General features: G+C 42.2%; 1 protein-coding gene across 1 annotated transcript; it reads right to left on the reverse strand.

Annotated features, from left to right (window-relative positions):
* Positions 1-208: 208 nt before the first annotated feature.
* LOC126198894 (cholinesterase 2-like) lies at positions 209-53,383 on the reverse strand. Its single transcript, XM_049935512.1, has 10 exons — positions 53,297-53,383; positions 49,595-49,729; positions 44,593-44,857; positions 37,584-37,769; positions 33,645-33,844; positions 23,496-23,658; positions 21,306-21,475; positions 13,637-13,760; positions 7,463-7,592; positions 209-430 (listed from the first exon to the last, which is right to left on the reverse strand). Exons 1-10 carry the CDS (start codon positions 53,381-53,383, stop codon positions 283-285), a joined length of 1,608 nt encoding a protein of 535 aa, XP_049791469.1. The 3' UTR covers positions 209-282.
* Positions 53,384-72,089: the final 18,706 nt, after the last annotated feature.

The raw sequence follows: 72,089 nt of genomic DNA on the forward strand, positions 1-72,089 counted from the left end.
CGCATCAAGGGGACATATCTCGCGTTAAATGTACGGATGTTATGGTTTTAGAAGAATGAGGAAAGAACGTCAGTTTGATGTTCATTTTCGCTGAAGTACTGGAGTCTGTTGGGTACCAAACGAACATTGGCCAAATAAGCTATAAGGTAAAAATAAACTTATTAACAAACAATTATTTTAATACAAAAACAAGGAAGTAATTTCTACGTGTGACTATATACAATGTTTTAGAACGTTTGCTGTTTCACTGTAGGAGGCCAACAGTTGACTGAATGCAACGTGCTACATGTGCAGTAGATATCTCCAAAACGCCATTCGCTCCTCGAGGAAGTGCTGACGCGACACAAATTCGAGTTTCATGTCCATGTAGCTGTCCGTGTCCGCTGTGAACCTGTCCCATGTCATAGTGCTTCCATCCGGCGTTGGCTCTCTGCGAAAATAAACAAGGAACACAATGAATCCTTCTCGTCGTATGCGTACGTCTACTTCTCAGTTCAGTTTCCAAACAAAGATGAAGTTTTCTCTGTACTTAGTTTTATTCATGGACTTTGGAGTAGAATGCTTTCCAAATGTAGCTCACGGACACAGGCTAAGTGTATGGTATGAGGGAAGCACAGTCCCCAGCACCTTACTACAGGCAATGTGATAGTGATGTTCCGTTTAATTTGTCTCCATTGGTTTGTAAAATGTTATTCTCATAGATTAAAGGTAAAATAATCATTTTGTTAATTTGTATTGACCTGTAATTATTTTGTGTTCTATCAATGAAGGCTACACAACATCGCTACTGTTACGAATACCATACGAAAACTCATTAGTAATTTCGAGTTATTGTATAGTCTTCACGTAGAATCAATTATTGTTAACAATTCTGTTTCACTGCCCCCCCCTCCCCCCGTCTCTCTCAAGATGTAAAAAAAAAAATGCAGTCACACACACACACACACACACACACACACACAACAGACTCATGACACATTTACTTTCCTTTGGTGTTTGTTGTGAAAAAATCAGGTACAATTTGAAAATAATACTAACATTCATAGGTGTAACACCACGAAAAATAACCTCCCCTATTCTCAAGTTAAACCTACTGCTGTACCTTAAGAAAAGAAGAAGACAGCCATAAAAGTACTTGATCGACTCCCTCGTGAATTAAAGGTACTGGCAGATAAGGGTTTCAAAAACAAGTTCAAATCATTTCTACGTGGCAGCTGCATCCAGTCTATACATCACCCTCTAAATCGATATTATGTATGTGTTTGGGTTACATTTGTCAAATTTTTATGTACATATTTTTTGAATAAATCTTGATGTATATTGGCTACCATGTGGACATATTTCCAGAGAGGAAGTGTACCCTTTTGACATGATTCACGACATGGCGAGTTGTCACGAATTAGGTCCACGGAACACGCAAGAGAACTAATCGAAACGAGTCTAATAGCTAACATACATGAAACTGCATAAAATGCTCGCACATATATTCAAATAAATTGCAACAGATCGTCATATGTCACTCCATACGCTGTTTTCAGTATCCTTGTATCTACGAGTTCGAAGAAATTATTTTTAGGAGACTGTCTTAGCATTGACCTTTAATGTGAAGTAGATGTGTATTGAATATGTTTCGGAAAATCAGTTTCTGAAAATTCTGAATACGTAAAATAATAGTGGCTGCATATACACAAAAAAACTGTATTGCCCAAATGACATAGTCGGATGTTAGAATAACTACGTACACGTATACATCACCTGCGAATGTGTAAATGAGCACGGTTGCAAATACACACCTGGAAATGGAAAAAAGAACACATTGACTCCGGTGTGTCAGACCCACCATACTTGCTCCGGACACTGCGAGAGGGCTGTACAAGCAATGATCACACGCACGGCACAGCGGACACACCAGGAACCGCGGTGTTGGCCGTCGAATGGCGCTAGCTGCGCAGCATTTGTGCACCGCCGCCGTCAGTGTCAGCCAGTTTGCCGTGGCATACGGAGCTCCATCGCAGTCTTTAACACTGGTAGCATGCCGCGACAGCGTGGACGTGAACCGTATGTGCAGTTGACAGACTTTGAGCGAGGGCGTATAGTGGGCATGCGGGAGGCCGGGTGGACGTACCGCCGAATTGCTCAACACGTGGGGCGTGAGGTCTCCACAGTACATCGATGTTGTCGCCAGTGGTCGGCGGAAGGTGCACGTGCCCGTCGACCTGGGAGCGGACCGCAGCGACGCACGGATGCACGCCAAGACCGTAGGATCCTACGCAGTGCCGTAGGGGACCGCACCGCCACTTCCCAGCAAATTAGGGACACTGTTGGTCCTGGGGTATCGGCGAGGACCATTCGCAACCGTCTCCATGAAGCTGGGCTACGGTCCCGCACACCGTTAGGCCGTCTTCCGCTCACGCCCCAACATCGTGCAGCCCGCCTCCAGTGGTGTCGCAACAGGCGTGAATGGAGGGACGAATGGAGACGTGTCGTCTTCAGCGATGAGATTCGCTTCTGCCTTGGTGCCAATGATGGTCGTATGCGTGCTTGGCGCCGTGCAGGTGAGCGCCACAATCAGGGCTGCATACGACCGAGGCACACAGGGCCAACACCCGGCATCATGGTGTGGGGAGCGATCTCCTACACTGGCCGTACACCACTGGTGATCGTCGAGGGGACACCCAACGTGCTCTAGAAGGTGTAAGTCAACTACCCTGGCCAGCAAGATCTCCGGATCTGTCCCCCATTGAGCATGTTTGGGACTGGATGAAGCGTCGTCTCACGCGGTCTGCACGTCCAGCACGAACGCTGGTCCAACTGAGGCGCCAGGTGGAAATGGCATGGCAAGCCGTTCCACAGGACGACATCCAGCATCTCTACGATCGTCTCCATGGGAGAATAGCAGCCTGCATTGCTGCGAAAGGTGGATATACACTGTACTAGTGCCGACATTGTGCATGCTCTGTTGCCTGTGTCTATGTGCCTGTGGTTCTGTCAGTGTGATCATGTGATGTATCTGACCCCAGGAATGTGTCAATAAAGTTTCCCCTTCCTGGGACAATGACTTCACGGTGTTCTTATTTCAATTTCCAGGAGTGTACTTGTGACTGTGTGAGGGGTTCATTTGTACGTGCAGCCCGATTGTGTAATATATTTCGTGAAAAATGACCTGAAATTGTTATCTTATGTAGAAGAGATTGTATTTTGACACCACTGAACGAAAGATGTTGCCTGAGTGGCAGAATCTATCGTAACTAGGAGTGCAGTACAAGCTGCCGTGGCACTCTGTTATAGGTAGTATGTAAGACTTAAAGCTAGTGGCTAGCTGTGAGAGTTTAGTTGTTGACCTATGAATGCAGCATAATACTATTTTTATAAAATGAAGTGATAAAAGATATTGTTTGTGCTCACACAAACCCAGTTAATGTTAGGTCGTAGTTATTTCTATAAAAGTGTTAATTTGTAAGGCTATAAGATTGTCAAGAATTGAAAGTGATACTGATCGTTAATAGATATTGACCATTGTCCATAGCAATTAGAGACGAGTAATGAATTGATACTGTAACTCAAAGGGGAACCAACTGGAACAAATTTGAAAGGTAATGAAATTCTGTATATTTAATTTTAAGTGTGCAGCAGCGCAATGAGGATTTTGCTGAATTTTACAGTGCTGACCCTTGAATGTTGAATTTTTATAAAGAACGTCACAACAGATAGAATGTCCATCAAAGTGCTTTAGTGTTACTCGTTTTTAGTGTTGTTACCAGGCCTGGTAGGGTATATAATTGGCGTGAACAGCATCAGATGTTGAGTGATCGCTGTGAAGAAACGGCGTGAACTCGTTTGAGACGGTTATCAGCATCTGGCAGAGTTTGAAGGCGTTCTTATTGTGGGTCTCCAGCTGGTGAGATCGTGCACTCTCCCCACTGTGCGGCAGTCGGATGCGGCAGTGGCCCGATACTGGAGTGCATGGGAACGTGAGGGCAAGAGTACTTGTCGTACTATGGGTCGTCCACGTCTGACTACCACGAGGGAAGATAGCCATATCGAGGACAAAGTCCATCGCAGCATCTGCACATCTGGGCCTGCCATCCGAGAACAAGTCATAGACTCCACGTAACACACCGTGTCATCTTGCGCCTTTTGTGGAAAACTAGCATTAGGTTGACTAGGGGCCTACCGTCTCACCACATACTGCGCTAACACTACAATACAAAAGAGCTGCGTTTTTTACGTGTGCCGTGAAAGTGAAGCACGGGCTGCTGACGAATAGCTTCACATTACGTTCAGCGATGAATCAAGAATAATTGTCGTCGACTATAGACAAGACGCCGACGTGGGGAGATGTCACATTCTTCCATTGTTTTGTAGATACATAGCAGAGTTTCTCATTGCGTCGTGGCCTCAGTAGCTATAGGGGACGTCTTCTGATCACGGCTGATAGTAACTGAGTGGATTCTGTCGGCGCAACGTCACGGATATCCTGCGGCCTCGTATGTTACCTCTCATGTGATAGTATTACTGTGTCACTTTTCAGCAGGACAATGATCTTCTAGACATTGCGTGCGCCTCTATCAACTGTCTGCGTGATGGATTACTCCTGTGAACAGTGAGATCCCCAGATCTCGAACGTCGACTTCATCCCCGTCGTAGTATCCAGGATATCAACGGCCAGCTATAACAGTTGTGGATCAGTGTGAGTTAGTCGAGGATGCAACGGCTTTATGACCTTCCTTCTATCCGTATCAGTGTATGCATCCAGACCACTGAGGTTGCAGATTTGATACTGTTAAGTGAGTTCCCACAGCCAAGGTGTTTGTAAACTTGACTCGAGTATGTAACCACTGAAATTAGATTATACATCATCTCACTCCGTGATGTCTCACTTCGCTTTCTCCGCCCAATCTTGGTGCTTCATTGTTTCACAGGTGTTGTACTAATTGTAACCATTATTTTGAGGAGGCGATGACTCACTTTTTAAAAAAAATTTGAGTAATTATGTCAAAAGTTCATTAATAATATCAGTTTTGGGCAAATAGCTGATAATCCTCAGCCCTCTATACCATTATTAAGCCGTTACACTGGAGAATCTTTCCCCAACTGAGAACGTCTGGAGCAGTATGGGCAGGGTCCTCCAACCATCTCGGGATTTAAAGGATGTAACATCACAATTGGACAGAATTTTGCACGACATCCCTCAGGAGGACATCCAATATCTCTGTCAATCAGTGCCAGGGCCAGACGTGCACCAACACGTTACTGTCTGGCTCACTTGCGGACTCTTTTTCTCTTAAGCAAATCATTGAGTTTTATGAAATTCTGATCATGTGTTGTCTTTTCATGTACATCACACCCACACGTTTTTCATCCCATTCTGCTAACGCCTTCTTGCTGCGTCGTTTTCTCGTCTTAGAGTGTACGTGTAATACTAAAATTTCTGTCTCATCCCAAAATGTAAACATCACCGTCACGTGTCTGTTTCAGAAGTTGGCGACATGAACAGTATGTTACGCTCTCTTCACATGTATTCCTACTGCATTAGAATGTGGGATTATCCTCTTGAGAATGCAGCTCTCATACTGTTCTTCTCTCACTCTAAATGACTTTTACGACTTTAAGCAGTTTGCTACGTCGCATCGTAGGTGCTGTGGCTAATGAAGAACATAGGCTGCAAGTTGGTCTCTTGGGGGCCCAGAGAGCTGCTGCAAGAAATCGTCCACTCTTTCTACGGAGAACAGCTGTATAAACGATGTAAGATGTTGTGGTCTCCTGACCTTCATTGCTTACATATTCCGCCCTCACAATCATATTCTGCACATCAAGACGCTTCATTCGAACCCAACCTCGATAAGATAAAGTGAATGTTGTATGAATTCATGTAAACGATATGCAAATAGCAAGTGCGCACCGGGGTTGAGATACTCGAGGCTGGTGTACACACACACACATTCAACACACGACGGTCACAAGAGGTTTTAGTTTGGGAGAGGCGGACCACACGCCGAGAGGCCGGTCCATTCAGAAGACAACTCAGCCTATCTATGTGGGATGGCGACCGCCCATGGAGCGGACAGTGTTTGCCTGAGTGAAAGGGGAGAATGACCCCGTCCGTGTTCGGCTTAAAAGCAAATTCCACTACATTGTGTGGGAGCGCCCAGCCTACGCATTCTTTACAAACATAGCACGCAGTTTCAGAGGTTTTCACAGGGAGACAGCAAACGCCAAACGCTGATGCTACAGATTTCCAGATTGGTCGCCTTAAACGAAACGTCATTCTCCAATTTTAGAAGAGCAATGCTGATTGGAAGACGATATTCCTGACGCCTTGAGCTGAAGGAGTAATGGAAGAGACTGAAAGATATACCCCTTCACGTCTGGCATGGAGAGGGGCTGTTCCGTTGTCGCTCTTGGAGCGAGAACACGTAATGAGAGTGTGTGCACTCGTACGTGTACTCAAAGAGCGAGGAACAAGTCTCTCCTCAGTACGTCACTGGGAGAGCACCTCTGTTGAGAGCGAATCACAGTGCGGCTCTATATTGAGTCCTTGCGATTAAGCATTGTTCACTGTGTTGTCCGCCACACTTACTGTGTCAGCAGCGAACGGCGCACACAGAAGTCATCACAGCTTGCGGTATTGTGCGCTACAGCTCTTGCGAGCCCCATATTTCCTCCACAATAATACACTTCACTGCATTTCACACATGACAGCGTCGACTGTACCTACCAACATCCTAACACATAATTATTCAAGTTGAGTAGGCGCGGCTCTGAGCCATTCTGCCAAGTCAATAACAATCTTAAACTTTGTATAGAAATTTCGTTAGCGAATCCTATCCTTAAGAGGTAACTTCACATTCCAAAAAGAACCCGGAAATAATTTGTTCAGTTCATAACTAAAAGTGCCATTGTGATTTCTCATAATTTTTGAAAAATAAATAATAATTTTCGTTAGTTTCATGTTTTTCTTACACTAACTACCACTACTCCAGTACCCAAGTATCCCACTAGTTACGTAAGAAATTTTGTAAATTTTTGTGTCATTTCCATACAGTGGACGACTCCAGAAGATATTTATTGCTGAAAGTTTTTCGGCATGTCTCTTTAGAACGTTAGGAGCGTCTGTCTGACTTCTGTAGTAGTGTGGGGGTGGAAATTGCATCTTGCAGGAGCCACAGCGTAAAGGGTACATCTCAGATTAATCCGTTGCGCAGAATGACAGAATAGCACCCACACGCTCACAACGATCCTTTCCAACTGATGATGTGAAACGCTCGAAACGCGTAGTGAAAGAAGTAAAAACTTTCTGAATGGTGCAGAATTATAATTTTTCAAAGCAGAGATGCTTACTTATGAAAAGTCCCTTACGTTACCATGAGACCTGGTTATTTGTTTCCTTTTGTCCTATAGTTTTCGAACTGAGTTATACTATTTTTTCTGCATTTTTCAGTGATGAACCCAAAGTACTCACCCGTATTTGCCAAAGTTTGTCCACAATGTTGTCAACTGTTGGATCACTTTCCCATCATTGGAAGCTGGATCTTTATCCGGTCCAAATATACCAGGAAACAAATACGCTACTTCCATTGCGTGGTTCATACCTGTGAAAATAAAATAGAAGTAGTGCGTGATTCATAAATTCAGGATCTACGGCGTCTAAAATAACCACATCAGATACATTCCTTTTATGGCGTGAAACATACCCAGGAGACTGTAAGTAGGTGCAAGTACTTGCACTAAATACTAACAGCGGACGCAATGTCATTCATCTGTCTCTTTCATACATCTGTATCTTATAAGTTCTTATGTCCACGTTTAGAAGTTGCATGAACCTTACACACTACTTGCCAGTAAAATTCTTGATTACTTTTATGACCTCCCTGACCACACCCGATACATTGTTAGGCACAAATCGTGATGTAACAGGTAAAAACTACACGTGCAAGAATGCTCACCTCCAAAGTGTTTGAAGATTATTATCTTCGTGCTAGATTGTCTAATACATGAGACATCATAAGCTTCTTACCAGCAGGTTCAAATGGTTCAAATGGCTCTGAGCACTATGGCACTTAACTTCTGAGGTCATCAGTCCCCTAGATTTAGAACTACTTAAACCTAACTGACCTAAGGACATCACAGACATCCATGCCCGAGGCAGGATTCGAACCTGCGACCGTAGCAGCAGCCCGGTTCAGGCCACAGCGGCCGGATCTGAATACGTTCAATGTCTTTTTACGTGAGTAATGGTTATAGACTCCAAACGCGGGGACAACACTCTAGAATTAATTTTTATGTGTATCAACAAGGAACTGCTACAAAACTTTAATTTGTTTCAGCCAGTTTTGACTATTTTGTCATCATCTGTTAGTTCTGAAAATTAATTCAAGCGGAACGAAGGTCATCGGTGTATTTAAGAGAATTGTCACCACACACAGCAGTCTGAAGTTACTGACACAACAATTTTTATCATTATGTGAATGTTATCAGCTTTTTAGGTTAAATTGCACTCTTATATACTGCGACTGAGTGGATTCATAGAGGTCCACTTGCTGCGCTTGTTGCCATATGGTAATCGTATTGTGTTCGAAATACTGAAAGTAAAAATCTGACGTGGGTGATCTTATTAAATTTTGTGTCCATCCGACTCCACTAACATTTAATAAGAGTTTATCTACTCTTAAACGGAAAATGAATCAGATTTTAGATCGAGTGTGTCTGTGGGGCACTCAATACTTGCTGACTGCTGTGATACGTATGGGAGTGGTGTGGGCTTCGCAAGTAACCCCTTTACAAAAAAATAAAAAAAAATAAAAAAACTTATTTTCTTATTTATTGGAGACTATTAACGATTGTATCCCTACTGGATAGCAACAATGACGTAGAAATGAACGCACATACCACCACTGTATGGCTGTATGACTTGGGAGGATCACATTTTACGCTTGGACAGCAGCTTCCGCTGCGATCGCGAGCCATGTGTTAAGTGAGGGGAGCCATTGGTTGTTAAGCCGCGGCCCTCATTATGGTCAAATCGGGTGGCTGCGGTTTGTGTCTCTATCGTTTCACTTCATACATTGTTTTCTCGTTAGTGCTGCTGGCCAGCGGAGAAAGAGTAATTAATACTCACCACTAACGCAAAAATTAGTTTTTTTTTTCTTTTTAAGTGATGACCTGGTTGGGTGCTTTGCAGTACACGATTCTGATGTTATTTTGGACTTGGCATCAGATCTGTTTGGACTGTATCCGCTAACTCACGGCAACATTGGCTTTTCGCACACTTTATTGAAGTACAAGATTCGGATTTTGATATTCTCCCACTCTCTTCGGATGTGTGGGATCTGAACACAGTGCGTCGAACTCTACGAGCAGTGTTTCAGTATCTGGAGGGATACAAAAGTTAGCAATAAGTATCTACGCAGTTAGAAAATATGAACAAACATTTTCGAATTATGGCAGCAGCAGATCACACTGCAACAAGAGCAGAAGCGCCAGCGACAATAGCAGTTACTGCATGAGCAAAATGTACAGCACAACGACATCGTTCGTCAGTTTATAAGTCTAAAAGAATATAGAGGAATCGTATTTACGCAGTCTCGTAGTTTACTGTGAAGATAGTAAGGTCGTTGACTCGGTGATGAGGGTGTTTTATTAGTATCTTATTGTAGTTAGTTATATGAAGGGACGAGGAAATAATGGCCTCTCTCTGACACTAGTAGCACGGAATTCGGTGATGTTTGTGATGTGTTGAAGCATCATCATGATCGACAAATTCTCGTTGTGACTGTTGAGTTGCACTACAGTCAATACCCTAATAAGGTCAGTCAGTCGTATACATCATAGATTGTCGAGCTGCAGAAGTTTTGAGTAACGAATGCAAAGAATCATTCACGTTTTCTTTCAATGAAGATGTTGCTCCTGTCTGTGAAGTGATATCATGCTCTCGCCTCTTCGGAAGCAACGTCCACGGCGTAGAGCATAACGCGGAATCATTCGAGGCAGCGTTATTGGCACAGATGCCTTTTGGTGAATAAGTAAACCTCGGCAAAAATACAAACCAGCGTTGGGAGCACCAACCGTGTGTTGAGGCCAAATGCCGTGCTCTGGAGGAAAGTACAGATGGAAGAGATGCAGGACTGCAGATATTTCGAAGACGTTGTTTCCTCCGGAGCAATGTACCTGAGCGTTAACACCGGAATCCCATCTGATGATAGAACAAGGCGTCAGAAACGCATTGTAAATGAAAATCTTTAAATTTTGTGGTTCATCTACATCTACGTGATTACTCTGCTATTCACAATAAAGTGCCTGGCAGAGGGTTCAATGAACCACCTTCAAGCTGTCTCTACCGTTCCACTCTCGAACGGCACGCGGGGAAAACGAGCACTTCAATTTTTCTGTGCTATCCCTGATTTCTCTAATTTTATCGTGATGATCATTTCTCCCTATGTAGGTGGGTGCCAACAGAATGTTCTCGAAATCGGAGGAGAAACCTGGTGATTGAAATTTCATGAGAAGATCTCGTCGCGACGAAAAACGCTTTTGTTTTAATGATTGCTACTCCACTTTACGTATCATGTGTGTGACACTATCTTCCCTATTTCGCGATAATACAAAGTGAGCTGCCCTTCTTTGTACTTTTTCGATGTCATCCGTGAGTCCCACATGGTGCGGATCCCACACTGCACAGCAAATACTCCAGAATAGGGCGGACAAGCGTGGTGTAAGCAGTCTCTTTAGTAGACCTGATGCACGTTCTAAGTGTTCTGCCAATGAATCGCAGTCCTTGGTTTGCTCTACCCACAATATTATCTATGCAATCGTTCCAATTTAGGTTATTTGTAATTGTAATCCCTAAGTATTTAGTAGAATTTACAGCCTTCAGATTTGTGTGACTTATCGCGTAATCGAAATTTAGCTGATTTCTTTTAGCACCCATGTGAATAACTTCGCACTTCTTCTTATTCAGGGTCAATTGCCACTTTTCGCACCATACAGATATTTTATGTAAATCATTTTGCAAGTCGTTTTGATCATTTGATGACTTTACAAGACGATAAATGACAGCATCATCTGCAAACAATCTAAGACGGCTGCTCAGATTGTCTCCTATGTTGTTAATAGAGATCAGGAACAACAGAGGGACTGTAACACTTCCTTGGGGAACGTCATATATTACTTCTGTTTTACTCGACGACTTTCCGTCTATTACTACGAACTGTGACCTTTCTGACAGTAAATCACGTATGCAGTCGCACAACTGAGGCGATAGTCCGTAGGCACGCAGTTTGGTTAGAAGACGATTGATTACGTTAGTTTTTATTTTTGTAGTAAAATATATCCGTCTACCCTGTATCACACAGTCATTTACTATTGTTTATAGTTAGCTTCTTTGCATACGTCAGACTTATAGTAATCTTCTATGTATCTTCTTAACATCTGGTTTACTCATTTTTAGAAGCAAGGGCCGATCTGCGAAAGCATATCGCAGAACTTCTTCCGCATGATCGCTAATAATAACCTTTATTCTCGATAACCGGTTTCGGTAATCAATGATTTTTAATGAGTTTAAAAAAATATTGTAATGGCTTTGTGCGTGTATCTGTGGTATTTGTTAATTTTTACATCCTTTGATAAGCAGTCTATTGTATATCAATTTACACTAACGGTACCAAATATAAATTCTGCGGCTACATAGGTACATTTCGTAATTAACGCTATAAGGATAACTTTTTGGAATCTGCATTAATTATTAATTGGCAATATATTTGTGAACATTTTTAGGTTTATTTTCGTTCACCTTTATTCAACAGATTGTAATATAATCACATAAATTATTTTAAGTGAGACCTAAATGTTACGCTAGCGACACCTGTAAATACCTTCCTCTCCTTATACAGGGTGTTCAAATTCAAATGGTTCAAATGGCTCTGAGCACTATGGGACTTAACTTCTGAGGTCATCAGTCCCCTAGATCTTAGAACCACTTAAACCTAACTAACCTAAGGACATCACACACATCCATGCCGAAGCAGGATTCGAACCTGCGACCGTAGCGGTCGCGCGGTCCCAGACTGTAGCGCCTAGAACCGCTCGGCCACTCCGGCCGGCAACGGTCAACGCAGAGAAAAGCAAAGTTATTGTCTTCACACGTCGGAGACCCATTGGCAATGAACGCCTACGGATATCAGACCAGCCACTCCCGTGGGCAACAACAGTAAAATACCTTGGAGTGCATCTGGACGCCAAACTGCTGTGTAGTAATCACATTATGGAAAAGAAGACGTCTGACCTCAAAATGCTGGGAGCTCTCAGCCCATTTCTGACGAGCTCGAACCCCAGACAACGCACGAAACTCCAGCTGTACCACGTCACAATCGAACCATCTATTTTATATGGATCGACCTCCTGGGATACTACGCGTGCCACTAATTACGAGAAGTTACAGGTTACACAAAGCAGATGCCTACGATGGATCACTGGAGCCCAATGGTGGATCCGGAATCATGATATTCATCGAGCCTTAAGCGAATCTTACCTCTCAGATAAGGTCAAGGAGAAGGCACGAACCTTATTTTGGAAGTTGTACACGATACGCGACAGTACACCACAACTCACCACAGTAGGTACGGTAGAACCCTCACGCAACCAAAAATATACGCGACTGCTACGGTCGCAGGTTCGAATCCTGCCTCGGGCATGGATGTGTGTGATGTCCTTCGGTTAGTTAGGTTTAAGTAGTTCTAAGTTCTAGGGGACTGATGACCACAGATGTTAAGTCCCATAGTGCTCAGAGCCATTTGAACCATTCGAACCAAAAATATAAAGTACCAAAGGTGATAATATTTGAGCCCCCGTAAATGTTATCCCTACGTAATTCTACATAATTTACGGACATAAAGTCCTATAGCACTTCCACACACTGTTTTCAAACACACACCAAAAGCGGCGAGTTAAAGGACCCCTCTGTGTGCCCAAACTAAAGCTGATAGAAGAATAAAAAATAAAGTGAAAATATTTTACCCTTTCCATTCTCTATAGAAGTAAAAATCAACGAAGTTCCTCAGACTTCAGCACCACACACACACACACACACACACACACACACACACACAAAAGTATGTAACCGTGACTTCATCGCCGGCCGAAGTGGCCGTGCGGTTAAAGGCGCTGCAGTCTGGAACCGCAAGACCGCTACGGTCGCAGGTTCGAATCCTGCCTCGGGCATGGATGTTTGTGATGTCCTTAGGTTAGTTACGTTTAACTAGTTCTAAGTTCTAGGGGACTAATGACCTCAGCAGTTGAGTCCCATAGTGCTCAGAGCCATTTTTTTTCGTGACTTCATCTTGTAGTATCGACTAACGTTTCAGCCAGTGTTACAAGTGCCAGTAGCAAACGTCGCAACATGAGAACGTCATATAAATGGCTCTGAGCACTATGGGACTTTACATCTCAGGTCATCAGTTTCCTAGAACTTCGAACTACTTAAAACTAACTAACCTAAGGACATCACACACATCCATGCCCAAGGCAGGATTCGAACCTGCGACCGTAGCGGTCGCGCGTTTCCAGACTGAAGCGCCTAGAACCGCTCGGCCACCAACGGCCGGCAGAACGTCATATAGCTGGAAATACTTTTGTTGCTTACCATATTCTGATGAGCCCCATCCATCATAGTCAAAGTAGTAGAAATAGACGGGCAAGCTGCTTGTGTTCACCGCTGATCTAGCAAACGCATATGCAGGCTGTATAAACAAGATGTCCGAGTATACCTGAAAATTACAGAAGAAACGAGCGCTTATCAAAATACCCGGAAAGTAAAGGAGAAACAGAAACTTACCAAAAGCATTTAACAAATATTAACAATTCAAGAGAGAAGCAATGAAAATGATTGTTGTTCCGCAAGCTGTGGGGTGGATATCGAAGAAACTATGTACAGACGCGTGTGGTTTCTCGCAGAAAATTGGGTGGTATTTACATAAATGTTTCGCATGTAGACTTTAATATGTATGACACGGAAAAAGGTACAGTGAAACAGCAGTACAATGTATCATTATCGCTTATAAATGAAGATGGAAAGGGTTTACTTTAAAAGTTAGGCTCCAAAGCCATGAATTTCAGTCTCAATGAATTCCTACAGATTTCGACTGATTCGGTGTCATCATCCACTTCTTCGTCGACTGCGCTAAAACGTATTTCAAGACCGAAATACCACTTACACGTAACATTGTCGAAAATATTTTCCACAAGTTCTGAATTTTGACAGAGATAGAAACAATATCTCGCTACTCCACATTTCACTCATGTTGCCTGTTGTTAATATATACCAGATTCTTCGTTCTCTCTCTCTCTCGCTCTCTCTCTCTCTCTCTCTCGCTTATATTTTTATTTATTTTTTTCCACCCTCAACATAGCTGTTCAACACAAAGCCATGCCACGATCTTGTATCATAGCTGAGATAAGTAAAGTTCATTTCAAACATCTTTTTCGTGGCCAGCTATCTTATACTGTTGATGCCTTCTAGATGCGGATAATTAGTTCTAGGAAGGCAGTAGGGTTACTTCATTTTTACTGTGTACGACAACATTTGAGATTAGCAAGCCGTTATCTTCCTTTATAATATATATCTTCATTTTACAGTAAATTCCTGCCCTTTAATTCCGCTGTCTTCTACGTTACTCCCGCTTTCAGATATAAAATCTCTCTCTCTCTAGAAGATACAGTGCGACAAAATGCGTACTTAACTACGAAATTCAAAACCACTGGATGCTGTCTATTTCTACACACCGTTATACGAACAGCAGGTTGGCGTTTATTGTTATTTATTGGCTAGGGCTATTTTTCTTCTATCGTTGCCGCACTTATGATTGACTTTTTATTCTTATTTACTTCCATATTACTCTACCTTCCTATCACGAACCGCTCTTGGAGAATTTCCCTGTCCCAATGTTTTCTGAATTTTTCAGATAAGACTCTCACGATCTTTTCAATTTTGGCTTACTGTTCGTCAGTAGTCGGCAACGATCAGAATTCATTTCTGTATCTCTCATTTTGTCTCATCATGATGATATCATGTAATCTCTTTGACGTATTTATCTGTCTCTTAGATTCTCATCTGATTTCTAGAAAGTATAACTTTTTCGAGGCCTGTAATTGTCACCCATTGTGACGCATCAGTTTGAAATTTCGTTTAAAGATGCCTGAAGTATTCGTCTGTAATAGGATAAAGGCATGCCGCCCTGCGACCCGAAACCTCGGCTGGGAGACGTTTCAAACAGCAAGGTGTCGTTGCATGTGAAAGAGGCCGCAGCTAGAATTTCACGTGAGGTTTTTCTCTTCATATTGTTCGGTATTATTCGTTGCGTTTGGTCGGTGCTGGCGTCACACGACATCTTTTCAAGTCCATTATTGATTCCTTCACCCAGTTTTTTTTTATTACTACAGAGGGTAACCATCCCTCTGACCGAACACGCTGTGCTACGTGCCGGCTGCCCCTAAAGCATCCGGTCACAGTCGTCATCGCAAACTGCACGGACTGTCCAAGCATGCCTCCGTCAGACTCAAATTCTCAATTCATCCACACACTGCCAATGTAGTATCCCTGTCCATCATTCTCATCATTCACGGCATTTCGCCGATTCCTGTAAGAATCGGCTAAATGGCACGAGTAATGAGAATAATGTAGGGCGTGGATAAGTTGAGAATTTGGTTTCGATGGGAGGCGTGGTAGGCGATGACCACTATGTCCGAGTGGCTTAGTGGTCAGAGCGTCTGCCTAGTAAGGAGGAGACCCAGGTTCGAATCATGCCCCAGCACAAATTTTCAACTTTCCTCATTGAGAATGAGATTTTCACTCTGCAGCGGAGTGTGCGCTGATATGAAACTTCCTGGCAGATTAAAACTGTGTGCCCGACCGAGACTCGAACTCGGGACCTTTGCCTTTCGCGGGCAAGAAAGCTGTGAGTACCGGGCGTGAGTCGTGCTTCGGTAGCTCAGTTGGTAGAGCACTTGCCCGCGAAAGGCAAAGGTCCCGAGTTCGAGTCTCGGTCGGGCACACAGTTTTAATCTGCCAGGAAGTTTCATATCAGCGCACACTCCGCTGCAGAGTGAAAATCTCATTCTGGAAACATCCCCCAGGCTGTGGCTAAGCCATGTCTCCGCAATATCCTTTCTTTCAGGAGTGCTAGTTCTGCAAGTTTCGCAGGAGAGCTTCTGTAAAGTTTGGAAGGTAGGAGACGAGGTACTGGCAGAAGTAAAGCTGTGAGTACCGGGCGTGAGTCGTGCTTCGGTAGCTCAGTTGGTAGAGCACTTGCCCGCGAAAGGCAAAGGTCCCGAGTTCGAGTCTCGGTCGGGCACACAGTTTTAATCTGCCAGGAAGTTTCCTCATTGATTTAAATAAATTCCCTCTCCGAGCCACTGTCCTTAATTCGCTTGTGTCTTAATTCATCGTCACTGCCGGATCAATATATATATATATATATATATATATATATATATATATATATATATATATATCGTTAACGTGTCACACGATATAAACGTCATCACACACCCTCTTACCCACATTTCAACCCTTCTTTTGACGCCTCTTTGCTGAAGAACCACGACATCCAGGGTTGAAATCACACATCCATGTAATATTTCGGAAAAAATCTATGTTTCTTTCAATTAAAATTTTTATGGTGATTACAGCAACTGAGCAATGTGTATAATACTGCCCACCGCCATGTGCCTAATATCTGGAAGAGGTGATATTAAAGACATTTATACGAACTAGCAGGAGGATAGTGGAAGAGAATGTCTTATTCAGAAGTTACCTCAGAAGAAGCTGGAAGACTTGGATGATTCTAAGAAATAAGACAAAAATTCTGAGGATATCTCGACAAGTAATGGTGATCGAATCAAGGAAACTACCACCAAGTAAAAAGAAACTTGCGGGATAATAGTACAAGCTTTTTTCAAGCTGCTAAAGAAGGTAGTTTGCTCTTTTTTTCTCTCGACAGCTGAGTTTTATTTAGGTTTCTGTAATTAGTTGATTTGGTATAAATATGTGTCCTATGTCTACATGTGCTATTATCACCTATAAATAGTATTTTATTTTCTTAAATTTCGTATATTTAGTCAAAGCCCTTTACGGTTATTTCAGACACTTTTCAGTTGTTTTCAGTAAGTTTTTTAAAGTATCTATGAGTTGGTCTTTAAATTCAAGACATGTAATGTAATATAGGAAAACCACGATGTGTAATTGCTCAGTTGGAAAGGTATGAAGCAGTTACTCCTAATTTCAACTAGTCCTCGATGTTATTAATAGGACAGGTGGGATTAGGAAAAGGTTTTGTTGAAATTTACCGTATCCAAAGTACCACGTGAGACGTAACGTACTTTCAGTAAGAGAAGTTTTGGAAGACAATTGATTCTAAGAACTTAATGAAGTAGGACGTGCAAATAAAGATTCTCAGGGGGTGACAATCCAATTAATTTTCTTTCTTTTTGTCTCGTCAACTTGCCAGTGTGTTGACGACATTTCTGACGAAAGTACCTGCCTCTCGACGTTGCGCAGCAGCACTACGGGTGTCCATAAAGCCTTGCAGACGAAATCAGGGATGTATCTACTGACACCGTGGAATATCCTGGTAAACATACGTGACTGTGTTCGAAGGACGTTGGTAGACAACTGCCGTGGTGAGGGCTACGAAGATTGGGTGCTGAAGATTTTTGCTTAATCACTTCCCCCAGAAAAGCCAAGCGGGAGGAGAAATTATCATGGGAAAAAGAACTGCCTACAAGGGGGTACTTAAAATGTGCAGTATCAGCCGCCATCCGGTCGGCCTCACTTTCAAATTCGCGAGCAGCCAGTTACGCCTCTGCGTTTCCTACAGCCGCCAACGCGGCACGTGGGGGCCGCCACGAACGATTACGACGCTGCCAATGAGACGCAAGCATCTCCTCTCCGGAGCTCCAGCGGCGGGGCTACTTAAGTTCGAACTCTCGTGCAGAGAGCAAATTTTTTATGTTTGCCAGTTGAATAACATTTACATACTTTCATAGTGGCGAGGGCTCTACAGGCGAATAGGCATTGTTTTGGACAGTCACAGATTTATAAATTTTTAATCTGTATATGTTTCAACATTCAAAGCTACTGCTAGCAACTGACGCGGCTATTACAGCAACCAACTTATGTATTATTTTCACTGCTTGATATTGTATGCAGACTAATTTAATATCTGAAAACTCTGTTCACGCACGGCATCTGTTCCTCGCTCCTGTATTCAATAAAGAACCACATAGTGTGGAAATGAGAACATAACAAAATGAAGCTGGAAAGCGAATGACAACAAGCATTATTGCTTCATCTGCCTTGAGGAAACTGTAAAGGGGCAGGAGTGGTGTCGAAAGAGACGAGAATGAATGGATGATACTAGAGGAGAACCGAACAGCAAGAATTGAAGATACTAAGTTTGAAAGATAAGGAATTGCTGATCCACACTCTTCTCGTTGAATCTAATGAATTGGCTGTAGTATGAGGAAATTTCCTCATTTCAAGAGCCAGTCTGTTGAGATAATAATAAGAGTGGTGAAAATACAATAAAACCCAGGGGAACTAGGAGTAACTAGATAGTTAGAAATTATGTACGCTCCGAAGAGTGGTACAGTCTATACATCGAAGAATCAATGATCGAAATACGTGGTACTCAGTAAGTGATGCAGTACTTTTTTCTGAAAGCTTATTGGTTTTATTCTTGATTTCAGTACACCTTATTGTTCCCAGCTCTATTGGCTACGGACCTCTATTTTTGAACAGAATCAAATTTCCGATCACTGCGATGTCTTTACGCCACTTAACTGGGAGGGCCTGTATTCCCGCATGGTACCTCTCTACCCGTCAACCTCGGAGCCAACAGAGACGTCTAGTTGAGCAGCGAGGTGTTTCGTTGTGATCCGTCCATCACGTCGTATGAGAGTGTCCGCACGTTCCAACGTTGAAGCAGTCACAGCTGTGTGTGGCCGGCCGGCGTGCAGGAGATCTGACAGGCTTGAGAGACCTTGCTGCGTCGATGACAGACCCCTCGTCGAACGATTCATCGTGATGCTGTTCACCGCCAGGTCTCCGTAGACATTCTGCACGGGCCTATTAATATTTGCGATGCTCTGGTTTTCCACCAAAAGAAACACAGTAACAGCTCTCTGCTTGGAACGCACCTGCGTTACGGAAGGTATTTTGAAGCCTACATATAGCGACGCCACCTATCGGAGACTCTAGAGGCTGAAGCGGGAATATTCTAGGACGTCCAACAGTAAATTCAACACTTTTCAACCGATATTTCCCGAGAAAAAATTGGTTGAATTACTTATTGAAGTTCCCTTGTACAAGAAAGGTCCAAGAGTAGGGATTAAAATTCGAGGTCAAAAGAAGTGAGTGATAAGATTCGATAATACTTTGCTATCCTCACTGAACATGAGGACGAATTTTCGGGACCTGTTCAGAGGAATGGTATAATGGGCACAAAATATGGACTGCGAGTAAACGGATGAAAGACGAAACTAATGAGGATGCATGGTCATTTACATAGCGAAATTGGTGACATATAAGTAGGAAGCGAAATCAGACAGACAGAGCAAGGAGTAGATCAAAGGCAAACTAGCTCAGGCAAAGAGAGCATTTTTGACGTAAGAAATTCGAGTATCAAACAACGGTTTAATTTGAGGAAGAGAGAATATCCATCTCGAGCAATGCATTGTATGAAAGTGATTCTTGTATTGTGGAAAAAACAGATAAAAGATAATCGAAGCGTTTGAGACGTGGTGCCTTAAAGATAAGGAAAGAGGAGCTTCTCCGCAGAATCGGCAAGGAAAGAGATATCGAAGAAAGAAAGAGATAATCGGACAGGTGTTGAGACATCACGGAATAACTTCCCTGATACCAGAGGGAGCTAGGTAGGTTTGTAGATGTAAGGAAAAACAGAGACTGGAATATATCAAACAAATAACGCCGGCACAGAAGCAAAGATGTGGTGGGCCGCATCAAACCAGACAGAAGAATAAGAAGGTACACTTTCTCTCCATTAATATTCAGACAAGCTGCCGTGAACTTTCATCCAATCCCATCATGCAAGTCTGACGCACACCGTGCATCGGTGCTCAGCAGAAGAATTCAACAGCTACGATGGTCCGTATGGGATCCAAACTCAAATGCTCAAATGTGTTTGAATTCCTAAGGGACCAAACTGCTGAGGTCATCAGTCCCCACACTTACACACTACTTGAACTAACTAATGCTAAGAACAACGCCCACACCCATGCTCGATGGAGGATCTAACCTTCGGCGGGAGGAGCCGCGCAATCCGTGGCATGGCGCCTCTAGCCGTGTGGCCGCCCCGTCCGGCGAGATGCAAACAGGGCGGGGTGGTGTAGTGGAGTGGAACCGGACTGATATACTGGAGAATGGCGATTTAATTTCTTCGCTAAAGGCAAATGCTCGGTAAGTGCCTACACAAAAGAGACGACCAACCACCTTCCCTCTCCCCCGCAGTACTAGCTTGAAATGTGTGAAATCTTATGGGACTTAACTGCTAAGGTCACCAGTCCCTAGGCTTACACACTACTTAACCTAAATTATGCTAAGGACAAACACACACATCCATGCCCAAGGGAGGACTCGAACCTCCGCCGCGACCAGCCGCACAGTCCTTGACTGCAGCGCCCTTGACCGCTCGGCTAATACCGCGCGGATACTAACTTGAGCTCCGTCTCTAATGACCTAGTTCTCCTTTCATTCTTACTACCGCCCAAAACTTAAACATAACTGAGAAGTGAGACAAAATGTGATATACAGGATATCGGCCGCTCGATTAGACTGTACGGCCTGCAGAGATTTTTTGTTTTGTTTTCATTTAAGCGAATTTTTGTGATGTCCACAAATTGCAGCACCTTCTAAGCTTTTGGCGCTAATTAAGGCCATATAAACATGCTCTTTTCCAAATGTACTTCTGACGAAAAAGCAATTCTGGTAGCCGGAGTTTTTGTTTGTAAGCAAGAAGCAAAATACTAACTTCCATACATGTGTCTTTAAAAATACTTTTACAATTCCTTAATAGCGATATTTTTTTAAAAAAAGCTTTTACCCACTATTTCACCCCCGTAGGTTAAATTTGCAAAAATCCTGAAACACATATTTCTTTATTTCCGACCAAGAAACCAAAAACCAATTTTCGTAGGTCTACCTTAATAGCGGCATTTAAAAAAATACCATTCTAAAGGACGCCTATAATATAAGTATGTTTTATGAAACAAATGTGATTATTGCAGGGAACACTTACGTCACTGATTGCTTGTGTCTTGTTCACACTGAACCCTTCGGATCCGAAGTAAAACTCTTCGACCCGTTTGGCAGCCTCAATTCTTTCCTCCTCTGTGGGAAGAGGAATTTGGTCGGCCACCGACTGCACGAAGGTCTCAGAAGCTTCTGACTCGTTCATAAATCCCGCCACTGTAATAAACGCAACAACAAACAAATCAAGTGCAAAGAAGACTCTTTGTACTCAGCGCCATATTTATATCACGTGCTGATATTTATTATAAAGGAAGAGAAGATGGTGTCGTCGTCAGTCTGGACTGTAATTATGAGATCACATGCCACTTTCTTCCGTTCACAACAACAGCTGCGAGAAACTGGCACGCTCACAACGAGTCGGTTTACCGTGGTGATCCAAGGATGCGCCGATTTCTCGACTTCGAAGAAGGCGTGCTGTGTCACATGGAAGGGAATCCGACGCTGAGTGTCCCAGACATCGTCAGTGCCATGCGCAGTTGTAGAGCTCATGGCTCAGTCCTCGTCTCCTTAGTGCGCAGGATATTTGAAAGTAATCACTTTAATTCCCAGTCTAAATTTCTGTAGGTTGTAACATTATAATACACATATACGTATTTAAAAAAATTTCCTTCATATACTTTAAATACTTTATTTCGATTGTCTCGTAAACCTTAAAAAATATTCATATATGCAAAGAAAGCTTATTGATCTATGTAGATAATAACGCAAATAACTACAATTTATACTGTATCAGTGCTGGTAATGGAAATGTTAGGGATACCCATCGAAGTATAAAAACGCACTGTGCAGCGGCGTTTCTTGACGCGAGTCTTGTGACGTAAGAACCTGTGAGCTGCACAAGCAATTGTCTGCGGACTCTGACGTCATCAGAAGCGCGAGTTGCGTGCTAAGTCAGGGTGAGGAGAAGTTTTAATCAGCGGCATTCAGCTCCATTCACATCAAGATACTGCCCCCCCCCCCCCCCGCCCCCGCCTTACCAGCGTCCCAAGTCATTGTCACCAATTAGTTCCCATGTTCATTCCTGTTATTGAAACAACCCGAGCGTCGATTGTTCGAAAAGAAACAAATATATCAGAATTAATTTTGGAAACAGGAGTAAAAGTGTTTTTCAGTGCGCTTCTCTCTTGAGATAAATATTGTTTAAAAGCAAATTTGTTCTTGCAGATGAAAAGTACATTCATTTATGTGAAAGTAAATTAATTCCTTTCACTTCAAACTGAAGACGTTATTTAAGAAAGCAATTATTCATGCTTGCTAATTTTACGTAGGCATGTGATGTTGTTTTGTGGGTTGGCCTGGTTCGTATTTCGGCGTTGCAATTGTGTTGGTACTCAGTGGTAGCTCCTTTATTTAAATAATTCTAAAGTTAATTGAAATTTCCTTTCGTGTTTCATCGCCACTTCCCAAGTCAGCAAGCGTGAGTGAACGCTGATGTGAGGTTGCGCAACAGTCTTCAGTTAGTCAGTATGTGAGTTATTTAATCCTGATTCATTTCATTGTGTGTTTAATAAAGAGTGTAGTAATAACGGAAATTTTTCGCCTTATTATTTCGTGACTTTAGGTACTGCAAACGCGTCTGTATTCTTCCGTTGCCGCATGTATTCAAAGTATTCCTTACTCATTACTGTCCGCAATTTTAATTATTTAGTGAACAGACAAGCTCCAATTAGGCTGGCGACAGTTTTCTTCATTTATTCCAAAAGTATTAGTAAAGTTTATTTTTTTATGTCCTGAGTACCACGGTGCGCCTTTTCGTTGGAACAATACGTCAATGACTGCACAGTTTTTGACAACTGAACTACATTTAACTGGAATTAGAGTAGGCGGAACAATTCGTTCTCAGAGATTACTTGTTGTAAACCTGTCCCTCACTAATCGGTGTTACATTTTCACATTTTCCCTCGGAACCGACAGGTTTGCCAAATTTTTCTTCTTGTCAGTCACACCTGAACACTGTCAAATATATTTTCGCAAAAGCCGGTTATGTAAATGGAGACGTTACAAGTTGACATTGTGATACAAAATATTCCTTGATTTTTACAGTCATAAAGGTGTATTTACTTGCTCTTTAGGACTGAGACCCACTTGAGAACTCCTTACACATCAAACTTGGAGTTGTGGCTGGAACAGCTCTATATCGGAAGATCTGGAAAATAACAGGGCAAGAAATACTTACGTAAGGCGAAAAAACTGGCTTCCCCCGATGTGACGCCGGCCATGAAGGGCACCCTGTTGTAACGGCCCTCACTCAGGCTGACCTCAGGCAGTTCGGTGATCACCGCAGAGTCGGACGGTGCCTCTACCACTGGAGCGAAGGCTATCATACCTGGTGCCCCATCCTGCGGAAGTTCCGAAGTATGCACCATTAGTAATCCGAAATTTTTAACTTAGCACATTTTACTTTTCAGGATGTTACTGAGCTATTAGTGCGTGTGAAGAATCTACCAAGCTGTCTACAAATTCTGGATGGACCATAAAAACACCAATAAATCGAGAAAACATAAACTAATTGAGACGTAAATTGATTATATTCCTGCAATATCACAGCGGCAAAAAATAACAAAATGCTAATCAGTGGCGTTGTAAATTGTGTTAGTTGAGCTGGGTGGTTATAATTAAAGTGCAGCTGTGGGCTCCAATTAAACTAGACTTATGCAGTTGTACACGTTTAGTTGTAGATGGTTCCTAACCAGTTACGAATTTCAGAAATGTGCTGAAAACCGTGAAAGTGGCGACCCTGTTCATGACGTCAGCAGAGTCAATTTGAATGATCTGCTTAGTTGCCGTCTAGTTTAAATACGAAACTTACATGAAATTTGAAATTTGTTAATTTCGTGAGTATACGCAAACAGATATATGTAGAAAATATGTGCGTTGCAAATAAATTTGTATGTTGTAAATATCCTCCTCTCCCTCTACAGGGTGTCCCATTTATCTTGACCACCTAAATAACTGTTTGTCCAGAAGCAAATTACAAAATGTTTCAAGCAAATGTTCTGTAGCTGTCAGGGGGACATCAATCAGCATAATTGCTTTCATTGTAGCTTTGTTTTTTACAAAGATATGAACAGCGGTATGACTTTTTAAACGGCACCCTGTATTTTTTATTCGGTAATTCATTTCCTCTTCTAAAGATCTATTCGAAAATGTATCACAGTGTCCCATTCACTGAAACACGACGTTATGAATTACATAATACAACATTGACGTTGACGCTCCCAGCGCTTAGTGCAGGTACTCGGGTTAATGGAACACATCCACGTGCTGACGTTGACAGAGGACAAATGTAAACAAGCAAAATGCACACCCGCCATTGCGTCCATCATCGTCAGTTGAAGAGTTGTGTTAGTAGAATGTACACCACCAAAGAGAAGGTAGAAATGCTACTCACGGAGGTTCGAGTCCTCCCTCGGGCATGGATGTCTGTGTGTTGTTCTCAGCGTAAGTTAGTTCCTTCCTATAAACTGCATCGACATAACGTTTCTTTTATTGTTGTTGTTGTTGTTGAAGGTAGGCGAAATGCTACGCGGGCAGCGGAATTGTACACATAGCGACATCCTGACAAGAACCCACCTTCCCGACGGATGCTTTCTCGTCTTCCTGCGACGCTTCAGGAAACGGGAAGTTTCAACCCACGACAACGCAATCTTCGTAGCACTTGCACAGACGAAACTGCCGAAGGTACTGTTCTCGCTTCTGTTGCTATGAATCCACATGTGAGCACACGACAGCTGCCGGCCGGGGTGGCCAAGCGGTGAAAGGCGCTACAGTCTGGAACCGCGTGACCGCTACGGTCGCAGGTTCGAATCCTGCCTCGGGCATGGATGTGTGTGATGTGCTTAGGTTAGTTAGGTTTAAGTAGTTCTAAGTTCTAGGGGACTGATGACCTTAGCAGTTAAGTCCCATAGTGCTCAGAGCCATTTGAACCATTTGAACACGACAGCTTGAACACGAGATTTGCATTCCTAAAATCAGTGTACATCGTATTCTTACACGGCACTGGTTCCATCCTTACCATGTACACCTACATCAAGAATTGCATGGGAATGATTTCCAGGGTCGTGTACAGTTCTGTCAGTGGACACAGCTGTAAATCCTCGCCAACCCGAATTTCTTCTCCACTGTTCCATTTACCGATGAATGATCCTTCTCAAACAAAGGACAGGTAAATACAAGGAACATGCATTATTGGACCAGCGACAATACACGACGGTTTAGACAGGTGGAACACCAGCGTCAGTGGAGAGTTAACACCTGGTCTGGGATGCTTGGTGCTACAATTATTGCTCCTTATTTCATCAATGGTAGTCTAAATGGCACAGCGTATGCCAACTGCATCTGACGAATTCTTCTTTCTCTTCTGGATGTAGTGCCGCTAAGAACCAGAATGCTTATGTAGTATCAACACGATGGCTGTCCAGTACATAATGCCTTGCGAGCACGTCGTGTTCTGAACCGAAGGTATCCTGCCAGATGGATTGGTCAAGGAGGAACAGTTTCTTTGCCTTTTGGGTCTCCTGGTTTAAATCCTCTGGACCTTTTTCTTTGAGGGTGGTTCAAATGGCTCTGAGCACTATGGGACTCAACTTCTGAGGTCATTAGTCCCCTAGAACTTAGAACTAGTTAAACCTAACTAACCTAAGGACATTGTAACGTTCCCTGGCAGCACACACACTATTAATAAACTAAAATTTAATTGTACTATATATGCCGCTATGAAGCAATTTGTATATACTGTAATTATTTAACAAAAAAATACTATTTAATTTTGTGTAAAGGACATTCGTTGTTATTGTAATATTTTCTGTAATAATATTCTCGATGTATTTATGATTGTAATATTTCTATACTCATAATGTAATTACGAAATGTGTCAATATCTGCGATAAGAAAAATGTAAAATACAGCCGCAGATTGCAAAGAGACAATAACGGTTGAGAGTCGTATAAATAGGAATACATAGTGTGCATTCTTTGTCTTCTTCCTCGAGAGCTGAGAGAGAGAGGAACCTGTGACGTAGCATTTTATGAACGGGTAGACTTCATCTGTCTGTATCTAAATTTAGCCGTCATTAGAGGAGAAATTACAAACTAATGTAAGTTGAACTATTGTTGTGGTCTAAATACATTATAATTTATCAAAAGTGTGTATTACTAATGTAAATTAGCTTGCCCATGTCATCTATAATATTTCTTTAAAGAATTTTCAGCATTTTTTAGCAATAATTGCTGGTGTTGCTGGGCTGTGCCGCGACCGAACGATTTGCAGCGGCGGCACATTTAAAAAATTGTTCCGCTAAGAAAAATTAACCAAAACCGTAAATCGGGAGCAGATAAAGATTAGCAGCGAATTAAGAAAATGTTTTTTCTTTCACAGCGATCCTGAGACTGACGGAATTATTTACTAGTTTCACATTTGTGCATTCATAGGCGGATAGTTAACGTTGAAATTTAACAATTTATTGGTTCTTTCAAATGACTTAAATGTATAGTGAAGTGTGTTTTATCAATGATAATTAAACGTCGGCTTGGCAGTATTTAACCATTTTCTGCTAATAGAGACAGTCTTGTGTTCCATAGCTAACGCCGGGAGGAATTCAGTAAATATTTAAAAAAAAACCCACTGCATTTAGAAAATGTGTGCCAAGGCCAAATTATGTAAAAGATTTAATTCTCAACTAAATATTCTTAATCAGTTAATATGAATTTATCAGCATGAGAGGGTTGACTAAGTTCACGTAATTTTAAATGTACTTAACTCTGTCTAAATGAATTTTTATTACCACACGTAAATATGAGGTTCTACAGCAAAGTTCGTACTAAAACAAAAGGGCAAATAACAAAAACAATTTAAAAAGTAACATTTACAATCCCCCCCCCGTACTTTTTTCAAATCAAAATCATTTCATTTCGTTTTAACTATTTTTTTTAATTTAATTTAATTTCATTAGATTGGCGCCCAATAACTCGGGGCACGAATATGCAGTGGCCACAAAATACCCATGAGATAACTAGGGAATTATTATAGTCGAACTTTGTTGGAGAACAATTAATAATTTTTTCATGTATTGTATGTATTGCCTAACCAATATTGTGTGGTAATACCTGTATATGATTTTTTGCATGAGAACACTATATACCCAGAGGCAAGCTGAAGAAGAGAGCTCATTATATCGAAAAATTAATTACCTACCACAATACCAGGGGGCAGCTGCACCCAAGATAGACCACCAAAAGGTAAAGTTACAGTGTACTTGTCCTGTGGGTAGTAAAGTAGCCTCAGTGCAGTGTTCTCGGATCATTAGTGGTGTGCTTGTTGTTAGTGTTCCTTTTCTTAAAATAACAGGACATTTGAGTAGTTAGTCATCGAAGTATATAATAAGTGTGTTTCAACAAATGACCATTTCTTGTGTGATTATGTCAGTGAAACCTGAGTGTTAGGATATTTAGTTCAGATTTTGTTTCTTTTGTTGACTATGGTTAGATTGCGTAGTCAGAAAGATATAAACATAGATAATGAACAACAGTTAGCAAGCAGTGATACCGAGTTAGAAAGTGGGGCACAAAGTAATGTTAGTGGCGTAGTTCAGGAAGTACAATGTGAGAATCTGGGGGCAGAAGGGCAAGAAATGTTGCCACTGCTCGCCAGTGATTCAGTTGAAAGTAGAAATACTGTACCACCCACAAGCACTAGACACGGACCAGAGAGTGGTGAGGTGTCAGATGTGCAATCATTAAGAGTTATGTTCGAGCGCTTGCTCAATTTCCAAGCTACGTTTATGCGTGAACAAGCAGAGCGTGATCGACGCCAGCATGAGAGAGATTTGCAGTTAATGCAGTCTTTGGAAGTTATGCAAAGTGAGATTGTTAGTTTGAGACAAAACTATGAAACCATACCCAAAGCGGTACAATAACTGAGCGAAAGAGTAGATAATATCCAGGTGGCTAACGCCAGTATCGTGGGTGAAATCAGTGTACTGGCTAACAGGATGGAACAATTAGAAATTGACACAAGTCAAGTAATTGAGCACAAAATGCCCGAACAAGTGCACAAAATTGACACAAGAATCTGGGGGCAGAAGGGCAAGAAATGTTGCCACTGCTCGCCAGTGATTCAGTTGAAAGTAGAAATACTGTACCACCCACAATCACTAGACGCGGACCAGAGAGTGGTGAGGTGTGGCAGCGGAATGTCAACCGTCGTCTTGCGGAGCTGGAAGACAGCTTGCTGCACGGCGACGCACAGGCGTGTGTCACGCCAGCCTGGTCCAACAATGATAGGCATATAAATACAGCAGTGAAAATTTGCGACTGCGAGACGGAACAGGCAACCAATGTTAGCGAAACAAACAAATGTCACTCCAAAATAGTGATTGAAGAAAGCCTGATTAAAAACCGACAGTTTCAGATCTTTACAACGGAGAAGAAATCTGTTCACCCTGTAGTATTTATCAAGGGATTTAGAAACATTTTGCCTAGCGTTTGGAGTCATACACAGAAAATACAGTTCGTTATGTCTTACATACAAGGAGATGCTGCGTTATGGGCAACCGAAGCAGCTGACAGTTGCGACACATATGAGCAATTTGAAAAGGCATTCTTGGCCAAATATTGGTCAACATGTATTCAGGAGAGATTACGGAAAGAGGTATATAATCCAGAGCCGTATCCCCCAAGATTAGGCAATTTGCGAAAATATTTTGAGAAATACATTAATAAGACCCGTTACTGGGACGAGCAGATTTCATCCCGGGATTTGATCAGACTTTTGAAATCACACTTGCCGATACACGTAAAGGAAAAACTTATACACGTACCGGAGAACGACATGGAACATTTCTTGTCTGTTCTGGACTCAATTGACCTGATTCAGGAGGATGTTAAGGCAGCCTCTGAACAGGCTAGAAGTGCCTGTGCCTAATTGTAACGCTATTAACATAAAATGTAGGAATCAGTGGATACTACATTTAGACAATCATTCTCTAGGACAAAATCTCTATTATCCAGACGTACAAAGTGATCAATTAAAAGAAAATGTGGACGCACTTGTGAACAAAGCATCACAGTCCGAAAATTTGAACTCAATGCAACAGCAGGATTTGGTACAGTTATTATCTAACTATGCAAATGTATTTTCAGAACGACCAGGAATTGTTAAGGGGTATCAATACAATATCGAGGTGAAGCCTCACAAAAGCTACTGTCGAGCCTCATACTCCACATCACACACATACATGTCCGAGGCAGGATTCGAACCTGCGACAGTAGCGGTCTCGCGGTTCCAGACTGCAGCGCCTAGAACCGCACGGCCGCTTCGGCCGGCCTTTGGGGGGTGCATTAAAGGCGTTGTCTATCGCGATATTCCAACAACTCCAGAGGACATGCAGGAACGTATCGTGCTTGCTTGTAACTCTCTTCAACAGGCAATACTGGAAGCAGTAAATGATTGTTTCATTCAACGAGTGCACCAGTGTATCGGTGTCCAGGGTCACCACTTTGAGCACCTTTGAATGTTCTGCTTCTGGGCAATGGTACTGGAGAGTCAAAGTCAATTTTGTGTTATGTTTTTACTTGGTTTTCATTTGTTTTCTGACAACTCCAACAAGTGGACGAGTTTGTGATCCCAGGCTCAAAGTCACTGTTGTGTTATGTAATTAATAACGTTGTGTTTCAGTGAATGGTACACTTTGATACATTTTTTAATAGGTCCTTAAGAGAGGAAATGAATTACCGAAAAAAATACAGGGTGTCATTTAAAAAAGTCATACCACTGTTCATATCTTTGTAAAAAAACAAAGCTACAACGAAGGCAATCATGCTGATTGATGTCCCCCTGACGGCTAAAGAACATTTCCTTGAAAAATTTTGTAATTTTCTTCTGGACAAACAGTTATTTAGGGTGGTCAAGATAAATGGGACACCCTGTATATCACTATAATAGATGTAAGAGGAATCATGACACCATGTCTGAATAGTATGTTTAATTTATATGAATATATGTCAGTTTTAATCGCATTTATAGCCTGTTATATAAATAACATATGTGTTTTAACGCCTGTAAAGATGGTGCTTATAAGTTTAATTTGTAGCTGTACTATGCTTTTTTAAAATTGTTTTAATAACCAGTTATGTTTCATTAGATTTGTATGTGTGAACGTCCGAAAAAGAGGCGGATATTTGTCAAAGTTCATTGATATTAGTGTTTTTTGTTATATTCTTTTCCAGTAGGCTTCATGAGGTAATTGCAAACAAATAGCATACTGATAGGGCTTTGACTCACTGAACAATATATGATACGTCTCACCTTTTAATCTCTGTATATAAAAGGCAATGTCCAGACTCGCCCAGCCGAAACTGCTAAGGACAGAAAGTTGAAATTTGAAGAGGGTGTGGTTTAAGAAGGGATTTTTCGAAAGTTCACTCGTAAGGGGGGTGAAATAGGGGATGAAATGTTTTTTGAAAGCCGGCCGTTGTGGCCGAACGGTTCTAGGCGCTTCAGTCTGGAGCCGCGCGACCGCTACGGCCACAGATTCGAATCCTGCATCGGGCATGGATGTGTGTGATATCCTTAGGTTAGTTAGGTTTAAGTAGTTCTAAGTTCTAGTTGACTGATGACCTCAGATGTTAAGTCCCATAGTGCTCAGAGCCATTTGAACCATTCTTTTGTTTTTTAAAAATGTGTTGCTGATGAAGGAATTTTGAAATCTGACTTCCGGTAATTGGTATTTGGTTTCTCTGTCAGAAATAAAGAAATTTTTTTCAGCGTTTTAGGAAATTTAACCCCCATTGGGGGTGAAACTTTTTTTTAAAATAAACCATAACTGAAGACAACTAAAGTATTTTTAAAGCTACATCTATGAAAATTAGTGTTTTACTTTGCGGTTACCAATTCAGTGTTTTTGGAAATTCAGTCCCTAAGAGGGTGAAAAAAGTTGTAATGTTTTACGAAATATTTCATTACGACCATATTTTCAAAGCTAAATCTATGAAAATTTGCATTTGCCTTCTCCGTTAGAAATAAAAAATACGTGTGTCACTTGTTGGAAATTCATCCCCTGTGGGGGTGAAATAAGAGATGGAAATGCCCTGTGGCTAGGGCCTCCCGTCGGGTAGACCGCCTGGTGCAAGTCTTTCGAGTTGACGCCACTTCGGCGACTTGCGTGTCAATGGGGATGAAATGATGATGAAAGACACACAACACCCAGTCATCACGAGGCAGAGAAAATCCCTGGCCCCGCCGGGAATCGAACCCGCAAGACCACGAGCTGAGGACAAATAAGAGATGAAAACCTTCGAGGAAATATTTCATTACGCAAGTATTTTTAAAGCGAAGTCTATGAAAAGTTGTATTTGGCTTCTTTGTTAGAAATAGAAAAATATACATTCCACTATTATGAAAACTCAATCCGTAATGGAGTGAAATAGGCAGAGAAATGTTTTATAAAAACATTTCACTGTGAAAGCATTTTAAAGCTAAAATCGGTATTTGGCTTTTCGATTAGGAAAGAAAGAAATACGTGTTTCACTGTTTCTGGAAATTCAACCCCTTATGGGGTGAAACAGGGGGTAAAGATTTTTAAGAAACCTCTACGAAGTATGTCAAATATTCGAATACAATGTACAGTACGTTCCGAAATTCTGCTGCATATCGACTTTCATCATATTGGCCTGTAATTTAGTGGCTTACTTCTATTGCCTTTCTTGAATAATAGTGAGACGTGTGCAACTTTCCAGTCTTTAAAGTACGGATCTTTCGTCGAATACGCGGATGTATATGATTGTTAAGTGTGGAGCTATTGCATCAACATACTCTAGAAGAAACCTAAAAGGTATACAGTCTGAAGGGGTAGACTTGCTTGAATGATTTAAGTTGCTCCACTATTTTGAGGATATCGACTTCTACGTTACTCATGTTGGGATTAGAATTCTGGAACATTTACTTCGTCTTCTTCGGTGAACGAATTTCGAAAAGGTCTCTTTAGTAACTCTGCTGTAGCACCACTACCATGGACAGTATTTGTACCGTTATCGAGCAGTGACGTCATTGATTCTGTCTTGCCGCTAGCAGACTACATACGACCAGAATCTCCTCGGTTTTTCTGCCAGGTTTCGAGACAAAGTTTCATTGGTAAAACTATTATAAGCATCTCGCATTGACGTCCGCACTAAATTTCGATTTACTGTAAGGGATCGCCAATGTTGGGGATTTTGCGTTGGTTAAAATTTGAAGTGATTTTTTTCATTGTTTCTGCAACAGTTTTCTGACCTGTTTTTGTACCATGGGGGATCAGCTTTGTCGTTTGTTAATTTATTTGGCATGAATCTCTCAGTTGCTGTCGATACTATTGCTTTTGATTCAAGGTACATTTGGTTTACACTTATATTGTTATTTTGGAAGAAATCCAGACTATCTCTGAGGAAGGCGTCAAGCGAATTTTCATCTGCTTTTTTGAACAGGCCTTTCGGTCCACGGAGGTTCGTAAAAAGCAAATGTATTTATTTGGCGATACAAATATTGGCAAGTCAGCCTTGATCGAAAAGGTTTTATCGAAAAAGCAGCACGTTTATTTGCCTTTTCTTCCGAATTCGGATTTGGTGGGTACGACAGTCGTATCCACAAGGTAATTGTTTTTGTCGAAGGGCGACCAGTTACTGTTAATGTTAAAAACAAACCTGGCATGGTTATTACACATCGTGGCTTGGTTATATTTGTATCGAATGAGTTTAGTATTGGTGATGAAGTTTTAATTTCCCGACTTGAAGTCGTACATGCAGATTGTCATATTGTTCATTGTTGCAACCCTTGTTCACAGTACGAGCAGCCCTTAGCGGCTCGCCATCTCACAAGTGTTCATGACGTCGCCTTTCCGGCTTAGATCTTTTTTAATATGTGACTTGTAAGTACTGCATCTTTTCGAGTCAGTACAAACTTTAATTTTATTAATGTACTATATACCTAATATGTTTTAGAACAGTTAGTCTAATTCTGAAGACGACGCTCATAGTAGCGTCGAAACCAGGTCAATTTTGACTTAATATTTGTGACCGAGGGCTTATTTGTTCCAATATAGACATATTTTTCTTTTATTTTTGGAGTATGTGGGAGTTACGGTATTCAGTCTCGCTACGACAGTCCTGTCTTCACAAATCCCTGTATCTCGTTTTGACGCTCGTTATTAGCTGAGGATTATTACTGCTAAGAGGATAAGTGTGCTTCCACAACCGTTTACTATTCGAGTGGGCTCGTGAACTAATTGCTCGAATTAATTTTGATAGAGCTAGGGCTGCGTTAAAGCTGCAAGGTTCTTTCGTGAGCAGACACTTACGATCTGGGCCGTCGACAGGTCATCCGGGTCGGCCGCCCTCAGGAAGGCGGCGAGGCGTTCGTCGTCCAGTGTGGCGTTGTCCCCCTGCTGCTGGAAGCCCAGGGCGGCGCCCAGCCGGTAGGCGACGTCGCGCGGGCTGGGCTGCAGCGCCCAGGGGGTGGAGGCGACACCGCTCTCCATCACCGCTGCCCGGAACAGGCCTGCGGGCACAGACGCGTCAGCTGGTCGTCACCTCAGTCTCAACACGACCAAGCCGTTTACACACGGGGGGAGAACATACTCTAAGGGGAGACGATGCAATCATATCTACGTCTAGAACAATATGAAGGATATTCTTTCTTTCCTTTCTAAACGGTTGCTTTTCTATTTAATCACGCTAGTGGCAACTGCTGTACCATGAGCGCCTTGATATAATCAATAAAATTCTTTTGGGTCTGTGACCCCTTTGTCAGTGTGTAAAACTTCCAAATTTTCGGTCACTATTGCAGCTTGCCTTCCGCAGGGTGTTTTTTCTCTAACTGCTGAATACTCGTATATTGGCGGAAGAAGCTATCATCGAATTCTGATAGGCTATTGAGGATGAGGCGGAGGTGTATCAGACATTATTTTTACTATACGATGCGATACGATATTGCAGTGCCTGTGTTATTCTGATTACGATGCAAAGGCACTGTGGCGACTACAGTCGTTACGAAATAAATTAACTGAATTCGAAATTGCGAATAAAGACAACCATCAGCTGTAGAAGAGAAAGATGACAATGAAAATTTGTGCCGGACTGGGACTCGAACCCGGTTTTCCCGCTCTTCGCGAGCGTTCGCCTTACCTTCTCATGACAAACTACTCACAAGGGAACCTCCCCATCGCACCCCCCTCAGATTTAGTTATAAGTTGGCACAGTGGATAGGCCTTGAAAAACTGAACACAGATCAATCGAGGAAACAGGAAGAAGTTGTGTGGAACTATGAAAAAAATAAGCAAAATATACAAACTGCGTAGTCCATGCGCAAGATAGGCAACATCAAGGATAGAGACAGCTCGGGAGCGCCGTGGCCCTATGGTTAGCGTGAGCAGCTGCGGAACGAGAGATCCTTGGTTCAAGTCTTACCTCGAGTGAATTTATCTTCTTTATTTTCGCAAAGTTATGATCTGTCCGTTCGTTCATTGACGTCTCTGTTCACTGCAATAAGTTTAGTGTCTGTGTTTTGCGACCGCACCGCAAAACCGTGCGATTAGTAGACGAAAGAACGTGCTTCTCCAATGTGAACCGAAAACATTTGATCGCAAGGTCATAGGTCAACCGATTCCTCCACAGGAAAACACGTTTCATATATTCTATACGACACTGGTGACGGCATGTGCGTCACATGACAGGAATATGTTGTCGACCCACCTAACTTGTACACTTGGCGAATGACTAAAAATATTCTTCTACCTTGCCCGATTTAGGTTTTCTTGTGGATGCGATAATCACTCCCAAAGAAGTGATGAAAATAAAAAATTAAAGTTTTCACTCGAGGGAGGACTTGAACCAAGGATCTCTCGGTTCGCAGCTGCGCACGCTAACCACGTGACCACGTCGATCCTCAGATTTCGCTCTGCTTGATGTTGCATATGTTGCGCATGGACTACTCAGTTCGTAAATTTGCTTATTTTTTTCATAGTTCCACACAACTTCTTCCTGTTTTCTCGATTGATCTGTGTTCAGTTTTTCAAGGCCTGTCCACTGTGCCAACTTATAACTAAATCTCAGGGGGGTGCGTTGGGGAAGTTCCCTTGTCAGAGAAAAAATTAAAACTAGAATTAGAAGAATTTAGGTGCACCGTAGAGGTTCTGTAAGCAGAAATCCATAGATCTCTGGTTCTCTAATCCGACCCGGAGGAAACATACTTATATCTGTAGCTCGGAAGGACAATTGACACACAAGTTGACTGTAGTCCCTCAACGGACTGAATCTTCACCTTGGCGACGGTCATCATCGCAAGGAGGAGCCCGAAGCTTGACGTGCCACGACACGATTATGATTACTCATAAAGACAAAATGAGTAATATGTGAATGATTCAATATTAGTACTGTAATTCATTATTTCTGGCCACGTTACAGTACTGCAAGTTTTGTAACACATAGCATTATTTTGTACTCTACGGTGACAAATAAACAATCTTGACATACTTTTACAAAAATGTTAAGGCGACCACTCGCTACGAGCGGGAAATCCGGGTTCGTGTCCCGGTCCGGCACAAAATTTTCATTGTTGTCATTTCATTTTACAGCTGATGGTTGTCCTCATTCGCATATGCGAATACATTTAATGCATTCTGTTTAATGGTGTTTTCATTGTTTCTTGTCACTGGTGGAAATAGACGTTCTTGATTGGGGTGTACTTTAGTGCTAGGCACTCGTGTATATAAGCGAATGGGAAACGGGCGGCAGCATTTACTCACAACCAAACCTCTAGACGTCACACTGTCATATCTGTACCAAACGTTGTATATCGATAGAGTATCAACCAAAACTCCGATTTAGTTTGTGATATATGCTGTCGTCCAGGGGAAGCTGCGTAAAATGGAAGGAATAAGTACGACATGACCTACAAAGCACAGGAAATAATGTCTGCGAGCGTCTGTCGTGGGGAGCTCGTGTGGTGAAATCGGTAGAGCGTTAGTTCATTGTACCAAGGGTACTGGGATCGACCAATGGTCACGCCAGTTTCTGAACTGTAGTACGTGTAAAACTATTATATGACACAACATGCTCCTCACTTGTAAAAGGACTGTACGGAATTTATAGATGTACAGCGGTGCTGCCATCTAGCAGTCAATTACTGTTCTTCTTGTTGTCTTTGTTATTATTATTACTATTAATACTTTCACAAGTGTGATGCAATTGTTCCTTCATTCTTCTGTTCCGATTCTCAGTGTTTATTCTTGGTTGGTTGGTTGGTTTGGGGAAGGAGACCAGACAGCGAGGTCATCAGTCTCATCGGATTAGGAAAGGACGGGGAAGGAAGTCGGCCGTGCCCTTTTGAAAGGAACCATCCCGGCATTTGCCTGGAGCGAGTTAGGGAAATCACGGAAAACCTAAATCAGGATGGCCGGACGCGGGATTGAACCGTCGTCCTCCCGAATGCGAGTCCAGTGTCTAACCACTGCGCCACCTCGCTCGGTAGTGTTTATTCTGTGAAACTAAAAATGTACCCTATAGGTTTGATACTTTCAAGTAAACGAAGCGAAAGCTATACATTCCGAACAGTCCTTTTACATGTCAGGAACGTATTGTGCCATATAATAGTTTCACGCTTACTACGGTACAAAAACTAGCGAGGGATCATTCGTACGACGAAATAACGCTCTTACGACTTCCCCGCATGAGCTCCACACAGCAAACGCTCACAACTGTGCTTTATTTGTGCTCCGGAGGTCATGTGGTACTTATTACTTACCGCTTACTCACATCCTCCTGTACGGCAGCACATTGCACGAATTGTATTCTATCGAGATGCAACGTTCGGAACCCATTTCAGTGTCTGACATCTGAAGGTTTAGGTGTCAGCACTTGCTGCCTAATGCTTGGCTGAGGCGTGCCAGGACGCTGTGTACCCGGGGCCGCTGTGGTCTCCCGCGACTGTGTGTGTGTGTGTGTGTGTGTGTGTGTGTGTTTGTTTGTATGTGCGTGTGTTGCTTCGCGTGAGCTGCAGTTCCGTAGTGCTGTTACTGCTGGCAGCCAAGTCAGTACACGCCCCCTAATTTCTGTTGGCTATTTCTATCGCCCCTCTAATCTTCCCCCTTGATCTAACACTCTAGAACTGATACTCTAGCACAGCAATACTCAAAGTATCGCGTATCTACGCTATTCTCTCACTTGCGATGCAGTTTCGTAAGAGGAGAGACGTCTTTCCAAGCCCTAAATAACTGTACATTTTATCTTAACACTCTTACCTTCGGCTTTTGGCGAGAGGAACAGGAATGACGATGAGGCACCACCAGCGCTCTCCCCGAAGGTGGTGACCTTGGTGGGGTCACCACCAAAGGCCGCAATGTTCCTTTGTACCCACTGCAGCGCCAGCAGCTGGTCCTTGAGGCCCGCGTTCCCCGGGATGTCGTCGTTCTGCAGGCTCAGGAACCCTGCGACAGGTGGACAAAGTGATCTCCTGACGTTCAAAGCGACGATGAACCTTCGCCTCCTCCCTCCAGATGTTTCCCAGTGTGTCCACAATGAGCCTACCAGACAAAGGCTTGGTGTGGCAAAACTGAATACTACGCACACAGAAGGCGGTTCAGATCCCTCCATTAGAGACGTTTAAAGTAAATTCCGGGTGTAATACAAGTGCTGAACATCCACCAACTGAGGCGTAGCGCCGTATACCGATCCTGCCTTTGAGGCGGCTTAGTGGGAGATGTGTCTCAGAGCTGGATAGTGACAGATGGTGACGCGAGACTGGACGCGCACGTAGTTTATGTATCAGCCGATAGAGGACAATATTGGATCGGGGGACTGTGATTTTAGTTTCGATTGTTCCCACTAGAGAGCACTAAAGTAATAGAATGTTTTTCATAAACTGTCCTAGTATTTTCATAAAGTGTTATTATGTCTTTTTGTGTATGAAAAATGTTATAAATGTGTTTTAGCAGTATGAATGATGCGTGAGTGTGGTTTAAGTTTAATATGAAGATAATTTTTTAACGAGTTATGTAGTAGGATTTAGTGTGGGAACTTTTCGAAGAAGTATGGATATGGACAAAGGGATTTTTGTAGAATAGTTTTGTAAAGTAAGTTTATGGTAAAGGGAAAGTTAATTCAGGTATAAATAACAATAGTAAATAGCTTTATGCATAAGCAATACTTCAGCATATTAGATAATTACGTGGGTAAAAACTACAGTCGTTAGCTTTACTATATTGCGATTGGTTATTGATGAAAAAGCGCGAATTGACGCTGGAAAATGTTGTTTTGCTATTGGCTGTTGAGTAAACTGACCAATGGTAAAGCAATATTCTTCGCGCACCTTTCTCTGCTGGTAGAGAAGACTTAGAGTATTCTAGAGAGGAGTCGGAGCCTAGCCATGAAACAGTTCGGACGTGTATAGTAGTAGTTCCGATTGAAATGATAAGTTGCCGGATCTAGCAGTGTTTCATACATCAAAACTGTGGTAAAGTAACGGCATAATTATTCCGATGGGCGTGTAGAAATTTCGGAATTTTTAAGTGAATTTTGTGACGAGAAAAGACATATATTCCGCGTGGCGTATTGAGCAGGTCGGTGGCTAAAAACTGTGAGTGCATTTGGTACCGACAGACTTAATATTTGGCGAGCATTCTCAATCAAAAACAATCAGTATTTTTGTAGCTATTACGTTTTCGGGAAATGTAACACAATAAGCATGCTAACGTGAATGGAAAGGATTGTGAGTGACTGTGTTAAGACTAGCACGGAGTTGGCAGTGATACTTGTTCACCTAAGTTTCAGAAACAAAATTTCCAACCTTTCATTTCGTGTGAAAACTTTCTCCCGAAACGTAGATTAGAGACTTTAATTGCAGCCTGGTTCACGTCGAAGTACAGTAAGTTTCGCTCGGCTTCCCTACTGATGATATGCTGAGACAATGTTCACAGGTTCGTCGTAAAGGGACGGAAAGAACCGTGCCACTGCACCGCCTTTGCACATCATTGTGCAAAGCTAAATATTCGACTTTCCTGGGACCTCATGCCGTAAAGCCAGACATTCGAACATCAAGAGACACTCTTATTCGAAGGTGTTCATCAAGTATCTGGATCCCTGACTTCGATCCAGAACTGCAGTTGCGAAGGTGTATTCAGCTTCGACCAATAACCTGTACTTGGCCTAAGATGCCTACGACTATCCTGGAGCATGAAGGACCGTATTTAAATTATGAAGACAGGGAAGAGATTGAAGAAATGTGTGCTGAGATAAGGGAAACTATTTAGAGAGTGAAGGGAGACGAAAATTTAGTAGTCATCGGGGACTGGAATTCGATAGTAGGAAAAGGAAGAGAAGGAACAGTAGTAGATTAGTATGGAATGGGGGTAAGGAATTAAAGAGGAAGCCGCCTGGTAGAATTTTGCACAGAGCATAACTTAATCATAGCTCACACCTGGTTTAAGAATCATGAAAGAAGGTTGTGTATGTGGAAGAGGCCTGGAGACACTGGAAGGTTTCAAATAGATTATATAATGGTAAGAAAGAGATTTAGGAACCAGGTTTTAAATTTTAACACATTTCCAGGGGGAAGATGTTGATTCTGACCACAATCTATTGATTATGAACTGTAGATTAAAACTGAAGAAACTGCAAAAAGGTGGGAATTTAAGGAGATGGGACCTGGATAACCTGAAAGAACAAGAGGTTGTAGAGAGTTTCAGAAAGAGCATTAGGCAACGATTGGCAACAACGGGGGAAAGAAATACAGTAGAAGAAGAGACGAAATAGTGAAGGCAGCAGAGGATCAAGTAGGTAAGAAGACGAGGGCTAGCAGAAATCCTTTTGTAACAGAAGAGATACTGAATTTAATTGATGAAAGGAGAAAATATAAGAATGCAGTAAATGAAGCAGGAAAAAAGGAATACAAACGTCTCATAAATGAGATCGACATGAGGCGCAAAATGGCTGAGCAGGGATGTGTAGAGGGCAAATGTAAGGATGTAGAGGCATATATCACTAGGGTTAAGATAGATAATGCCTACAGGAAAAGTAAAGACACCTTTGGAGAAAAGAGAACCACTTGCATGAACATCACGAGCTCAGGTGGAAACCTAGTTCTAAGCAAAGAAGGAAAGGCAGAAAGGTGGAAGGAGTATGTAGAGGGTCTATACAAGTGTGATGTACTTCAGGGCAATAATATGGAAATGGAAGAGGAAGTAAGTGAAGATGAAATGGGAGATATACTGCGTGAAGAATTTGACAGAGCACTGGAAGACCTAAGTGGAAACAAGGTCCCAGGAGCAGACAACACTCCATTACAACTACTGATAGCCTTGGGAGAGCCAGCCCTGATAATCTACCATCTGATGAGCCAGATCTATGAGACAGACGAAATAGCCTCATACTTCAAGATCAATACAATAATTCCAATCCTAAAGAAAGCAGGCGACGACAGGTGTGAAAATTACCGAACTATCGGTTTAATAAGTCACGGCTGCAAAATACTGATACCAATTCTTTACAGACGAATGGAGAAACTGGTAGAAGCCGATCTTGTGGAAGATCAGTTTGGATTCCGTAGAAATGTTGAAACCCTACGAATTAGAAGATAGATTAAGAAATGGCAAACCCACGATTGTAGCATTTGTAAAGTTACAGAAAGTTTTTGACAATGTAGACTGGAATAATCTCTTTCAAATTCTGACGGTGTCAGGGGGCAAAAACAGGGAGCTAAAGGCTATTTACAATTTGTACAGAAACTATATGGCAGTTATGAGTCAAGGAGCATGAAAGGGAAGCAGTCGTTGGGAGGGGAGTGAGACAGGGTTGTAACCTATCCCCGACGTTATTCAATCTAAACATAGAGCAAGAAGTAAACGAAACCGAAGAAAAAATTAGAGTCGGCATTAAAATTCATGGAGAAGAAATAAAAACATTGAGGTTTGCCAATGACATTGTAATTCTGTCAGAGACAGCGAAGGAGCTGGAAGAGCAGTTGAACGGAGTGGGCAGTGTTTGGAAAGGAGACTATATGATGAATATCAACAAAAGGAAAACGAGGATAACTGAATGTAGTCTAATTAAATCGGTTGATGCTGAGGGAATTAGGTTAGGAAATGAGAAACTTAAAGTAGTAGAAGAGTTTTGCTATTTGGGGAGCAAAATAACTGATGTTGGTCGAAGTAGGGAGGATATAAATGTAGACTGGCAATGGCAAGAAAAACGTTACTGAAGAAGAGAAATTTGTTAACTTAGACTATAAATTTAAGTGTCAGAAGTCTTTTCTCGAAGTATTTGTATGGAGTGTAGCCATGTATCGATGTGAAACGTGGACAATAAATAGTTTAGATGAGAAGAGAGTGGAAGATTTCGAAATGTGGTGCTAAAGAAGAATCCTGAAAATTAGATGGGTAGATCACGTGGGTAATGAGGAGATACTGAATAGAATTGGGGAGAAGAGGAATTTGTGGCACAACTTGACTAGAAGAAGGGATCGATTGGTAGGACATGTTGTGAGGTATTAAGGGATCACCACTTTAGTATTGGAGGGCAGCCAGGAGGGTAAAAATCGTAGAGGCAGACCAAGAGATGAATACACTAAGCTGATTGAGAAGGATCTAGGATGCAGTAGTTACTTGGAAATGTGAAAGCTTGCACAGGATAGAGCAACATAGAGAGCTGCATCAAACCAGTCTGAGGACTGAAGACCTTAACAACAACAACAAGTTATGAAAAGGCAATAAGTATATCTCCGTTTTTTGTGTATGAGAGTTTCATTATTCAATTGATAAGAAGCTCTATGACGTCTAGGACTTGTCTGACAACGTGATAGAAGACGAAATTCGAGACGATATGGAAAACTTGAGATCAAATAAGAAAGAAGGGATAGCTAACATTCTATCGAGATTTCTAAATTCTTTGGGTCAAGTGGCAACCAAACGACTATTCAAGTTAGTGTGTAGGATCGATAAGACTGGCGACGTACCACCAGAGTTTCGGAAAACTATCGTCCACACAATTCCGAAGATAGCAAGGGCAGGTAAGTGCGTAAACTAACGCACAATCAGGTTAATAACTCTTGCACCCAAGCTGCTGACAAGAATAAAATACAGAAGAAAGGAAAACATAACTGAGGTTCCGTTAGGTAACCATCAGTTTTGCTTTAAGAAATGCAAAGGCACCAGACAGGTAGTTCACATGTTGCGCTTGATAATGGAAGCAAGTGGCTGGTCCCAGCGGAGGTTCGATTCCTCCCTCGGGCGTGGGTGTGTGTGTTTGTCCTTAGGATAATTTAGGTTAAGTAGTGTGTAAGCTTAGGGACTGATGACCTTAAAAGTTAAGTCCCATAAGATTTCACAAACATTTGAACATAATGGAAGCAAGGTTGAAGAAAATCATTATATGCTCATAGGATTCGTCGATTTTGAAGAAGCGTCCAGCAATGAAAAATGGTGCAAGATGTTCGAAATTCTAAGAAAAATAGGAGTAAACTCTAAGCAAAGACGGGTGCAATATGTGCTAGAACCAAGGGGGAACAATAAGATTGGAAGTCCAGAACAAAGGACTCGGATTAAAAAGGTTTAAGAAAGGGATGTAGTCTTTTGCCCCTACCGTTCAATCTGTACACCGAGGAAGCGATAGTGGAAATTAAAGAGAGGTCCAAGTGTGGGATTAAAATTAAAAGTGAAAGAATATCAGTGATAAGTTTCCATAATAACATTGCTTTCCCCGTTGAGAGTGGAGAATCACAGGAACTGTTGAATGGAATGAACAATATAATGAGCACAGAATATGAATTGGGATCAAATCAAAGGTAACGGGATATACAGAAATGAGCATAACGATTAACTTAACATGGAAGTTGAACACGAAGTAAACGAAGTTGAGGACTTCTGGTACCTAGTCAGCCAAATAACCCATGATGGACGAACCAAGGAGGATATAAAAATCAGACTAGCGTAGAAAAAGAGGGCATTCCTGGCCAAGAGAAATCTACTGGTACCAAAAATAAGTATAAATTTTGAGGAAGAAATTTCTGTGATGGAGGTTTTTCTCAGAATCGGCGAAGAAAGGAACATATGGAAAACATGGACAAGAAGAATGGGCAGCAAAATAGGATATGTGTCATGAAATCAGGAAATAAGCTCCATGGTACTAGAGGGAGCTGTGGAGAGTAAAAACTGTAGGGTAAGACAGAGATCTGAATACATCCACTTAATAATTGACGACGCAGGGTGCAAGAGCTACTCTCAGATGAAGAGGTTGGCACAGAAGAGGAATTGGTGGCGGGCGGCATCAGACCAGTCAAATGATTGATTGATGACTCAAAAAGAGTAATATTAATAGGTTCAGTAAGATGACTTGATGTGGGGATGTGACGAACAGTAAGAAGGAGCTATGTCGTTTGGAAGTGCTCACGACCACAACACGAAGTTGGCTGATTTGTTGGTGGAACGAAGAGTGACTTCTCATTGGATTTCTTATAACTTAAAAAAATACAGCAACCAGCCAAGACACTTTTCGGATTATTACACATATGTAACTGGTGTAACACCTTTATAGATTAGCAGTCACATTAATGTCACCCCCTGTCCGTTGCCAGAACCTTTTATACCGCAGATCACTGCACATGAACAGTTTACGACAGTCAGAGCCTTTTCGTAAATGTTTCCGGTCTTGGAACGAAACCAATCATCATGCCCTTTAGGACGTCAGACAAATCTCTCCCTTTCTGCGCTACCCCCAGGCCTTTACTGTTCTCTGTGACCCCCTCCCCCCACCCCCCACCACCCGACACGCTTTGTATACCCTCCACTGCGACTGCTGCCACCTGAGGTGTGTCAGTGGTTGTTGCACGTTGATGTCTAAAACAGGCGGTGGTCACATTAATGTGGGTGGACCGTCTATAATATTGTCTAGATCACGTACGATGTAAAATATTAAAGTGACTAGTTCTAGTGACTAAGCAATCATCTTCAGATCTGAAAACAAACAATTTTATCATGAGTGCTATAAATCTGATTTGTTTCCTCAATTTCGAAAATTTTTGTAAGGTCAAGGTTGAGCGGTTAAAACTTAACTTCAGGCAATTTTCTCTTGTTTACTTGTTCCCAGATTTAAATATGGTTGCTTAGTTAACTGAAACTATTTACTATATTTTAATGTACAGGACCTAAATAATTATTAAGAATTATTTTTTTTTAATTTTAATAGATTATTTTTTTGTCTGGTTTGTTTTGGTGAGGTTTGGGATTGAGAATGGGGGCGATGCCGTGATTAGGTACTCACCCTGAGGACCCACGCGGTAGTTGAAAGTGACTAGGAGGACACCGTTCTCCACGAAGTAATCTGGTGCCTTTCCGTTGGACGTGCCAGCAGTGAAGCCTCCGCCGTAGATATAGAACATTATAGGCAGTGGAGAGACGTCGTCCGTCTGGGGTACGAACACGTTGATGTGGAGGCAGTCCTCAGAGCCCAGGCCAGACTGTGAGCAGCTGGGGCCGAAGATGAGGGCGTCCCTGACTCCAGTCCAGTTGGTTGCCGGCAGCGGAGCCTGCACACACCGGCGGCTTGCAGCAGACGGAGGTGACGCGGGCGTGTTACACAAATAACTTAACATAGTCGCGTGACTACTTGCATTTTATGAAACATTTTAACACTGATAGCTGCCCTCTGCAACCTACATACAGCTTTTTTTTTGTTATTTCTACAAATTAGGGCATTTCAGTTGAAAGACCCACACGCGTGTCTGTCTGTAGGGAAAACTCAGGAAAACTGTGTAGTCTAAGGTATTCCTATTTTTAAGGTGATGAGCGATAGACGGAAACGCATAGAAATCATTAATTATAATCTGCAACTATAGAAGGACAATATCGAATAGTCTAATTACCTAAGGATCGACTTGAGTGGGGAAAGTGGCCCTTAATTTGAAACTCAGAAATAAGGGATTAAAACCTATTTTAACAAAGAACTAAATGTCTTTTATTGTAAAACATTATTCGAATTAAATTATTTACAGTTTTCACAAATAACAGTCAAATTGTACTCCTCCTGTACAGAGTTCGTGGGCCCAGAGGGAGCACAATTCGCAGTAAATCCACTGCTCTTCTGGTCTTGAATCTGAAAATATTTCATCACGACGCTGTCTGAATTCATCAGTGTCATCAAAAAGAGCTCTTTTAGGTTTGGGTTTCGGGACGTCCGGCCGGAGTGGCCGAGCGGTTCTAGGCGTTACAGTCTGGAAACGCGCGGCCGCTACGGTCGCAGGTTCGAATCCTGCCTCGGGCATGGATGTGTGTGATGTCCTTAGGTTAGTTAGGTTTAAGTAGTTCTAAGTTCTAGGGGACTGATGACCTTAGAAGTTAAGTCCCATAGTGCTCAGAGCCATTTTTTTCGGGACGTCCGCATTTTCTATTTACTGCCTTTCCTTTCTTCGCCTGCTTTCAGTTTTTCCTTTTTCCTACCTTTCCATATTTCCCGCTTGTGGGTACTCTTTATAAGAAGTTACTGTGACGCCGCCGAGTACTTTTTCGGCCGCTGCTTTTCCTTTTTGCTCCCACCAAAGTGGCCAGAAGCCGCCGCCCAGATGGCCGATTTGCAGCAGTGACGCCATTGTACAAAAGCTGTAGACCTTCTAATAGCATGACCGAACTTTCAGTAACTAGAGAAGGATTACGTAGTCAACGTATGACACCTAAAAAGAAGAAACCAATATTCCCCCTCCATAATAGATAAATTAACTGACCACTTACCATTACATCAGGATAACTAAAATCCACGGAAATCATTGCAATTCTGAGGAGCAGAACAGCAGACACGTTAGACTTCACTGGGTGACTTGTCGCTACAGGTTGAAAACACTGAAGCATTTCCCGCGCTGTGCCAGCAACTTATAACCTCCGAGACCTCAATGGTATCTTTGCCCGCCATGGACTCTTTGCCCAGCTCTCCCACAAGCGTGTGACTGAGTTATTCTGGTTGTTGTGACTGAATGAATGGGGGAATCATTGTGCAATGAACGATTTATCTACATGACTTTTATTTTTTCCACATTTGCTGTTGCAATGAGTTCTGGCAGACTGCCATCGTCACAAACTCTTATAAATCAACGAAAACATTTTAACAAAACGTTATATTCATTTCATTACGCCACTTACGGTTTAGAAAAAATACAACTGAACAAGTGAAACAAAATTTATCGATACAAATCCAGAGACCTAAGTGCACATCACCTCTTCCTCTGGTATGTTAATCAGTACTGTCTGCATTTCTAAAACACTCGAATAAATTCCTGTTTCTTATTAAGATAAATTTGAACTCGAAAACCCGTATGCTGACTTGCACAGTTTCTTGATCTGGCGATATTTTTGTACTAACTGAAGGCAGTGCTTGTGGGGATGCCGAAATACGATTTAAAGTTCTTTATTTTTGTTTCTTTTTTCATTTCGTTTCGCAATCATGTACGTGTGGCTTCGATATGTTGTAACTGCCGTTTGTGGAATTATTATTTTTCATTTTGTGCTGCAGTGTGTTTCGCATGACATTTTAGTACTTATGGGCAAAATATTTATATGACTATAAAACTATACATCCGTGTTAAAAATTGAAGTAGTTGTAATTTACGTAATAGTCAGCTTTGTGACATATCGATAGGTCGCTATCTGAGGTGGTTACGAAACAGTCTGGGTACTGCAGTGTTACCGGCAGTAAGCAAAGCACGGCGCAGGAATCGTAACCATGTAATCAAAAATGGTTCAAATGGCTCTGAGCACTATGGGACTTAACATCTATGGTCATCAGTCCCCTAGAACTTAGAACTACTTAAACCTAACTAACCTAAGGACATCACACAACACCCAGCCATCACGAGGCAGAGAAAATCGCTGACCCCGCCGGGAATCGAACCCGGGAACCCGGGCGTGGGAAGCGAGAACGCTACCGCACGACCACGAGCTGCGGGCACCATGTAATCAATGTCCTGTTAGTTATACACAAAACATGGAATGAAAAGGGAACGGTTACTTCAGTATGTTCTATCATAAACATATCTTTTTTGAATTATTACGTGAAATTCTATTAACAAACTGTGAGATCATACACCATTTTTAAGTGGACGGTTTACCGTGGGAACGTAAACTGTGTTGACTACGGAGTCTTTCGCGACGGAGTCCCTGCATAAAAAGTTCTCGGTTTACCTGCCGCGTCAAATCTGGATAAAATCCCGAGCTTTCGATGACTATCTCCGCCATCACGGCAAGTAAACCGAAAACTTTTTATGCAATGAACTGTGGTGTTTAAGCGTTTACTTATGATTAGCCCTCTTATTATAAGCTTCTGCTGAATTAACATAAGAAGAGCCACCTACAGCACTAAAGATGTTGTAAATAGACTTTGATCTATGCTGTTGTGAACTGTGATTAGGCGTTCACATGTGTTTCGTAGAGAGGTTTCTACTACTGTTTACAATTAAAACGCAGAATTTTTTTCTTTTTTTTCATATGAATTGTGTCGTGCGGTGCAACCAAGTCTGAATCGGACTCACGTAGACGTTTTACATGTTGGTTCCTATTACAAGACACAACTGAATTAATATGCACAGCTGTCCATACAAGCAGTAAACCAGAACAGGAATGAGCAATTGAAGTTTACCGGTGCACATGAGCCTTAGATGGTATTTTTAAACAGTTTTTAATCGCACCGAGCACACTAGTGAGAACTGTACCCTACCCCAAATTTGCAAACACTTTTTCGGCGTCTTGAAATGACAGCTTTCAAGAAGATAGCTTCGTTTACAGTACAGAGTGAAGATGTAATCACTGGATGCCGTTGGCTGAGTTATGAACACGCCACAACGACTATGACTGTTACGTGACATACATTGAAAACCACGGGTACTAAAAGATGTTCTTGCGACATGAAATTTTTATCCGTTATGGATGTAGAACACGGTGAGTGCGATAATTAATAGTTTTCAGAAATAACCGCGACCAGTCGCCTTTTGTGGTGGTTCAGTTTTCATTTCATCGTGACAGGTAGGCCAACGGCCTTATATCAGTGGTAACATCGGTTCCTGTCAGATAACCAAGTTAAGCCCTGTCGTGCTTGGCTCAGCATTTGGATGTTTAACCGTCCGGGTCTGACGAGCGTTACTGGCAAGCAGGCTGCACTCGGCCCTTGTGAAGCCAACTGAGGAGCCACTTTATTGAGAAGTAGCGACTACCGTCTCGAAAGGTAACAATGGCCGGGATAGCGATAATAATTTAATCAACACAATAGGCGACTGGTTGCAGTTACTTTTTAAAACCTCAGTTATAACATGATTGTCTCTTCTCTCTCTCTCTCTCTCTCTCTCTCTCTCTCTCTCTAACTTAATTTGTTAGGATACAAATTTTGTTCGTGCACTGTCCTTTTTCAGCAATTATATGACTTCCCATTGTTATATCCTAATTGACGTGTAGTTTGTTCTACGACCCTTTAAAGCACTTGAAACTACGCCTGTAATAAAACTATTTTTGACACTAATGGTAAATAAGAGAAATGATTACATTTAATGTCATACTTTCCTTCTTACGCCATTTTCTTCCTGAAAATTTCTTGCAGTATTAGCATAACATTCAGCTTCTTGATATCTCTGTCTTCCCTTATATGCATGTGTATACTTTCCCATGCTTCAGTGTGTGTGTATATTGAAACACGTCAAGCGTCTATAGTATCTACTCGATGATTAGTAGAATAAGCAGGGAATACTGAATCAGCCATAGAGCGCATTAATAGCTTCTTGTATGTATTACAGTACTTGTGAATTAGGATTCGTCATCATTATGACAGTTCTGTGTCATTTTGACCTGTTTTGTATTATCTGAATGACTCTTTCAACGAAATATTTACGTATTCATGATCATTTTCAGGTAGAAATTTTATTAGTTACTATTTTCATCACACGCTGTTGGAGTTAAAGAAAGGAAGAAGAAATCATCTGTGGACAGTCTTAATTCCAAATGAACATTTTTAACAGTAGGAGATATGGTTATACGTTTTAATTTAAATTCCTGAGTAGGGGAGAATCTTTGTAGAACCACTGCATGTGGCAGAATACCATATTTAATCATTCACTTCATAATCATTTGCTGCATGTCCCACTGAAGAAAGTGGATAAAAATTAGAGATTTGGAGTGATATATAAGTGACCAAAAGATAAATAATCTGGTAAGCACTGAATCCCGATAAAAGTAATTAAGCGCTATGGATCTATCCACTGATGTCCGCTACAAGCCCGCACCACGGCACTCACCTTGAAGCGGAGGTCACCAGTCGGCGGTGTGGCGTATGGGATGCCGAGGAACCGCTTGTAGGGCGTCCCGTTGAGTGAGGTCAGTACCTCACCTCGCACGACTCCATTCTCAGTTGTAGCGACCGCATACTCTAACTGCAACAAGAGTTACTATCAGCACCTTGGAACTAAAATGTATGAAGAGTAAAACAGTGGGGGCTATTAAAAAATCTGGAAGAAATATGGTGATCACACTATTCGACGCTTACGTAATAAAGCAAACAGGAAAATAATGAAACAGCCCCAAAACCAGATTGTAATTGACAGTAAACTGTTTCAGAAGCATGGAGAAGAACCTAAGATGGCAGAGAGCAGCTTCATCTGCACCTCCAACGCGAATACAGCATCACTACACTGAAATGTTACTGCATACACAGTAGAACTGCGGCACTGAGAAGCAGATGTATTATGGAAATGAACTTCCGCTACAGATTAGGTATATCACAACATAAATATATGAGTACCAATAGATCTTCTAAACAACGTAGCATGGAACACATGTCTTACATCCTGCCTATCTTGTTTTTCACGTGTTCATTTTTCTGTAGAACAATGAATCTTGTATATTTCCATGTTCGTTCTGTTCGTAAGACTCAAATTCTAGAGTTGACTAGAGCTGTATGTTTACGGCAAAAGATTGGATCCTCCACTAAATACATTTGCAATACGAACCAGAAGATGTAAAAAACCAACATCCCAGCCTTTTCTCGTGCTCCACTTACACTGAAGCGCAAAAGAAACTGGTATAGGCATGCGTATTCTAATACAGAGCTATGTAAACATGCAGAAGATGGCGCAGCGGTCGGCATCGCCTAATGACAACTAGTTCCTGGGGCAATTGTTTGATCGGCTGTTTCTGCTACAATCGCAGGTTGTCAATATTTAAGTGTGTTTGAACGTCGTGTTATAGTCAGCGTACGAGTGATGTGGCACAGCATGTCCGAGGTAGCGATGAAGTGGGGATTTTCACGAGTGTACCGTGAATATCTGGAATCCGGTAAAACATCAAATCTTCGACATCGCTGCGGCCGGGAAAATATCCTCCAATAACGGACCAACGACGACTGAAGAAAATCGTTCAACAGAAGTGCAACCCTCCCGCAAATTGCTGCAGATTTCAATGCTGGGACATCACCAAGTGTCAGCGTACGAATCATTCAACGAAACGTCATCCATATAGGCTTTCGGAGCCGAAGGCCCACTGGTGTACCTTGATGACTGCACGACACAAAGTTTTACGCCTTTGCTGGTCCCGTCAACATCACATTAGACTGTTAAATGACTGGAAACATGTTGCCTGGTCGGACGAGTCTCGTTTCAAATTGTGGTGTCACCGCCAGACACCACACTTGCTAGGTGGTAGCTTAAACCGGCCGCGGTCCATTAGTACATGTCGGACCCGCGTGTCGCCACTGTCAGGATTGCAGATCGAGCGCCACCACACGGCAGGTCTCGAGAGACTTACTAGCACTCGCCCCAGTTGTACGGACGACATTGCTAGCGACTACACGTACGAAGCCTTTCTCTCAATTGCCGAGAGACAGTTAGAATAGCCTTCAGCTAAGTCCATGGCTACGACCTAGCAAGGCGCATTAACCATATCTGGAGAGAGTCTCACTTGTATTATCAAGAGAAATGTACCACAAAGAATTAAAGTTAAGTATACGAGAAGCTCCGTTCTTTTCTTTATAGCTTTCATCACGTATCCTGTTTCAGACTTAACGCCAGTCGGCGTGTGTGTACGCGTGCCTTTCGGTTACCCGTCACTGTGGACTGGCTGCCTTGTCAGTCCACTACACAAATTATATCCATTGGATGGAAGTGTAGGGGTATGGAGACAACCTCATGAATCCATGTACCCTGCATGTCTGTATGTCTGTGATGTCTTGAAACGTGCTGTTCAGAAGAGGCAGGGAGGTGTACCACTCCCTTTGGCTCTTCAGTGTATAAATATATAAAGCGGAAACGTTGCTACCGAAAATCTCGACAAATTTTGACCGATTTGCTACAAATTTTTACACAACACTTTACTGAGCGTTCGGAACGACATAGGCTATACATTTTTGTAATATATATATATAATATATACATATGTATGTAATAATAATGGAAGCACAGTTACCAGAATCCACGTAAAGCTCTTGACCGATTTATTTCAAATTTTTACTCGATACTCTAATGAACACTCGGACGTATATATGCTATACTTTTAATATATGTAATGTAGACCTGTACATGTAATATATGAACGAAAAGCAGTTACAACAAACCTCGAAAAGTTCTTGACCGATTTATTTCAATTTTATACGCGATACTCTATCACTCGGACGGACATAGGCTAATACTCTATATATTTTTGTAATAAATTACATTTATAAGTGTATGTATAATATATAAAGGGAAAACATAGTTACCAATAATCTCAAAAAGATCTTAATGCATTTACTTCAGATTTTTACTCTATACTCTACTGAACATTCATACAGAAATGGACACAGAGAGGGCTGAGGAGGTTATGTGGAGTGGTGAGGGGAGGGAGGGCAGGAGATGTACGGAGCTACTGAACGTTCAGACAGAAAAGGATGGATAGATAGAGTGTGGGGGATTGGCGGAGGGGAAGTACGGATTTAGAGAAGGAAAGAAAAGGTGGGCAGAGAGAGGGGGGGGGGGGCAAGAAATTAAGGACGTATATGCAATTCTCATACATTTTTTAGCAATTACGAAGCATTACCGGGTTCGCTAGTAGTAAATAATTTTTAAGATATTTATTGTGACAGGCTCAGTTACAATTTGTCATGGACGATAATTACTTTCGATCACTTCTGATTAAACTAATCCAAACTAGTTACCATGTGTGACAAATTGTAACTGTGACAGAACCAATAAATTTTAAAAATTATGTAGCTGCAGCATGTCTCAAGACAATATGTAATCTATTATCAATAAATTATGTGTAAGCAGCTTAAGTTTGTTGGTTATAAAATACATTTATTAAATAACTAAGGCTGTTATGAACTGCACTAAAGATACAGAAATGTTACTATTCATCCCTAGGAGTCACAACAACAGTAGCCTTCGGAAGTCTTTTGATGATTTACACTGAACATAGATGTTTCAAAAAATTCATATAAAATGCAAATTTGGTGGACGACTACTCATGTTACGCTAATGTTATTGAGAGTGAAAAGAAGTTTTTATTCAGATTTGTTTTGTGTTACGGGGTGGACATGTGTACTAACAACATTTCATTGTTTCGACCCGTCTGTAATCATCAGAACAAGTACTTTGTTAAAAAAGTAACACGGCGCCTGGTCACCTAACGTCCATTTATGTCACTTAATGTATAGTTATTGCTTCTGATGATGCCTCACAAGAATCGAAACTGGTAAACTGTTCGAAGTCCATCCAATGCGAACAAGACAGTTGGGAACAAGAAAGTATTCTTCAAAATATATCGCGTACTTCAATTTGACTAGTCAAATTTCTTTGACTCTAAACAGGTCTCTTTGCGACAAAGGAGCACTATACCAAAGGTATGTGGATGTTGGTTGCATGAAAACAGATGTAGATATAAATATTTAATTAGAAAAAGCTACCAAAAACAGAGAGCAGGTCCCAGACAGGCTAAAGTACAGAGTGAAGAGCACGCACTGCGGCCTGTACCTGCCGGGTCTGGGTCCGGATCACTGAGGCCGAAACGGCACTCGCAGACACGACGACGGCCAGCACTAGCAGCGAGGTTGGACGCATCTTCACCACTGAGCCGGGACGGGGCGCTGCTGCCTGTATATATACGTAAATGGAACCTGCACAGTGTCTGATTAGAGGCACACAAATTGCGACATCACATGAATGACCATAGCGTGTCCGTCGTCTTGATAAAGACCCCGCATATGCGTGTTTCTGAGTATATGATTTCCAATGAAACTGATAATTCTGAAAATAAAAAACAGCCTCTGTTGCAAGTGCTTTATTAAAAACGACGCTTTTCACGCGGTTAGTGAATCTCCAGATTATCTGTAATTATTAATAACGATCTAGTTACAAAACAGTTTATTTCCGAACCTGTCTGGCACCTATCAATAATATAGATAAGCTGAAAGTGAGAGAAGTAAAGTGATTCGCTCGTCTTGAACAGCGGATACCGCATTAGTCATATTTAAGATCATTGCGTAGGCTTCCGCGGCCAGAGTCAGTCGACATAAAAGTTTTCTGGGTTTGGTACTGCGTCATAATGTAAAAACTACTGCTGCTATAGAAAAACCCAGAAGAAGGCCGCTGCAATCGTGGCCGAAAGGTTGGTTTTTCTATAGCAGCAGTAGTTTTTACATTATGACGCGGTACCAAACCCGGAAAACTTATGTCGATATTTAAGATCGTTGATATGATGGCAAAGATATTAACATAGGAAAGCCTGAAATGACAAGTGAAAATCTCTGATTAAAAGCGTAGAATTACAAGTTCAGTGAGAAATAAAATTTGGGAGAGTTCAGGATTACGACCGAAAAAATACATCCACAAACCATGGGAATATGTGGTGCGGAAATAGATTAGTGATAAAGAACAGAACTCTAAACAACGCATATGCCGATACGGGTGGGCAGCGCAGTAGATTGACGTGAGAAAGAAACTTGTTGTTAGTGAAGTGCCGAGTGGTGGTGCGGAAAGTAAAAAGGGATTGAAATAAAGTAAATTATGAAGAGAGTGTCGTGTCATCTGGTTATTATTAAAATTACGATAGAAACCACTTCTGCCTTATCCGAAACGAGTAATTAAAAAAAAAGCTTTAACATAAGAAGGACTCTAGATATTAGCTACCAAAAAGTGTTGATTATGACGTGCACACTATTTTTTTCGTTTTTCGCACGTTTAGGTACACTTCCCGCCATATTTACATTTTTCAGCTTTGCTAACTTTTCATATCCCTCGTGTCAACTTATGAGGTGTATCTTCAGTCTTCAAGTGTTTTGTCATTTCGATTTATATTCCAAAATTTCCAGGCTTCGTATTCTTGTGTAAGTTTTATTTTCCTGTACTCGATTCAATCTCAGTCTTGTTCTTGTGAAGTCGACATGTACACCTGAACCATTGTTGCCGGTGTTGGCTTGCTCTCAGTGCTGATGAGAAAATCCCTATCACTGAAAAGTTCACAGCAACACATTCTCCACCCTACCTTCCTGTCCTAACGAAACCTACTCCCCTTATACCATTTTCTGCTGCTGTTGATATCACTTTACAATCATGTGACCAGCAGTCCTTGTCTTATTTCTCCTTCACTTCGCTGACTCCCCACTATATCTAGATTGAGCCTTAGGATTTCCGTTTTCAGATTTTCTAGCTAACCCAACACGATCAATCTTCTGATATTGCACGCCACAACTAGTAGAACGTTATCCTTTTATCCGTTGTTTAATTTTTTCTCATTGTGACCTCCCCATTGGCCGTCCCTTCCGCATCCGAATGATGGAACAGTCCGGAATATTTTGCCGGTGGAGAGATCATTATGACACTTTTTCAATTACGGTCCACATGGCCTGTAGAGACACATTGTATTTAATGCAGTGATCTCCATTGCTTTCTAGATCCTCATGCCGTTGCTCACTGTTGATTCTTCCGCCTTTCAGGGGCAGTTTCTCACTCAAAGACAAGATACTGCTTTGAACCGCTGTCCGTCCTTCCGCCCTCTTTGGCAAAGACGTTGGCAGAGCGAGGGTGACTTATCCCGGCAGTCGTCGACGCTATTGCTGAAAGTTTTTATTCAAAATTTAAGGAATAGCGGGCTTTGAATCAGGGACCAATGACAGTTTGAATATTACTCGAAGAAGCTACCCACAGACCACGGGTGCTAATTTCGCTGACTGACATAAATAAGAAATACAAGATAAATAAAAATAAACATAGCGGTCATGCCCTACAGCACACGTTGTATGACTTCTTCACGACAGTTAATGTGAGTTGTATTTCGTTTGAATATGTAGCGTATTTGGTAGTAGATTCAATGCAAATTACTTTGTAGTCACAAGGTCTGATCTTTCATCCTGTGAGCAAATGTAAGCCATCTAGTAAATAATGCGATTTAGGGACACTGCAGATAATCTATACGAAAATGATCTTCACAGCTATTGCCGTAGAGCTAAGAGGTTAATAACCTTTACCTTTGTAACTCCCTCCCCCCTCCCCTGCCTTATTTACAGTGATCAACCAGAACATTATGAACGCCTACCTAATAGCCGGTACGTGCAAATTTGGTCCGGATAACATCGTGACACGTCGTGGTACGGAAGCAATGAAGCATTGGTAGGTCGCTGGAGGGAATTGGCACCACATCTACACACATAAGGAACCTAATAACCGTAAATTCCGGGAAGCGGGCGACGAGCACTAACGCCACATTCAATCACATTCCAGATGTATACGATCGGGCTCAGATCTGGCGGGCTGGGGCGCCAGCACATCAATTGGATCTTGCCAATTTGTTTCTCGAGACACCCCATCACATTCCTGTCCTTGGCGCTTTACCTTGTTGAAAAATAGAGCTGCCGTCGGGGACCATGATCATCATGAAGGGGTATAAGTGGTCTGTAACCAGTGTGCGACACTCCTTGGCCATCATGATGCCAATGGACCCGTGACTGCCCACGTGAATGTTCCCCAGAGCATACTGGAGCCGCCGCCACCATGTCTCCGTCCTGCAGTACAGGAACTGTTCCATTGGATGACGACTGATTCGCGCCCTCCCATCGGCATGATGAAGAGGTTATCGTGACTCATCAGTTCATTCAGCGCTCTACCACTGCCCCAACGTCCAGTGCTGATGGTCACGTGTACATTTCACTCGTAGTTGCGGTTGTCGTGGTGTTAACATTGTCTCATGCACGGATCGTCGGATGCGGAGGCCCATCGTTAGGAGTGTTCGGTGCACTGTGTGTTCAGACACACTTGTACTCTGCCCAGCATTACAGTCTGATGTTAGTTCCGCCACAGTTCGCCACCTATTCTGTTTTACCAGTCTGCACGCCCTATGACGTCTGACATCTACAGGGTGTTTCAAAAATGACCGGTATATTTGAAACGGCAATAAAATCTAAACGAGCAGCGATAGAAATACACCGTTTGTTGCAATATGCTTGGGACATCAGTACATTTTCAGGCGGACAAACTTTTAAAATTACAGTAGTTACAATTTTCAACAACAGATGGCGCTGCAAGTGATGTGAAAGATATAGAAGACAACGCAGTCTGTGGGTGCGCCATTCTGTACGTCGTCTTCCTGCTGTAAGCGTGTGCTGTTCACAACGTGCAAGTGTGCTGTAGACAACATGGTTTATTCCTTAGAACAGAGGATTTTTCTGGTGTTGGAATTCCACCGCCTAGAACACAGTGTTGTTGCAACAAGACGAAGTTTTCAATGGAGGGTTAATGTAACCAAAGGACCGAAAAGCGATACAATAAAGGATCTGTTTGAAAAATGTCAACGGACTGGGAACGTGACGGATGAACGTGCTGGAAAGGTAGGGCGACCGCGTACGGCAACCACAGAGGGCAACGCGCAGCTAGTGCAGCAGGTGATCCAACAGCGGCCTCGGGTATCCGTTCACCGTGTTGCAGCTGCGGTCCAAATGACGCCAACGTCCACGTATCGTCTCATGCGCCAGAGTTTACACCTCTATCCATACAAAATTCAAACGCGGCAACCCCTCAGCGCCGCTACCATTGCTGCACGAGAGACACTCGCTAACGATATAGTGCACAGGATTGATGACGGCGATATGCATGTGGGCAGCATTTGGTTTACTGACGAAGCTTATTTTTACCTGGACGGCTGCGTCAATAAACAGAACTGGCGCATATGGGGAACCGAAAAGCCCCATGTTGCCGTCCCATCGTCCCTGCATCCACAAAAAGTACTGGTCTGGGCCGCCATTTCTTCCAAAGGAATCATTGGCCCATTTTTCAGATCCGAAACGATTACTGCATCACGCTATCTGGACATTCTTCGTGAATTTGTGGCGGTACAAACTGCCTTAGACGACACTGCGAACACCTCGTGGTTTATGCAAGATGGTGCCCGGCCACATCGCACGGCCGACGTCTTTAATTTCCTGAATGAATATTTCGATGATCGTGTGATTGCTTTGGGCTATGCGAAACATACAGGAGGCGGCGTGGATTGGCCTCCCTAATCGCCAGACATGAACCCCTGTGACTTCTTTCTGTGGGGACACTTGAAAGACCAGGTGTACCGCCAGAATCCAGAAACAATTGAACAGCTGAAGCAGTACATCTCATCTGCATGTGAAGCCATTCCGCCAGACACGTTGTCAAAGGTTTCGGGTAATTTCATTCAGAGACTACGCCATATTATTGCTACGCATGGTGGATATGTGGAAAATATCGTACTATAGAGTTTCCCAGACCGCAGCGCCATCTGTTGTTGAAAATTGTAACTACTGTAATTTCGAAAGTTTGTCTGCCTGAAAAAGTACTGTTGTCCCAAGCATATTGCAACAAACGGTGTATTTCTATCGCTGCTCGTTTAGTTTTTATTGCCGTTTCAAATATACCGGTCATTTTTGAAACACCCTGTATAATGAGTGGTAGTCACCCAACCCCACGACGTCTGGACGTGGTTTCACCTTGGTTTCGCTATCTCTTAAAGGCACACCCGACAAGTCGTACAGTTTCGAAATGCTCGTGCCGAGCCTCCATGCCATCACAGCCCGGCCTCGGCCAAACTCAGTCAGATCGCGCGCCTTCCCTGTTCCACACGGACAGCGCGCTCACTGATACTACAAACAACGTGCATGTGCGTGACTTTCAGCCATTCCTCTTCAGCAGATGCTGCTATCCCCTGGACGGTTTTATATCGATAGCAGTCAGTGGTCATAATGTTCTGGCTGATCAGTGTATCTCTTCCACGGCCACCATCTGGAATGCTTCATTTTTGTTTCGCTTTCATAAGATGAACTTGAGCCGGCCGCTGGTGGCCGAGCGGTTCTGGCGCTACAGTCTGGAACCGCGCGACCGCTACGGTCGCAGGTTCGAATCCTGCCTCGGGCATGGATGTGTGTGTTGTCCTTAGGTTAGTTAGGTTTAAGTAGTTCTAAGTTCTAGAGGACTTATGACCTCAGCAGTTGAGTCCCATAGTGCTCAGAGCCATTTTTTTGATGAACTTGAACCTCAGTCATTGTTTCTGTTTGCAACTGTTCATAGCAGCGCTTTCATTATTCGGCGTCAGTCGATCGATAACTGATCTTACATTATAAATGCTTATATGTATGCATCATGACACCATTTTGTTACTATTTCGATAGAACTTCGGTAAAAGTGCATTGAAATTCTTCACTAATGCCAATTACCGAGCGAGGTGGTGCAGTGGTTAGCACACTGAACTCCCATTCGGAAAGACCACCATTCAAAATCCCTTCCAGCCTTTAAGATTTAGGTTTTCCATGATGTCCCTAAATCGCTCCAGGCTCCATCCACGAAACAATCCGCACTTGTACTCCGTCGCTAATGACCGCGTTGCCGACGAAAAGTGAAACCCTAAACTTATGTTCTTCCTTACAATGCTAATTGTATAATTTGACCCTGCAAATGATCGTTAACCCCATCAGAAGGAATTACTTCAGAGCGTATGTAATTATCAATTATGTCATCTTTCGTAACCTGTATAAATAACGTTTTAAATGGAAAAGCTGGAGATCTACGAGTCCATCTGAAGATATACCATATAATATACACTGTCCAAAGCTTGTCAAAAGCCTGAAAAGCCACGTTTTGCAGTGCGGACCGCTACTACACTTCGATCTGGACGGACAGACACAGATGTAGAGCCACGCCAGTCCAGAGCCGTGGCCAGCCGAGCTAGGTTTCTCGGTACGGTATCGACGGCGCGTACATCCCGGTCGACATAGTCCCACAGATTTTCGATTGGGTTTAATCCGGGGAGTTTGGGAGGACAGCGGAGTGCTGTAAACCAATGGTGGTCTGAGAACTAAGAACTTACACGGCGAGCATTGTGGCACGTTTCGTTGTCGTGCAGAGGAAAAACAATCTGCATGTAGGAGTGGATACGTGAATACTTGTGTTGCTCAAACGTGCCTTCCATAATGACGAGTTCACACAGAGAATGACACGAAAACATTCTCCAGACCATAACGCTCCGTCTTCCGACGATTTTGCGTGATGTTTGCTATCAGACGTTTCACGCCGCACACACCAACGACTATCTGTTCGATGGAGAATGAAACGTGATTCATCTGAAAAGACCACTTGTTGCCACTCAGTAGACGACCATTTGTGGTTAGGTTATGAAAATTCCAGCATACGTCGCCGATGAACAGCAGTCAGAATGGGTGTATGAAGCACGTGCCTGGTGCAGAGGTTCATGCGCAGCAACGTTCGCTGAAGTCCATTGTGTAGACAGTGTTCGTAGCCTCTTGGTTCATCTAGACGGTCAGTTACTCAAAAGTTTCACGTGTATTTACGTCTATTTGCGTATTCACTTTCCCGCAGCCACTGTTCACCCCTCTTCACAATGGCCTATGGATGGAGCCACTTTGCCGTGCACAGTATATTTTAACCATGGCGGCATGTGGACACTTTACACACTTAGCCGTTTCGGAAATGCTTCCATTCTTGGCCCGAAAGCAAATGATCATGTCCTTTTGATCATCAGATAAATCACTTCATTTCTGCATTACGACAACGACTGCAGTGTTTTCCGCGTCCCCCCGACACAGTTTGGATTCCCTGCACTGCTAGGGCTGATATACCTGCCTTCTGTGAGCGGTCTTTTCACATTAATGTGACAGAACAGTATATATTAAGGCTACAATGATACGTCCGGTGGCATGCCTTTCAGTATGTTACAGGATCTCACCAAATCAAATTCCTTCATGTTAACCATGTTATTGGCAAAGAGCACCAGTGTGATGATTATTTTAACTACTAAATTTCTTCAGTCTGTTCTCACATTAACTGTTTAATGGCTAAGAAGTGCGTATGAGCCGTTGACAACTAATAGCCAGTTGAAGCCGTTGAAACCATTAAACATTTTTTTGATCACTGACTGAAATTAACTTTTTGGTTAAAAATGAATATTCTTTTCCTACGTTAAGAAAAATTTGTAAAGGGCACAGCCGTCCATTGACTTAAGATACACTGTAGATGCAAGCGCTTCTTGCACTCTGAAGAGAGCAGTGGCAACAGTAGAGCAATGGCAACGATGGCGAGGAGGAGTGGCAAAAGCGGTAGACCATAGTTGGGACAGCGATGCCTTTCTGTTTGCTTCAGTTCCTAGCAGCAAATGTTAGTCAACTGTGTGCATTTACTTCTGGGGTGTTGTATGCAAAACTTCTTGCCGCTCTACTGTTGGTAAATGAAGAGCCTGTAACTTTCTTATTTTGTCTCCCTCCAATATTCCTGTCGTTTTATATGAGACATCGTCTAGAAAATGGGGCCCACTTATTTCGTATTTAGTTATTTTAGGATTTCGTAATGGTCACGATACAGCTATCTGAAGTATTACAACGTTTCTTCATACGAATACATTACAAGATTTTTATTTTCATTATTATATTGTAATTTAATTTAACTAAATACTGAAAGAGTAATTCAGCTGGTATTTTATACTCTCTTTTGTCGTTCAAGGACTGCAGAGAGTCGTGACTGTCGTGCTGCCTGCAGAAAGGTAACTCACATGGTCCAGGTCTCCGATTTGTGTTACACTATTCTCACTTTTATTCGAAACAGTTGCCTAGGAGTTGAGTAGTGGTTGAATAGCGCCTTGTTGCTGTTGCCTTTGCATTCTTTTTCCTAGAGATGATGCCTCGACACCTCGTTGCAAAGTTGACTAAAGCATCACTTCTTTCTTCATTGCAACAAAGTCGATGTCCTAACGTGAAACATGTAATTCGTTTAGTTCATGCGGCTTACAGGACCGCTGGATTACATGCTGTAATATTGTACAGTGATTTAGCGGTAACAACACAAGATACTCACCGTGTTTATCAATCAAGGAGTGCACACTATTTAAGGCCTTCGACTGGTATTTGTAACAAGTACAATCCAAAAAAGCGTCCGTCAAAGTAGATCTATTTTTTACGTGATTTTCCTAAATAATTTAACTGGCGGAATAGTAAATTTTGACAGAGCCACACAAATCATTTGTCAAACAGCGAGTTTCCACATGCAACTCCTAATCCTCGTGTCAAGTATGTCAGTGTGTTAAAAGCTAACACTCGTTAGTCAGTAATACATCTGATATAACGTTCTCCAACTTACATCAAAATCTGTTCTCATTATGGACCACGGACAGTGTTAAACTTGCCCACTCATCTTTTCCTACACATCCCCCTTTCCCATCAGCCGGCATAAAAGTCAGATGTGAGGAGTGTCGCGACGCTTTTACTACGAGTCCAACTCTAATGAAAAAAAACTAACTAAATCACTTAAGGCGGGATTAGTCGCATGGAAAATGGTAGTGCCGAATTCCAGTCTCTTCCACAGCCTACCCGAACTCTTCTTGGGTATTAATAACCGCTTCAGCTGTATTTGGTCCGTGGCTAAAAACCACATCTTCGCTCTGCATGTAATTAAAACATTAGAACGGAAAAGCTCGGTATGTTTTTTCCCAACATTCGTTGTCCGCAAAACAAAACACCGATAAAAGACGGCATGTCATGGATTTAAAACTGCCAGATTCCGATATAGTGGATGGGTCCAAAACAAATCGCAGCATGCGGCCGCGTCCCCTGTACACTGTTACATACGGATCGGAGAAGCGATACTATGATACGGTTTGTTTTGGACCCATCCAATATAGTGGAATCTGGCAGTATTTAATCCATGACATACTGTCTTTCAGCGGTGTTTTGTTTTGACGGGCAACTAATGTTGGGAAGAAAAATTCTGAGCTTTTCCGCTCTAATGTTTTAATCGCCACCTGAAGATGTGGCTTTTAGCGTCACGAAACCAGTAGTGGTACAGTAATAAAGACCAAATACAGCTGATGTGGTTATTAATACCCAAGATGAATACTCATAGCTGTGGTGCCCCCCCCCCCCACCCCCCCACCCATATGAGCTTGTCTATCTGAACATTATCTCCGCGTCTAACCGTCTAACCAACTCGTTGCCAAGAGAACTGTACCACTAATCTTCCTTATTTTTTATTTGAGTGTCAGACGCTTTACTCTTATGTAAGAGATTAAATGTCGCACCAGCCTCAACACTATAGGCAGACCAGTGTATGTCTATTAGAGAGACAATTCTACTGTCCTGTGCTTATGTTTTTCAAGCGACCTAACAGTGTTCAGAAAGGATAGGTTACATACTGTTGGTGGTGGAGTATTTACTGCTGTCGGAAGTAGTTTACCTTGTAGTGAAATTGAAGTCGATAGTTCCTGCGAAATAGTGTGGGCAGAGGTTATACTTGACAATCGGGCTGAACTATTAATTGGACCGTTTTACAGACCCACGACTCAGTATATATAGTTGCAGAACAGTTCAAAGAAAACTCATACAATTATAGTCGTGGTAACGTCAATCTACCCTGGATACGCTGAAAAAATTATACATTTAAAGCCGGCGGCAGGCATAATACGTGATCCGAAATTGTACTGAATGCTTTCTCAGAAAATTATTTTGAACAATTAATTCACGAGCCCACTCGAAGCGTAGATGGTTGCGAAAGCATACTTGACCTCTTAGCGACAAATAGTCCTGGACAAATAGGGAGTATCATGACTGACACAGGGATTAACGACCACAAGGCAGTTGCTGCTAGGCTGAATACCGTAACACCCACAACCATCAAAAAGAAACGCGAAGTACATCTACTTAAGAGAAGCTGATAAAAAATGCTCTTAACACCTTTTTAAGAGACAGTCTCCTTCCGATCTGATCATGTAAGCGTAGAAAAGATGTGGAATCATTTAAAAGAGATAGTATCGGCGGCAATTGAGAGATATGTACCACATAAATTAATAAGTGATGTTACTGATCCCCCATGGTACACGAAAAAGGTCAGATTGCTGTTGCAGAAGCGACGAAGAAAGCATGCCAAATTTAAAATAATGCAAAATCCCCAAGATTGGCAAAGTTTTGCAGAAGTTCGAAATATAACGTGTGCTTCAATGCGAGATGCTTTTAATAATTTCCACAACGAAGATCTGTCTCGGAATCTGACAGAAGACCCAAAGAGATTCTGGTCATACATAAAGCACACCAGTGGTAAGGACGCAGTCAATACCTTCACTGCGCGAAAACGACGGTGAGGTTACTGATGACAGTGCCACCAAAGCAGAGTTATTAAACACGGTTTTCCTAAACTCCTTCACCAAAGAAGACGAAGTAAATATTCCTGAATTCCAATCAAGAACAACTGCCAACATGAGAATCACAGAAGTAGATGTCCTCGGTGTCGCACAGCAGCTTAAATCATTTAATAAAGGCAAGTCAGATTCCTCTCAGAGTATGCTGATAAAATAGCTCCATATTTAGCAATTATGTACAACCGCTCGCTCACAGAAAGATCCGTACCTAAAGACTGGAAAATTGCTCAAGTCACACCAACACCCAAAAAGGAAAATAGGATTAATCCGCTGAATTACAAGCCCATATCACTAACGTTGATTTGCAGTAGGGTTTTGGAACAGGTACTGTGTTCGAACATTATGAATTACCTCAAAGTTGGCACGGATTCAGAAAATATCGTTATTGTGAAACACTACTAGCTCTTTATACTCATGAAGTAATGAGTTCTATCGACAGGGGATGTCAAATTGATTCCACGTTTTTAGACTTTCAGAAGGCTTTCGACATCGTTCCTCATAAGCGTTTCCTAACCAAACTGCGTGCCTATGGAATATCGCCTCAGTTGTGTGACTGGATACGTGATTTCCTGTCAGAAAGGTCAAAGTTTATAGTAATAGAGGAAAGTCATCGAGTAAAACAGAAATAATATCCGGCGTTCCCTAAGGAAGTGTTACAGGTCCTTTATTGTTCCTGATCCATATTAACGACATAGGAGACAATCTGTGTAACCCTCTTAGATTGTTCGCAAATGATGCTGTCATTTACCGTCTTGTAAAACCTTGAGATGGTCAAAACGAATTGCAAAATGATTTAGATAAGATATCGGTATGGTGCGAAAAGCGGCAATAGATCCTGAATAAAGAAAAGTGTGAAGTTATTGACATGAGTACTGAAAGAAATCCACTAAATTTCGATTACGCGATGTCACACAAATCTGAAGGGTGTAATTCAACTAAATACTTAGGGATTACAATTACAAATAACCTAAATTGATACGATCACATAGATATGCTGTGGTAGAGCAAACCAAAGACTTCGTTTCATGGTCTGACCACATAGAAGGTGCAACAGGTCTACCAAGGAGACTGCTTACACCACGCTTGTCCACCCTATCCTGGAATACTGCTGTGCAGTGTGGGTTCCGCATCAGATGGGAAAGACGGATGACGTCAAAAAAGTTCAAAGAAGGCAGCTCATTTTGTATTATCGCGAAATAGGGAGACAGTGGCACAGATACGATACGTGAATTGGAGTGGTAATCATTAAAACAAAGAGGTTTTTGGTTGCAACGGGTTCGTCTCATGAAATTTCAGTCACCAGTTTTCTCCTCCGATTGCGAAAACGTTCTGTGACACCCACCTACGTGGGGAGAAATGATCATGACGATAAAATAAGAGAAATCCGGGCTCGTTTTTGCCGCGCGCCATTCGAGAGTGGAACAGTAGAGAGAACGTTTGAAGGTGGTTCATTGTTCCCTCTGCCAGGCACTTAATTGTCAATAGCAGAATACTCACGTAGATGTAGATATAGATGTTCTGGCGAACATCTGAATATTATATAAATTTGACTGCACTTTCTATGTATAAATGTTTGTAATCTATACGTATGCAAATCTCAAGTCTGTGGATAGTATTTCATAAATGTACTAAGTATGGCTAATACACTCAAACTGCTTGCTGCCCCCATATTTAATATTACATTTCTGAAGCGTGCTTTGTAGAGATTTTTGACCTCAGAGGAACCGCTTCAGCGAAAAATACAGTCTGAAGTGCATCTACAAGTGTTCTCAGCGACAATAACAAGATGATATGTTGAGACTTCTGATGGCAAATTGTTAAATGTTATCTACATTACAGCTAACAACGCTTCATACTTTGACATTAACTCATGAGAGGTCTGAAGATATGATTGTAATCACGCACCTATTTCCTGATACGCAATATTTCTTGGTAGCAGTTTAACTGGAAGTTGAACGGTATCGACCCACTTGTTCGGTGCATGAGAACCAAAGACATTTAATAACAGAGGACAATACGAACTCACTGGTGAGGCTGATTACGGTTATCAATGTGTTATCATTTGCCGCAGGAGTCAAGCTTGAGTGGCAGAAAATGTCTTCGATAATATTCCGCTGAAGACTGGTTAGTACTTTTAAATATCCGTCCACAGTGTCGAATGTAACTATGTTTACGATTGATAATTCAGTCAATTGAGTCAATAGTCCCCGCTTTGGATCTCCGGGAGAGAACTGCTAAGGGGGAGGTGACCACGAGAAAAAGATTCAACAACCAGCGAAAGGATAACGTTCTACGAATCGGGGCTTGGAGTGTCAGAAGCTTGAACGTGGTATGGAAACTAGAAAATCTGAAAGGGGAAATGCAAAGGCTCAATCTAGATATAGTAGGGTGCAGTGAAGTGAAATGGAAAGAAGACAAGGATTTCTGGCCAGATGAGCATAGGGTAATATAAACTGATAGAGTTGTTCTTGTCAGGATCGACAGCAAACCAACACCGACAGTGACAGTTCAGGCATACATGCAAACGTCGCAAGCTGAAGATAAAAAGCTAGAGAAAGTATATGAGGGTAATATAGTATATAAAGGGAAATGAAAATCTAATAGTCAGGAGGGACTAGACTGTAGTTCTAGGGGAAGGAGTAGAAGAAAAGGTTGCAGGAGAATATGGGCTTGTAACAAGGAATGAGAGAGGAGAAAGACTAATTGATTTCTTCAATAAATTTCAGCTAGTAGTAGCGAATAATCTGTTCAAAATTCACTAGAGGAGGAGATATACTTGTAAAAGGCCAGAAGACTACAGTTAGATTACATCATGGTCAGATAGAGATTCCGAACTCATATGCTGGATTGTAAGCGTACCCAGGAGCAGATACAGTCAGATCACAATGTAGTAGTGATGAAGAGTAGGCTGAAGTTCAAGAGATTAGTCAGGAAGATTGTATATGCAAAGAATTGAGATACAGAAGTACTAAGAGATGACGATACACGGTTGAAGTTCTTTATGGCTATAGATAAAGCAGTAAGGAATAGTTCAGTAGGCAGTACAGTTGAAGAGGACTGGATATCTCTAAAAAGGGCTATCACAGAAGTTGGAAAGAAAAGCATAGATACAAAGACGATAACTGCAAAGAAACCATGGGTAAGAGATGAAATACTCCAGTTGATAGATGAAAGAAGGAAGTACAAAAATGTTCAGTGATGTTCAGGAATACATAAATACAAGTCATTGAGGAATGAAGTAAATACGAAGGGAAGGGAAGTTAAGACGAAATGGGTGCACGGAAAATATGAAGAAACCGAAAAAGAAATGCTTTTTGGAATGACTCAGTATACAGCAAAGTCGAAACAAACTTCGGTGACTTAAAAAAAGCAAGGGTGTTAACATTAAGAATGCAAGAGGAATTACACTGTTGAATGAAGAGGAGAGAGCCGACAGGTGGAAAGAGTACATTGAAGGACTCTATGAGGGGGATACTTGTCCGATGTGACAGAAGAAGAAACAGAAGTTGATGTAGAAGAGATAGGGGGTCCAGTATTAGAGTCAGTATTTAAGATAGCTTTGGAGGAGTGAAAATTAAATAAGGCAGAAGGGATAGATAATATTACATCAGAATTTCTAAAATCATTTGGAGAACTGACAACAAAAAGACTATTCACATTGATGTGTAGAATATATGAGTCTGACGAAATGCTATCTGACTTTAGGAAAAATATTATCCACACAATTTCGAAGACTGCAAGAGCAGACAAGAATCATCGCACAATCAGCTTAACAACTCATGCATCCTAGTTGCTAACAAGAATAATATACAGAAGAATGGAAAAGAAAATTGAGAATGTGCTAGATGATGATCAGTTTGGCTTTAGAAAAGGTAAAGGCAGCAGAGGGGAATTTTTCCGTTGCGGTTGATAATGGAAGCAAGACTAAAAAAAATCAAGACACGTTCATTGGTTTTGTCGATCTGGAAAAATGGTTCGACAATGTAAAATGGTGCAAGGTATCCGAAATTCTGAGAAAAATAGGGCTAAGCTGTAGGAAGAGACGAGTAGTATAAAGTATGTACAGGACCCAAGAGAAAATGATAATAGTGGACGACTAAGAACGAATTGCTCGGATTATACAAGGTGCAAGACAGGGATTTAGTCTTTCGCCCGTTCTGTTTAACCTGCACATCGAACAAGCGTTGATGGAAATAAAAGAAAGGTTCAGGAATGGAACTAAAATTCAAAGTGAAAGGATATCAATAATTGGATTCGCTGACGACATTGCTATCCTGAGTGAAAGTGGAGAAGAATTACATGATCTGCTGAATGGAATGAATAGTCTAATGAATTCAGTATATGGATTGAGAATAAAGTGAAGAAAGACGAAAGTAATGAAAAGTAGCAGAAATGAGAAAAGCGAGAATTTGACATCAGGATTGATGGTCATGTAGTAGATAAAATTAAGGAATTCTACTAAATAGGTAACAAAATAACCAATGACAGACGGAGCAAGGAGAACATCAGAAGCAGATTAGCACTGGCAAAACTGGCATTCCTGTCCAAGAGAAGTCTACTTGTATCAAACATACACCTTAGTTTGAGGAAGAAATTTCTGAGAATGTTCGTTTGGAGTACAGCATTGTATGATGGTGAAACATGGACTGTGGGAAAACCAGAACATTATAGAAGTGCTACAGACGAATGTTGAAGATTAGGTAGACTGATGAGAAAGGAATGAGGAGGTTCTGCGCATTATCGTTGAGGAAAGGAATATGTGGAAAACACTGACAAGGAGAAGGTACAGGATGATAGGGCATCTGTCAAGAGATCAGGGAATGACTTCCATGCTACAAGGAGTTGAAGAGGGAAAACTGTAGAGGAACACAGAGGTTGGAATACATACATCAAATAACTGAGAACGTAGACTACAAGTGATACTCTGAGATGAACAGGATGGCACAGGAGAGGAATTCGTGTCGGGCTGCATTAAACCAGACAGAAGACTGATGACGCAATAAAAAGGGTCCCTAATTTCTCGTATCTTATCTTCGTGGCTGCGCAGTGTATTTTGGCAGCAGTAGAATCGTTCGGCAGCCAGCTTCAAATACAGGTTCTCTAAATTTTCTCAGTAGTGTTTCTGGAAAAGAATGTCTCCTTCCCTCCAGGGAATCACAATTGAGTTCCCGAAACATTTCCGTAGTACTTACGTGTTGTTCGTACCTATCGCAGCTTGCCTCTAAATTGCTTCGATGCCTTTCTTCAATCCGATTTGGTGCGGATCCCAAACACTCGAGCAGCACTCAAGAATAGGTCGCGCCAACGTTCTACAGGCGGTCTTGTTTACAGGTGAACCACTCTTTCACGACAGTTCTCACATGCCCGTTCCACCTCATATTACTTTGCTACGTTACGTCGATTTAAATGACTTGACGCTTCAAGCACGACTCTAGTAATGCTGTATCCGAACATTACATGTTTGATCTTTCTACTAATCCGCAGTAATTTACATTTTTACACTTTCAGGGCTACCCGCCATTCAACACACCAACTAGAAATTTCGTCTAAGTCGTCTTGTATCTTCCTACAGTCACTCATCTTCGACGCTTACCGTGCACCACGTCATAGTCTGCAAACAACCCTAGGAAAATCCTAGGAAGTTCTGGTCTTACGTTAAATCAGTAAGTGGATCGAAACAGCATATCCAGACACTCTGGGATGATAATGGCATTGAAACGGAGGATGACACGCGTAAAGCTGAAATACTAAACACCTTTTTTCCAAAGCTGTTTCACAGAGGAAGACCGCACTGCAGTTCGTTCTCTAAATCCTCGCACGAACGATAAAATAAGTGTCCAAGGAATAGAAAAGCAACTGAAATCACTCAACAGAGGAAAGTCCACTGGACCTGACGGGATACCAATTCGATTCTACACAGAGTACGCGAAAGAACTTGCCCTCCTTCTAACAGCCGTGTACCGCATGACTCTAGAGGAACGGAAGGTTTCAAATGATTGGAAAAGAGCACAGGTAGTTCCTGTTTACAAGAAGGGTCGTCGAGCAGATTCGCAAAACTATAGGCCTGTATCTCTGACATCTATCTGTTGTAGAATTTTAGAACATGTTTTTTGCTCGCGTATCATGTCATTTCTGGAAACCCAGAATCTACTCTGCAGGAATCAACGTGGATTCCGGAAACAGCGATCGTGTGAGACCCAACTCGCTTTATTTGTTCTTGAGACCCAGAAAATATTAGATACAGGCTCCCAGGTAGATGCCATTTTCATTGACTTCCGGAAGGCGTTCGATACAGTGCCGCACTGTCACCTGATAAAAAAAGTAAGAGCCTACGGATTATCAGACCAGCTGTGGGGCTGGATTGAAGAATTTTTAGCAAACAGAACACAGCATGTTGTTCTCAATGGAGAGACGTCTACAGACATTAAAGTAACCTCTGGCGTGCCACAGCGGAGTGTTATGGGACCATTGCTTTTCACAATATATATAAATGACATTGCAGATAGCGTCGGAAGTTCCATGCGGCTTTTCGCTGATGATGCTGTAGTATGCAGAGAAGTTGCAGCATTATAAAATTGCAGCGAAATGCAGGAAGATATGCAGCGGATAGGCACTTGGTGCAGGGAGTGGCAACTGACCCGTAACATAGACAAATGTAATGTATTGCGAATACATAGAAAGAAGGATCCTTTATTGTATGATTATATGATAATGGAACAAACACTGGTAGCAGTTACTTCTGTAAAATATCTGGGAATATGCGTGCGGAACGATTTGAAGTGGAATGATCATATAAAATTAATTTTTGGTAAGGCGGGTGCAAGGTTGAGATTCAATGTGGGAGAGCCCTCAGAAAATGTAGTCCATCAACAAAGGAGGTGGCTTACAAAACACTCGTTCGACCTATACTTGAGTATTGCTCATCAGTGTGGGACCCGTACCAGGTCGGTATGACAGAGGAGATAGAGAAGATCCAAAGAAGAGCGGCGCGTTTCGTCACAGGGTTATTTGGTAAGCGTGATAGCGTTACGGAGATGTTTAATAAACTCAAGTGGCAGACTCTGCAAGAGAGGCGCTCTGCATCGCGGTCTAGCTTGCTGTCCAGGTTTCGAGAGGGTGTGTTTGTGGATGATGTATCGAATATATTGCTTCCCCCTACTTATACCTCCCGAGGAGATCACGAATGTAAAATTAGAGAGTTTCGACCGCGTACGGAGGCTTTCCGACAGTCGTTCTTCCCGCACACCATAAGCGACTGGAACAGGAAAGGGAGGTAATGACAGTGGCACGTAAAGTGCCCTCCGCCACACACCGTTGGGTGGCTTGCGGAGTATCACTGTAGATGTAGATGTAGATTGCTGCCAACCGTGTCTGCGAAATCCTTCATGTATATGGAGAACAACAGCGGTCCATTCACACCTCCCGGGGGGCACTCGCCATCGAGGAGAACATACTGGGTTTCATTACTTAAAAAGACTTCTAGCGACTCTCATATCTGACAGCTTATTCCATACGCCCGTACTTCGTTATCAACCTTCAATGGAGCACTAAGGGGTACCGTGTAGAATGCTTTCAGGAAATCTCGAAATATTGAATCTGCCTGTTGCCGTTCATCCATACTTCTCAGTATGTTATTGAGAAAAGGGCAAGCTGAATTTCACACGTGCGATGCTTTCTAAAACCATGTTGATTCGTGGGCATAAGCTTCTCAGTCTCAAGAAAGTTTATTATATTCGAAATGAGGATATGTTCTTAAGTTCTTCTCAAAAGTTCTTTTTACCGACGACGAGTCATTCTCTAACACAGGAACTGTCAATCTGTGAAATATGCATTATTGGTCCACCAACAATCAACGATGTTCCGACAGGTAGAGCATCAACGTCCGTGGAACGTTAAAGTTTGCTGCTGAATTATTGGAGATACCATTATCGGACTTTTTTTTGTAAACGGCAACCAAAACGGCAGGCAATATGCCGGAATTTTAAGATACGGTCTCGCTGTTCTCTTGGACGCTGTCACTCTGAATCAGAGGATGGTCATGTGGTATCAGCACGATGGATGCCCTGCGCATAACGCCTTACGACCACGACGAATTCTGGACTGTAAGTACTACGGTAG

Source organism: Schistocerca nitens, chromosome 8 (assembly GCF_023898315.1).
Source record: "Schistocerca nitens isolate TAMUIC-IGC-003100 chromosome 8, iqSchNite1.1, whole genome shotgun sequence".
In the NCBI taxonomy this organism is placed as follows: Eukaryota; Metazoa; Arthropoda; class Insecta; order Orthoptera; family Acrididae; genus Schistocerca; species Schistocerca nitens.

Bases quoted from the DNA above. Each gene is read 5' to 3' on its own strand.
- LOC126198894 (XM_049935512.1), bottom strand. From the start codon at position 53,383: ATGCGTCCAACCTCGCTGCTAGTGCTGGCCGTCGTCGTGTCTGCGAGT. The intron at 23,659-33,644 runs GTAAGTGTCTGC...GAACTTCCGCAG, and splicing joins ACCTGTCGACGGCCCAGATC to GATGGGGCACCAGGTATGAT. The intron at 431-7,462 runs GTGAGTACTTTG...TTATTTTCGCAG, and splicing joins ACAAACTTTGGCAAATACGG to AGAGCCAACGCCGGATGGAA.